The sequence below is a fragment of the Dipodomys merriami genome, unplaced genomic scaffold, assembly GCF_024711535.1.
Source record: "Dipodomys merriami isolate MVZ:Mamm:240054 unplaced genomic scaffold, mDipMer1.0.p SCAF_1021, whole genome shotgun sequence".
NCBI lineage: Eukaryota > Metazoa > Chordata > Mammalia > Rodentia > Heteromyidae > Dipodomys > Dipodomys merriami.
In genome coordinates, this window is record NW_027202296.1 from 198,736 (window position 1) to 270,824 (window position 72,089).

The 72,089-nt window shown below is 39.3% G+C and overlaps 2 long non-coding RNA genes across 3 annotated transcripts; both read left to right on the forward strand.

Moving 5' to 3' along the window:
• Positions 1 to 18,602: 18,602 nt before the first annotated feature.
• LOC138809218 (uncharacterized) lies at positions 18,603 to 23,454 on the forward strand. Of its 2 annotated transcripts, none has more exons than XR_011366752.1 (3): positions 18,603 to 18,861; positions 22,969 to 23,269; positions 23,377 to 23,454. It is a non-coding gene; the product is annotated as an uncharacterized lncRNA (long non-coding RNA). The 2 variants fall into 2 exon arrangements; XR_011366753.1 differs by lacking the exon at positions 18,603 to 18,861 and adding an exon at positions 19,918 to 19,951.
• Positions 23,455 to 23,592: 138 nt separating this feature from the next.
• On the forward strand, positions 23,593 to 54,995 carry LOC138809225 (uncharacterized). Its single transcript, XR_011366754.1, has 3 exons — positions 23,593 to 23,822; positions 49,713 to 49,800; positions 54,543 to 54,995. It is a non-coding gene; the product is annotated as an uncharacterized lncRNA (long non-coding RNA).
• The last annotated feature ends 17,094 nt before the right edge of the window (positions 54,996 to 72,089 follow it).

Sequence of the window (72,089 nt, forward strand, 5' to 3'; positions counted from 1 at the left end):
TCAAACTAAAAGAATTTATGGAAAAATGGAATATATTTTGCACTTGTTACTGACCTGCTTTAAATCAACAGCACAAGCACACATGTGTAAGAGACCTCAATTACAAACAGTTATACAGTAAGAGACCTGTCTAGGAAATGACGTTCCTCACTGTACCATCCAAAACTTTAAGTCCTTATCTGTGCAGGTGAAGGCACTGAACCTTTTCTTTTTTCCGTTGTTTATAATACTGCTTGATGAAGAAGCGTGTCATGGAGGGCCTGGGCCACAGAATATACAGCATTCTATATACTGTAACTGTCTCCAGACATAGTCATGTCAAAAATGTGCCTAGGCAACCAAGCCAAAGAGGCATCATGAGGATAGTTCTCCCCATTACCAAATCAGAATCAGAACCTGAGCAAGTAAAGGAGAAACCACAGCCCACCAAGGAAAATGTCTCCTGGGTATTTGGAACGGTTAACTACTTTGACAAAATTTGTGAATCCAAAAACATCTGGGTGATGATGTAAAAAAAAATGACAGGTACATGTAATGAACTAAGCAGGAAATATTTTTCTTATGGTTAAATGCCATTCTACAACTTTTCCTTTTATTAAAATTTACTCAACACACACCATTAAATATATTAGGAATTCATCATGAACATATAGGATGAGGACATACGCTGATGATTTACTTATATGGTTATAAGGTGCCATGATTTTTAAATTATACATCACAGGTTTGTTATTGCCAGATCAAATTATTCTTGGCCATCTCTTCTTTCAATGCAGGAAGAATCCGCAAACCATTTTCATCTTGTAAGGTTAACAATCCTACCCAATTCCAGCTGAAGTGAAGTAGTAATAAGACCATGGCAGTTGCTACTGATGTGTTCTTTGGGGACATCTAATAGAGAGAAGGAAACTTTTTATGGTCACTCAGTACATGATCAAAAGGCCCAAAGGTAAACTAAAGTGAAGGAATAGAAGATGCTCCATGAATGAGAACATTTCTATCTATGACAATCCCAGTCATTATATATTTTATATAACCATGTGAAGAAAATGGAAGGCATGTTTTTCTTTTTTCTTTTTTTTTTGCTTCTTCTTTTTTTCTTTTTTTCTTGCCCATGAAATTGTAACCCCTCTTTATGGTATTTTCAAAATAAAAAAATAATAAAAAAAAACAACATTGAGATATCACCTCTTTTTATTATTTTTTTTTTATTTTGAAAATACCATACAGAGGGGTTACAATTACATGGGTAAGATAGTGAGTACATTTCCTATGAAAAATTGCTGCCTCCTCCTTAGTTTCCCCATACCATCCCTTCTCCTCCCCACCCACTCACCCCCACACCCCCATACCACAACCACCCTACCCCCTCCCCACCCCCTCACCCCGCCAAAGTTGTAAAGTTCGTTTTTTGACATAACGTCTTGTACATCTCGTTGTTGTAATGGGTCTAGCTCTAACCCTGTTTAAACAATTTGTTTTTTCCCTTCCTCTCCACAAATTATATCAACATCAAATACAGTGAAAGCAGCGCTTATAAAGCATTGTTGCCTCCTCCTTTGTTTCCCCTTCCCATCCCTTCCCCTCTCCACCTCCCCATCCCCCCCCAATCCCACCACCACCACCACCACCACCACCACCTCCATTTGATAGGAAATTAAAAGAATTGGAAAAAATTATATTAAGTGAAGTAAGCCAGGCCCAACGAAACATAGGTCCTATGTTTTTCTTATTTGCAGTAACTAGTATATGTCTGAGACAAACAGAAACTCTTTAACAAATTGATGTTAGGCAAAATAAACCCCAACATAAGGATTCATTTGGGTTTTTTTTTTCTTTCTTACGATTGTTTCCATCATATTTATAAGATGCTTTCTTTGTTGCTGTGTATGTACCTCCCCCATGGTATAACCCCTGCTTTCACTGTATTTTACTTAGACATGTTTTTCCTTTAGTTTTTGAAAAGAAAAAATCAAACTTTTTAATTAAGTATAAAACAAATCAATTTGTACAATGTCTTTTGGTCTTTGTCACTGTCTTTGTCTTTGTCATATCAACTCTTCTGGTCTTTGTCACATCAACTCCTCTCATTTGTATCTACCACAGGTATTCCCTGACTTTAATAGTTCCATTTTCACATATGTACATTGAATATTAGGTTGTATTTGCCCAACCATATTCTTCTTTTTCCTTTGCACCTTTCCACATCCCCTTAAAACGCCCCAAGAAGATATGCTTCTGGTGCTCATTTTTTATATAGTCTGTTAATATTTCAGAAAGGTTAGATTGATATGTACTATAATTTATTCAGATTGATCATGTATATATGTAAGTGAATATATGTGGGCTCCATAACTTTATAATATTTCATGAGCATAATTTTTATCTAATATTACATATGAGAGAACACATACCTACTTTTACTTTCTTTTTTCCTGACAATTGTGGGGCCTGAACTTTGGGCCTGGGCACTGTCTCTCAGCTCTTCAGCTCAAGTCTACCACTCTACCACTTGAGCCATGGCACCATTTCCAGATCTTTCTGCTGAGCAATGGAATCCAGGGTCGCATGCTTGCAAAGCAAGCACTCTACCACTGAGCCACCTTTCCAGCCCCCTACTTTCACTTTCTGAGCCTGACTTTCTTCATTCAATATATCTTACACAGGAGCATATGTATATGTGTAGTAATACAGGGCTATAAACTCAGGGACTCATGTACTACTCCTTTCAAAGCTACCAATCAACAACTTGAACCACACATTAATTCCTGTTTAATTCTTGTTGATTCAGAATGTTTTCTGATTACTTGCACACTTTGCTGAACATATCTTTACACTTTCAAGTCATTTCCTGATTTTTTAAAGAAAATTAGTAAGGGTAAAACTTTTAAAAAATCCCTCTTGTCATATCTAACTTTTCTCTTTTCAAACCAAAGGGACTATCCTATTCCATTATATTTGAGTACTTACTCTTTGATATCACAAAATTTGATAGGTTCATAAATCCAATCTCCTCCTATCATACTCTCCTAACAGCTGAAATGGCCCTAAATTTGATATTTTTACTATCGCCTACCCTTCCTATTCTTATCTGTGAACCTGTAAAGGTTCAGAAATGTAACAATCTGGGCAGATATTCTTCCTGATGGTCCTGTAAGTGCTGCTATGGACTTTTTTCCCTCATATGATTGTGGTTTGGAATATTATAATTTCCCAAGAAGCAAATGAAGGGATCTTTAAATGCTGTTGAAATTCCATATTGAACATTATATATATATATATATATATATATATATATATATATATATATATATATATATATATATCCCAGAGTCAAGTTATGTAAAAGATTAGGATATTTGTTGTTCTCTTTAATAGCAACTACCACAAAAAACACACTAGTAGTTCATGAATGTCAACCTGAATAATGAACATAGAATTTCAAGACGAGTATTTCAAACTTAGGATGTTGAAGTATAAAATGCTTAATTTCTTGCCCATATATATGTTAAAATCTTACCCTAAATTGGGATCTAATGTGAATATAGTTTCATGTGTGAAAGACATGAAGGAAATTTGTCATGAATGAAATTTAAAAAGTTAGTTAAGGCCCAAGATAGTTTGCTTTATCTCTACTACCACATAAACCACAGCAATCATTTTCCATTAAATGTGGGGCTGGCTTTCATGAGACAACAAATATTCTATTGTTTTCATCTTTGGTAACTATCTCCACATATGAGAAAAGTTTTATTTCAGCCCACCTAGTTTGTGTAATGTGGTTATATTGCAGGTCAGAGTAACTAACAAATCTTCCATGTAAGAATGTTTTTCAGAAGCTAAGTGTCATTTAAGGAAGATTCTATAGCAAGTTATGTTCACAGACCCAACAGAGTAAAAAAAAACACTTGATGCAATATCAAGCAAAACAAGACCTTAACCATCAGGTGATGGAATTTTATTTCTTATTCATATAACAATAGTAAAGGGAGTCATCCAACTCCAAGATGCTTATTATGGAGAGAGTAACCTCCAACATGGGGATGAGAATGTCAGCAAGCTTTACATTGAAATCCAATTTCCAAGGCCACCGTGGCACAATGCAGTAATCACTTCCCAATATATTTAGGTTGAGATATTGGAAAGAATGACTATAAAAAAGTAAAGAGGATCAAAGTACTTTTCATTCTCTTTTGTCATGTTTATGTGTATAAAGTTATTCGTGTGTGCACATTCTAAAGAAATTAATGCAATGAAACCTTTCAAGTTAACAATTGAGGCAATATTAAAATATAAGTAATTCAAGAATTACTTACAGAATCCATAGAAGTTCAGGAAAATGGCAATTAAAGTTTCATACACAGTATAACCAAGCAATAGGGCAGATAATCAAGATACAGAAGAAAGGTGAGTAACATGTTAAGAGTTACTAAATAATTCTCAGTCTTAAATATCAATTTTATTGGACTTGACCCTACAATTAAATGACATAGATTGAGAAATTGGATCAAAATATAAAACACATCCACCTGCTGTCCCAACCAAAAAAATTATCAAATAGAAAGCAAACCCACAAAATATAGGGTGGAGTAGCAATCCTAATATCAGATGAAATAGACATCAAATTAAATTAATGAGAATAAACACAGCAGGACATTACATACTAATAAAGGGAACTCTTTCTCAGAGTGATATACCAATTCTAAATATCTATGTACCAAATGCTGGAGTACCCAATTTTATTAAACAATGCATCTTAATCTAACAATGCATATAGATCTAAACACATTGATAATTGGTAACATCAACACAACATTGTCATCTCTGGATCATCCAGGAAAAGCTCTGCAAAGAAAACTCATAAATATATGATTGTATGGACCACCTAGTTTTTCCAGATATCTAGTGAATATTTAAACAGGAGCATCAGAATATAAATTCCTCTCAACAACTCAATGAACACTCTAGCAAGTAGATCATATTTTAAGTCGCAAAACAAATCTTGCAAATTAAAAAAATATGATATTATTCCCCTGCATCCTGACATATCAAAATGGAATAAAATTACAGCTCAACACATAATGCTATGACAGAAAATTCTGTAAAGTGTGGATAATGAATAATATATCACAGAATGAAGAGATTAGAATGGGAATTCAAATATTTATTAAACAACATACATGAACCCATAAAATACATATCCTCTAGGACTCAATGAAGACAGTACTCAGAGGAATATTTATAACTCTGTGCTTACAAAAACAAGTTGGGGAAATCTCAAATCAGTAGTTTAATGATGAAAATCAAGGTTCTTGAAGAACAGGAATAAACCAAAAGCCAAAGTAAAAGGTTGAAACACTAAAAATTAAATCAAATAAAGTAGAGAAAAAAATACCATAAAACATTAACAAATATTGGTTCTTTTAAGAAAATTAATAAAACTGGCATACTCTTAGCAAATCTGATCCCCAAAAGAAGAGTATGTACACACATAAAGAAAATTAGAGGCAAAAATGGGAAAATCAAGAGAGATACAATCAAGCTTTAGAACATTAGAAGGGAATAATTTGTAAACATTTATCATGACAAATTGGAGAATCGGGAGGAATGGTGAAATTTCCAGAGAATGTTGATATATTCCAACTAACAAAATAGATTGGAACCAAGACAATAGACCCATAACAAGTAATGAAATTGAACTGGCAATAAAAGACCTCCCATCCAAGGAATGCCCAGAACCTGATGAATATATAGCTGAATTCTATAAGGCCTTCAAAGAGAACTCACTCCATTATTTCTTAAAAATCTTCAATGAAACAGAAAGGGAAAGATCACTACCAAAGTTCTTTTTTGAAACCAGCAAAACACTCATCCAAAAACCACATACACTCATCATGAAAGAGATCTGTAGACCCATTTCTTGGAGTAACATCAATGCAAAACTTCTAAATAAAATTCCAGCCAACCTAATTTAACAACTATCCAAAGAAGTTGTATTCTATGATCGAATTAGATTCAACACATCAACAGAAACAAGGACAGCAACTACAAAATCATATAAACAAAGTATTTGACAAGATTCAACACCTCTTTATGACAAATGCTCTGGGAGAAGCTTAGAAGCCATGGACCATTCCGAAATATAACCAATGCCACATATAACAAAATTATAGACCTCATTGTATTTTATGTAAAGTTAAAAACAATTCCTCTAAAATTAAGAACAAGCAAAAATGCCCACTCTCTCCATTCCTCTTCAATAGGGTAGTGGAATTCTTAGCAAGATCAAAAAAGACAGAGAAACTAGAAAGGGGACACAAATAGGGAAAGGAGAAGTAAAGCTATCCTTCTTTGCAGATGACATGATCCTGTATTTAAAGATGGCTATAAATTCTTACCACAAATTATTTGAACTGATGAAGAACTTTGGAAGAGTAGCAGGATTTAAATCAACCCACAAAAATGAATACTTTTGTGCTGTATGAACAATGTGAAACTCAAGACTGAAATCGGGAATTCAAATCGATTTACTATAGCCACAAAAGAATTTAAGATACCTAGGAATTAAATTAACAAAAGATGTACACAATATTTAAAGAAAAATTTAAAAATATGAAAAACTGCAGCAACTATAAGGTAATTGAATAACCTTCCATGGTCTTGATTGGGAAGGATTATCATCGTGAAAATGGTAGTAGTGCCTCAAGCTATCTACAAATTCAATGCAATACTAAGAAAAATCTTAAAAAACATTCTTCAATGATATAGAAGAAGCAATCTGAAAATTCTTGTAGAATAGTCAAAGACCAGAACAACAAAAACAGTCCTCAGCATGAAGACTGGTACTAGAAAAATATCAATACCCAACTTCAAACTCTGTGATAAAGTCATAGTAATAAACAGTTTGATAATAGTACAAGAATAGGGCAGAAAGCAGGGCAACAGCAGCTCATGCCTGTAATCCTAGCTACAGAGGAGGCTGAGATCTGAGGATCACGGTTCAAATCCAGCCCAGTCAGGAAAGTATGTGAGACTCTTATCTCCAGTAAACCACTAGAATACTGGAAGTGGCACTGTGGCTCAAGGGGTAGAGTGCTCGCCTTGAGCTGAAGAGCACTGGAACAGCACCCAGGCAAAGAGTTCAAGCCCCACAACTGCCAAAAAAAAGTACAGAGGTGAGGACCAATGGAATAGAAGACCATGAAATGAACCCACATACTTATAGCCACATAATATATCAGGAGAGAAAAAAAATAGGATAGAAGGAAGGCAGTATCTTCAACAAGTTGTTGAGAGAGAATTGTGTAAACATGTGCTGAAAACTTCAAAGAGATTAGAACAGAAATTATAGAGCCTTATATATCACCCTTCACCTAAATCAATTACACAAGAAACTAAGACCTGAGTGTAAGACCTGATACCCTGAAGAGGTGGGGAAACACCAAAGATCCTTGAAACAATTCAAAATGTCTGAAGTCAATATGCAGAATCACAACAAATCAAAGAAAGTCTGGATGCATGGGATTGCCTCAAAATGAAGAGTTTCTGCAATGCAAATGGCATAGCTAGCAAGATAAATTGAAAGCCCACAGATTGGGGGAAGATCTTTATTAAGTATGCATCAGATAAAGGCCTCATATCTAAAATATACTACTGGCGTATAAGATAAGGACTATATATATATATATATATATATATATATATATATATATACACATATATGTGTGTGTGTGTGTGTGTGTGTGTGTGTGTGTGTGTGTGTGTGTGTGTGTGTGTGTATAATAGGAGGTAAGGGAGTATCTGAAGCCTTTTAGTACAGAATTGGTGACACTGACTCAAATTGTTTGAAATAGCAGCCATCCCATCATAATCTGAAGTGACTTCTGGGATTAAGAAGATAGTTGAGTAAAGTGTAGTGCTTATAGCCCTAGAAAGAGAAGCTATATATGGAAGGAAACCAAATTCATTTCCTACTAGTAGATAGAAATGTACTGAACCATAGATGAAAGTACAAGTATGAAACTGAGCTTTTTACTGGTGCATAAGGATGGGTTGTCATGGTAGAGAATAAAAAGAACACTCATCTGTGCACCTAAACTTCCCTCAGGCATTGCCTATCCTGAGAACAAAACAGCAAATGGAAATAGATTAATGAGTTACTTAGGGCTTGTTCTCTTCACGCCTTGGAAACATCGCCTGTTACTGCGATCTTTGTCTAAAGTGTAGAGGGCCAAAACACCAGCAACATCCATGTGTGCTCAGTACTTCATTGTAGAAAAGCACATAATGCCAGCCAAGGACTAACAAAGAGTGGAACCTGGAGGAAAAGGAATGTGAAAGTCGAAAGGTACATCCCTGAAGTATCTGCTAAGCTGAAATCCTGGTTCAAACTGAGGCCCACAGTTTTAGGTATACACACACACACACACACACACACATATGTGTGTGTATATATAGATATCTTTGCACATGTGCACATGAGTCCTTTTATTCACAAACATGTATAGTATAGTCCATCTTTCATGGGAAACTCTTGTGAATCCCCAGGAAGAATGTATTAAATTCTTCCCTGGAGCTCTGCGTCTGTGGCCTTGCATCCAGAAGAAAAACATAGGTTGGAAAGCACACTTGCAGGTTCTCCTTATTCATCTCGGGTGCTACAGTTTCTTCCAAGACCACAGACAGTGAGTCCCTAGTGTTGAAGTTAACTTTGATATGTTTACTCCAATATCTGTGTCTATTTGCCGAAAAGTCATTCAGAATGATGCAATTGAATTGCATCAGAGGATCCCATGTCAGGTGCATGGTGAAATGGACAGAAAAAAAATGTATTGTAGTGGGATATCAACCAAAGTTATTAGGGCATCAGACCCAATGGGTCAGTTCATAAATTCAATGTCCACAGAACATTGCTGATTGATCTAGGCAGGGTTCCATAAAATTTCCATTTGCACAGGCTTCCAAAAATGTACCTGCTTACTTCTCCCTGGAAGCAATGATGATGCTGAAACCAACAAAATGTTACTAAGGGCTCTAGAATTTATATCTAATATATTCTGATAAATTCACAGATTAGTACATCATAAAAATATCAGTAAGTTAGTCTCAATAAATCAAGATTGATGCCAAATTGAATGTCACATTTGCATTCTGAACTTTCACCTTTACACAGGTAATTTTTACTCAACCTGCTTTCACAATCTAGTTTTGTTTTTCAGGACATGTTTTTGAGAACATATGGTAATAGAAGACATCCTTCTCTACCATGAGCCTAAATCAATATCGGTACCGACTCTATGTTTTCTACTTGTCATAATATATTAGACACAAATACCATACAGAGACCTCAATGGCCCTTGAGAGCAGAGCTACTTCAGAGATGTGTACACACTCTGCAAATGTAGAAACCTTCCATGCACATGATGATGTACTTGCCCATAATCACATACTACGTATCAGAAAATGTGCATTGCTGTTTAAACAAATCAGCAAATGTACTATAGATTGTAGAAGGAAAAACTTTTATTTATTGTGAAAATATCATACAAAGGGGTTACAATTACATAATTTGCAATAACTAGTATATGTCTGAGACAAGCAGAAATGGTCAGATAAGTTGATTTTAGGAGAAATGAACCTCTAGATCAGGATTCAAATGGTTTTTCTTTCATGCTATTGTTTCTAACATATTCATAAGATGATTTCTTTGTTGCTTTGTATGTCCCTCTCCCAAAGTATAACCCATTTTCACTGTATTTGATGTAGGAAAAATTTTTAATGAGGTTTCCACTGGCCCTTTAATCTTGTATACTCCTTATATTATATAATTGTAAAACTTACTTTTTCATTCTTAGCAGCATATGTTAATTCTATAGAGGGTTTATTTATACACATACATGTACATATGCAATGAACCTCAATCTCATAAGGTAGTGGTATTGATTCATATCTTCAATCTATTTATCGTTTTTGTGGGTTTTTTGTCAGTTATGGGGCTTGAACTCTGAGTTTGGGTGCTGTCCCTGGACTCTTCAGCTCAAGAAGAGTGCTCTACAGATTGAGCCACAGTGCCACTTCTGATTTTCTAGTGGATTTTTGGAGATAAGTATCTCACAGGGGCTGGGAAGGTAGCTCAATGGTAGAGGGCTTGCCTTGCATGCATGAGGCCCTGGGTTCGATTCCTCAGCACCACATAAGCAAAAAGAAAAAAGCCAGAAGTGGAGCTGTGGCTCAAGTGGTAGAGCTCTAGCCTTGAGCTGAAGAGCTGAGGGACAGCGCCCAGGCCCAGAGTTCAGGTCCCACGACAGGACCCCCCCCCCAAAAAAAAAAATAGAGTCTCACAGATTTTCCTGCTCAGGCTGGCTTTGAACCGCATTCCTCAGATCTCAGCCTCCTGAGTAGCTAAGATTACAGGCGTGAGCCACAAGCATCCAGCTATTTATAATTTGTGAGAAACTACATATATTTCCATAGTATGAAATGATATTCCTATGAATTGTGTATAAGTGATCACTTTACTTCATTTTGCCAGCATTTTTATTTGTGTTCTTGGTGATAGACATTGTCATTGAAGTGTGAAAAATTCAATGTCTTTGGCTTTGCATTTCCTTTATGCCAAGGATGTTGAGCATCTATTTTTGTATTTTAATTGGCCCCATATACTTCCAGATGTCAGGAATATCTTTAAATTTGCTTGCCAATGTGTTCATTAACATTACTTAAGAGTTTAGATTTCTAACCTTCCTTCATATTCTGATAATTAAGTTCTTGGCTGATGTTAAGCTAATCTATAAGCCATCTATTCACCCTAGTTACTGTTTATTGTGTTGTGCCACATTTTTAATTCAGTGTAACCCCATTTGTCAAATTTTGCTCTTATTTACTGATTTATTTGAAGTTTTAATCAGTAGCTTACTGTCTAAATAAGATGTTTCTTCTTTTATGTTGTCTGTAATGTAGTGTTTTATTTTACATTTTAGCTCTTCAATTTTTATGGGCTAGAAAAACAAGGACCATTCACAACTTAGGGCATACTGGAATACCTGGAGACAGTGTCCAGGAGAAGATGACTGGAATTGTGGTCAGAGAGAGAGAAGCTCTGTGAGTGGAAATATTTACTCACCACAAGTGCTGCCCTTGTGTACACATGTGGGGCCTTTGGAGCCAGAGCGATCCTGCTTGTCTCATCGACTAGAAGTCTCCCTGAAGCCAGCAGTTGTTTCAAGTACTCAGAAAGTAATCTTGTGAAATGATTCAAATATCCATTTGATGTTTTTAAGAATCAACGATATAGGGTTGGGAAGGTAGCTCAGTGGTAGAGCGCTTGCCTTGCATGCATGAGGCCCTGGGTTCGATTCCTCGGCACCACATAAAAAAGAAGACAAAACCCGGAAGTGGCACTGTGGCTCAAGTGGTAGAGCGCTAGCCTTGAGCTGAAGAGCTGAGGGACAGTGCCCAGGCCCAGAGCTCAGGCCCCACAACCGGACCAAAAAAAAAAAAAAAAGAATCAATGATATATTAAATAAAGCTACAATTTACAAATTGTCCACATACACTAATAGGAATCATTATGCATTTCTGATCACAATAAGTAATGGAGGAAAGATTTTACCTGTTATAGGAATAACAGATATCTCCCTAGAGTAATTTTACATATCCCTAATGCCATAAGGGTATCATGGAGTAAATATAGACATTGTGACTTGGGTACAGATGAGTCTTTTACAAGGTATCCTACACTTAGACTTGTTGGAGTTGGTGAATTCTTCAAAATATGCAGCCTAACTCTGCCGACCATCTACTGGATGTTTGCCAACATCCACCTGGCACTGAACTATCTGTTCAAAATATGAGTGCCAATTCTAATAATGTGAAACTCTTGACCTGCAGGAAAAGCATTGGAAATAGAGCCTGAAAATGGAGTGCTCAGATCAGAGAAGCACCCTCACTGGTTACTTTCAGCACCACATTTTATGTGCCATGAAGATGCTGGCTTAGGCTGGCCCTTTAGTGTGTGCTGTTTACAGCTGTGGTATCTTCGGAATCTTTTTTTGTGCCTCTACTTTTGAATGAAAAAAATATTCTCTTAATCCAACTTCAACTATTTGCTGCATGAGAAAAAGAATTAATATTTATGAAGGGGGCACCTGATTCTATCTGAAAGGAGTTTCCCTAACCTATATATAGACAGAGCAAGGATAGCTTATAGCAGATTGTGAGACTTTAATCAAACAGGATTATTTGGAAAAGAGCTCGTTGTTCTAATACATTGCATAGATATGAACCACGTACAGTGTAACAGCATTCCCCCAGGCACTGGAAAACCCAAGCTCTGCTGCTCTCCAGGGAATGGACAGTTGGTCATTAACACTAGAAATCCTAAACAGGTTCAGTAGGTGTGAAGTCCTCATGGGCTCTAGACACAATGAAATTCTTCCCAACTCCAGTTTGAACTTCATACCTTAGGACCAACTCACAAAGTAAGTTTTTGTGTGATTGTTAGGCACTTTGAGACTTTTAGAATGTTTTTGACTCTTTTTGGAGCCCACTCTAGTGGCAACACTAACATTAGTTTAAGATCTAAAGCCAGAGCCAGCTGTAGCACCTTGTGTTAGCCTACAGACTGAAACTGTGCAATCAATATATTGTACTAATCATCCACAGTACCTGTTTGATTGGCAAAGCTGATTTTCGAATTTTTTGTATTATCTGAGACAAATCCAACATCAGTTCTGTCAGGAGAAGCTTACGAGATGAGTAAGGAGAGGCCTCACAACTTGTCTTGCTTTCTTTTTTTTTTAATTGTGAAAATACCATACAGAGGGGTTACAATTACATGGGCAAGGTAATGAGTATATTTCTTATCAAGCATTGTAGCCTCCTCCTTTGTTTCCCCTTTCCATTCCTTCCCATCCTCCACCTGCCCCCCCAATCCTCCCACCCGCCTACCCCCACCCCTGAGATGTATAAGTCGTTATGTCTTGCATGACAAATTCCCTTCATGTCCTTACTTATTCCTATTTACAAACATAAGTACAATATTTGCAATTTATCCTGATTGGAGATAATGTTTTAACATATTCATTGGCAGGGAAGTAAGCATTCAAACAATCAAAATCTTACGTTTTGAAAAACTCCCTAAATTTCTATGCTCATTATGCAGCTTGATTTTCAAGAACTATAATTCGTTTTGGGATTGGCTTTTTCTGTTGAAGAAATGAAAAAAAAAACTATAACTTGACCTTGGGATTTGATATTTATGTGGTTCAATATGGAAGTTGGATAGCATTTAAAAATCCCTTCATTTGCCTCTTTAGGAAGTACGAGATCCTTAACCAGTCTTGTATGAGAAACTGTAAAACTGTGGCAGCATTTACAAGACCACCAGGATTAAAATCTGCCCAGATTGGGACACTATTGGACCTCTACAAGATTGCATAGGTGAAAGTGGGATGAGTGAAGTAATATCTTAAAATGTCTAAATTGGTGCCATTTCAGGTGTTAGAAAAGAATGAAAAGAGGCTGATAAAATGCCGTCGCCATGGAGACGCAGCCAGTATGGGCAGCCGCAGCCATTAACCCTCAAAAGCAAGGCTTAGAGCAATTTACCAGATCCCAATCTTGGCTCCTTGCCTCCAGTTACCCTGAAAGCGAACCATTCAGGAGTATGCAATACTCCTTGACTCAACCACTTCCACAGCCCTCATGGGCTGGACGCCGGGTTACAACCAGGTTTACAAGGGGAAGAAGCTAGCTGAACAGATGTTTCAAGGACTTATTCTTTTTTCTGCAAAAGTTGGATTTATCTATGCATAAATGGCCGAACAGTTTGGATGGACACTCTATATAGGTATGGCCGGATTTGCTTTTCCATGTTTGCTGATGCTTCCTCCATACTCATCTATCCACGACATCCCCTCAAATGGTTATCTGTTCAAGAATCAAGAACAGAAGACAAGAAAATTGGGGATAGAAAAATTAAGAGGTATGTTAAAAATAATTCATTGGGTTTTTACATTTGTTTTCTCTGAGATGAGCTAAGTTGACATCATACCCAAATCATGAGCCTAAAACTCCCTATGCTCTTAAACACAGATTTCTTTATATTTTAGTTTTCTTTATATTTCTTTTTTGTTATTGTTTTGTTTTCTACCCCTAGCTAATTGAGTGTTGATTAGTTACAAAATAGTCTCCTGTTGTTCACTTCTCATTTTGAAGAAGAAGCCAAAGCCAAGCCTGTCATAGTACCACTAGCCTGGCCCTTCTCCTAGCCATCTGTGAGCATTCATGAGTGACAGCCAGGTTCAGCACATTCTTGGCTTTGCTTCTGTCTTTTTTTGTACTTTTTTAATTCTAAAAATGCGGTATAGAGGGGTTACAGTTCATGAGCAAGGTAATGAGTACATTTCAGCTCCCCTATGAACCAGAAATCCCACTTTGGGGCATTTACCAAAGGATCACAAACAAGGCCATACTCAGGCTACCAGCACAACTATGATTATAACAGCAATATTTAATATAGCTAAGATATTGATCCAAACCATATGTCCTTCAATAGATGAATGGATCAAAAAATGTGATATATATATATATATATATATACACATATACCTGCATACGTACCATATATACATATATAAACATACATACAATGAAATTTTCTTTATATTCCAAAGGCAGTTAGAAATAACTCAGTTGTATTTGACTTACAAATATTTTAGACAAATATTTTAGACTTTTGGAAAACAAAAGTACAAGTATGCAATGTTTCTTCCAGGTACAAATAATAATAAATGCCACATAAATGACAGCCAAAAAGGAAAAAGTATGATAGGAAAAAGGTGTATTTAGGAACATAATTTTTGTGATATCAAAGACTATGCATTCAAAGATAATAGGCTATCTATAATCTAATTGGCATGAAAAAGGGAATGCAAAAGTTACAGTAGATTACTGGTTTATTTGGAGTTTTAAGCCCTATCAATAATTTCCTTTAAAAATTGGGAAGTTGAAAATGACTTTAGAGTGTGATAATATGTTGAACTGGGTGGTTCATACATAATAATACCAGTTACTAAGGAAAATTATCTCTAAGTACCCATCAAAATGCAGGAAGTAATTTGTAGTTTAAGTGGTAAAGTACTAGCCTTGAGGAAAAAAGCAAAAAGTGAATAAGGCTCTGCATTTGTCAACCTGAACTAGCATGTGTGTGTGTGTGTGCGCACACACACACACACACACACACACATACACATACACACACATGCATGGTCATGTGCAAGGGATGTTGAAAGACTCAGAAAGAGAAATTGAGTGTAAAACCTTTCATATGTAATATTAGATCTAAAATATGAACATGAAATTTGAAAAAAGTAAAACACATGACCATTAATTATATATGAGTTCAGACTATATAGTACAGAAAGCAGTAAAATTTTATGTTGTATTAATTTTTTTTGTGAAAGTATTGTACAGAGGGGTTACAATTACATGGGCAAGATAATGAGTACATTTCTTATCAAGCATTTTAGGCTCCTTCTTTTTGTCCCCTTCCCATCCCTTCCCATCCTCCCCCACCCCCCCTAATCCTCCCCTGCGAGCCCCCTCTGCACCAAAGTTTTAAAGTTCATTTTCGACATAATGACTCAATTGTATGTTGTAACCTCTCTGATGTAACAATATCATATGCGAACAGTAAAAAGATGAAGCTTATCTTGTCCTTGGGTAGGTGTTAAAGGAGACATGGAAAGAGGCAAAGGAATAGGGAGTAGATGGCTTGGAAAATACAACATAAGATTCAATGCACATATGTCTAAATGGAACTAGGAAAGAAAGGGGATGGGTGGGGTTTTTATAGATTAGAAGAGTCGATGGAAACTATGACAAAGTCTAAGAGGCATTGTAAAAACCAATTGATACATTGTACAACTGTTTTAAAAAACTATCCATGAGGCCTGTAATTCTAATTAGTGAGGAGGCTGTGAAATGAGGATTGTGGTTTGAAGCCAGCCATGGCAGAAAAGTTCATGAGACTCTTATCTCCAACAAACTACTCAGAGAAGGCTGGAAATACTGCTGTGGCTCAATTTGTACAGGGCTAACCTTCAGCACAAAGAGGTTTTGGAACAGCACTTTGATCTTGATTTGAAGTGCCAAGACAGGCACAAAAACAAAACAAAACAAGATAAAACAAAAGAAAAAAAGAAACAAACCAAAAACAAAAAAGATCTTAATTTTTATATTTTTGAAAATTACAAGAAAAACCCATGTTCCACCTACTTCAAATAGTTAGATAATATACATTATATGGCTGTGATTATGATGGATGGAAATTTTCTCATTCATGTAGCATCTAATGTTCATTCGAGGCATGGTTTTTCATGCCTCCCAGGCTATGACTTGTGTAGGCTGAGGTTATGGGCTTGGAGCTGCAGATGCTGATACCCTTCTCAACCAGTGTTTCACCTCTTAACAGGGCAGTCATACCCAAGGGCTCCTTCAACTTCAGCTTCATGATCTCTTCGTGGTCCTGTGGGCCCAGTTGGGGGTGCCATCCTGGATACATGTGATTTGAAGTAAGTTCATCCTACTCATCCTCTATGCCAAAAGAGTCAAGTGTGAGAGGGTTTGCAGACATTTGAAGTAATGTACATACACGGTGCTCCAGTGGCCCCACATACCTACCCAGCATATGCCTGTGTATCCTAGGATTATTGGTCTGGAGCAGGGGATGCTTCCAACATATTCCCTAACTAGTGCTTCACCTGCTAAAGTGAATACATGATTGAGAGCCTCTTGTTTACCTTAAGGAAATCTAAATTCCTGATCTGTGCCAGGCCACAACAGATGCCATCCCACATGCCCCCCATTTCATTTTATGTTAGACCTCTCCTGCCACACTGTGGGAACCAAATCACTGGTGAGCAGTTGTGCATGTATGTACACACATTCACACTAAGGCATGTACATAGTGTCAGATTTGACTGGTTGTGTACTATATATTATAGTACCCAAGTGAAAGAAGACTTGGAGATTCCTTGACTACAAGTTGTCCTGTTTTGCTATTTAGCTGTGTCCTGTATAGCCCAGGGTTGTGGGATTCGAAGTGGGCATGCGTCCACCCTCCACAACCAGTGCTCCTCCTCCTACAGGGAGAGCATGCCCAAATCCCTGTTCTTTCCCTCTTGGACTAACATCTTGCAGGTCCTTCTCTGAAGGCCCAGGTGACAGTGCCATTCCAGATGCCCTAGTTTCTATGCAAATAGGACCACTCTCCCTTTGTGGTAACTGAATATTTGTGTGGGGTTGAGTGAGTATATCATTGTGCTTGTGTATACACCAGTTTGTGGAACACAAGGACCTGTGGCAAGATTTTCCCACTTGGGTGCTGATGCCAGCCCAAGGGAAGAAAGGCTTAGAGAGTAGATCTTTCATGTCTCCCTTGCAGAGTATGGCCTGTGCTGCTTGGGATTACAGGGCTGGAGTTTGGCATGGTGCTGCACTTTCTAACCAGGGCTTATCCGGTTACAGGGAAGCCATACAAGGCGGCCAGTTTTTCTTCACTTTGGGACCTCTGGCTTCCTGGTATGAGTCAGCCCAGGTGCAGCTATATGTGCCTATGTCCTTCTCAGTAAGTGGTTCCACTCCCGGTTGGAACTGTGGGAATCCAGTTGTGATATGTGTTGTGCATGTGTGTATACACATTCACAGGAGGGCACAAATGTGGTGCCAGAGTGGCCTTGTTGTGCAATATATTGCATCCAGAAGAAGGGAAGCCATAGCTTGTCCTTTTTCCTTAGCTGGTTAATTTCAGTGTAGCCTTGGGAGGCCTTCAATTCAAAGTGATTCCATTCCCTCCTCTGTCCTGTGAAAATGAAATCATGGGTCAGGGATTTTGTGCATGTGTATACACATTTTCCCATGAAAGCACTTAACCTATTTTTAAATTGGATAGGTCCTAGGTGTTTTTGGACCCAAGAGAAAAAGGCTGGGGTTGGAGACTATAAAACATCCCTTTCACAGGCCTGTGGAGTCGGGCTTATATGCCTGGAACTTGGGGTGCTGCCTACCTTCCTAAATAGTGCTTACTACTGCTAAAGAGAGGTCATGCCTGGTAGCTTGCTCTTCACCATGTGGACAACTGTCTTGCTGGTCCCTTCTGATAGGCCTATGCCCCAGTACACACTTTCATAAGAGGGCACATACATGATGCCAGATAGGCCTGATTGTGGGCATATTGGGCCAGGCCCTGTGTCCATACCCCTGTAATGCCTTTGTAGCCTGGGGTTATTAACTTGGATCTGGGTATGTTGCTACCTCCCTAACTAGTCGTTTACCTTGTACAGTGACTTCATAGTGAGGACCTCTTCTTGATCATGTAAAGGAACTCTTTATTCATGATTTGTCAGCCTCAGAGACAGTGCCATCTGAGATATATCCATTTTCATGTAAAGATTGCTCCCACCCTGCCATTCTATGGGAACCCATTCATGGAATGTGGACACATGATTGTGCCTATGTGGTGCCAGTTGGACTAAGGGTGGGCTCTAGAGGGCAGAAGAGATGGCACATTGGAGCTTGAGTATGTCCACCACCCTTCCCAACTATAGCCTATATACTGGGATTATGAGTCCTGAGCAGGGGATACTGTTGCTCACCCCATCCAGTGCTTCCCCTTCCACAAAGAGGTCATGGCCATTAGCCTGTTTTTCTTAATCTTGCAAACCTCTAGCTTCATGATTTGTGTTGTCCTAGATGCAGGTACCATTTGCAGATGACCCCAATTCAAAGGAAGCTGTTCCTCTCCTGCCCTTGCCCTGTGGGAACTGAATTGCAAAACAAAAAAGAAAACATTACGAACTAGTAAGTAGTGGGGTACTTGAAGTTATTTCACAAATGAGGGTCCTTATTAAGGCTTCTTACCCCCTTTTTTCTTCCTTGAAAAATTTTCCAGTGTACTAAAAATCATCACAAATACTTATGACAGTGCATATTAAATGTGATGTCCTTCATATTATGTATGAACATTTTCTTCATGAATTTTAGTCAGTAGTGTTTGATAACTTTTACTCCTCTATATGCAGTTTGCATAATGATAAAGTTTGTATCCATATCCACATATATTCTTATATAATCCTTCTCCAATCATTTGGTATTGTCCAGTATATTTTTAACTTTTCCCTAGTCTGACAAGTGTGGTATCTCTTTATTGTTCCTGACAGAATATTTTTCATAAATCTTGCCACATCACATATGCCTTTTCTTGTGAATTGCATGCTCAGATATTTTATTCAATATCATGTATCCTATCTGTCATCTTCTTGATTGAAATGTTCCTTTGTTGAATACATACTATTTAAATGTCTTCAGTCTTAAGAGAGGATGTTTATATTTTTTTTGATGTTACTTACTCAACCAAGGTGTTGCTGTAATGTAAACTTATTGATATTTTCCTACCTTTGTATTCATTTCCTTGGGGAAAATCTCCATTCTTAAAATGCACTCTTATTTCATTCTTAAAGCTTTTAAGTGTTGCTTTCTACCTTTGTTTTTAGGAATTGTTTGCTATGGCTTTAAGTTAAGGTCTATTTTGTATCTTATTCCATATAAATAGCTAGCTATTCCAAATAGCTATTTATTGAATAGTCTAATGTCAAATCTCAGGATTCTACATAGGCTTGTTCTCAGTTCTCTACCCTATGTAATACTTTTTCTTCAGCTGTAATACCAGATTGTCTTGATTACTAGGCTTTAGTATAACAAATCCTCATTTTGAGTTATGGTGTGTCCCCAAAATTGTTCTTTCATATTCTTTGTGTCTTTTGATCTTTAGAAATCCTTCCTCTCCTCTGTTAGTGGGGACCAAACACCGAGTCTCTTGCATTTAAGGCAAGCACTCTACCACTCAGCAACTCAACTCATAACTTTGAGGAACAACAGTCACTGGGTCCAGGTGAGGTTTGGGGAAGTTTCCCTCTATAAGTAGGAACTCTTGACTTAGGGTCCTTGGTCACAGAATAAAAATTTGCAGAGTAGTCACCATGGTAAGAAAACTTGGCAATGTTTTATTGAGTTAGCAAGCAAACAAACAGATAAGCAGATAAACAGAAAGACAGAGGCACACTCAGAGTGTGAGTGCTCTTAACGGTAGACGCAAAGAGCTCTTTGACATCAGGGGCATTTATATAATAAAAGCAAGTCCTGTCATAAAGCCATATATATAGGTGTTTATCTTTGCTCTTAATCACTCTGGGGTTACACCATCTGAGTTCTTGGTTATTTGGTGATTCAGTCTTTAGTGTATTTCTTTTTATCGGGGGGAGGGTCCAGTCATGGGGCCTGAACTCTGGGCCTGGCCGCGGTCCCTCAGATCTTCAGCTCAAGGCTAGTGTTCTACCACTTGAGCCCCAGCGCCACTTCTGGCTTTTTTCTTTTTTCTTATGTGGTGTTGAGTAATCGAACCCATGGCCTCATGCATGCAAGGCAAGCACTCTAACACTGAGCCACCTTCGCAGCCCCTTTAGTGTATTTCTTACAGGAAAGAATGCATATATTTTTGCCATAGAACAGATGCTTATCCTTAAGATGATGAACGCACCCTGAGTTAGAAGCAAAGAAGATAGTGCATGTATGTTTCTAAATGTATTGTTTCTATCAGAGTTCCTAGATGTCATTTTCCAGGTCTCATTTTTCCTAAGCTATCCAGCCTGAAACTATAAAAAGTCCTGATAAGACTTCTCAGAAAATTGCATTCAATTTATAGATTGATTTGATAGAAAACAATACATTCTTTAGATATTGAGTATTCCCATGAATGATTTTTTTTTGGGTCCGGTCATGGGGCCTGAACTCTGGGCCTGGGCACTGTCCCTCAGCTCTTCAGCTCAAGGCTAGTGCTCTGCCACTTGAGCCACAGAGCTACTTCTGGCTTTTTTCTTTTTGTTTATGTGGTGCTGGGCAATCGAACCCAGGGCCTCAAGCATGCAAGACAAGCGCTCTACCACTGAGCCACCTTCTCAGCCCCCCATGCATGATTTTGACATAGCTGTATTTAGCTGTTTTTCAGTTATTTTTAATAATTAATGTTTGTTACATAGTATTATATATCTTTTGTAGGATATGCTTCTTGGTGTGTTTATGTTCGTTTGGTTTGGTTTGAACAACATGGGGAATTGAACTGGTGTATGGGAGGAAAGCATTCTACCACCTAAGCCACAATATAGCCATGTTAGTAACTATTGAAGCTACTTAAAATAATCATCCATCTTATAATTTGTTATTTTTACCTTTTTTTCATCCTGGGGTACTTGGTATAGGAGTCTGGTTTTTTTGTTTTGTGTGTGTGTGTGTGTGTGTGTGTGTGTGTGTGTGTGTGTGTGTGTGTGTGTGTGTATGCACATGCATTCATATAAGTGTATATGTGCCAATACTGGGGCTTGAATCCTCTTAACTTTTTCCAGCCAAGGTTAGCATTTACCATTTGAGCATGTATGCACCTTCAGTGTGGCTTTTCTGGTTAAATCCTACTCAGGAGGATACAAATGGCAGTTCAAAGCCAGCCTGGGCAGAAAAGTCCAGTAGTCCTATGAACTACTTTGAAAAACTACTATGAAAAACCTGGAAGTGGTACTATGGCTCAAAAATAGTGCTCAAGCTTTGAATTGAAGCCCTCAATCCTTAGGGCCAGCACATACAAAAATTAATGAACTTTGAATTGTCTAACCATGATGTATTTACACCATGATCTACAGATCTCAGCCTCTCAAGTAGGTAGCATTGTAGGTGTGATCCTGTAGTAATAATAAGTCATTTATTATTGTTACTAATGGATATTTTTTAAAGACATAAGTGTATGCTAGTGGCTCAAGTCTATAATCCTAGCCAGTCAAGAGGCTGAAGTTTAAGAATCTTTGTTCAAAGCTGACCCAAGGGAGAAAAATCTATGTGGCTTATCTCCAATTAACAATCAAAAAGTTGGAAACACAGCTGTAGCTTTAGTGGCATAGTAGTAACCTTAAGCAAAAATGCTTAGGGACAGTGCCCAGACCCCGAGTTCAAGTCCTAGAATCAGCCTCCAAAATTAAAATAAATAGAACACAAAATAACTCCAGGTATGGCTAGTGATAGTATGCCTAGTTTGCATGAAATTCTGAATTTGATTGCCACCAGCAAGAAAAATACACAAACCAAGAAAAAATGTTTCCAAAGTCAGAGGGAATTTTTTACTGATCCTTACTAACAGACAATTTTTTTCTTACACAATTTCATTTAGAACGTTAGCCCAAGGCAGGTGCTAGTGGCTTGGCTCATGCCTGTAATATTAACTACTCAGGAACTTGAGAATTGAGGATAGTGGTTCTTGAGACTCTTCAATAAGCTACTCAAAAATAAGTGGAAGTGACCCTATGGCTCAAGTGATAGAGAGCTAGCCTTGAGCTCAAAGAAGCACAGGTACAGGGGCCAGGCCCAAAGTTCAAGCTTCATGGACAACAAAAATAAAAATAAAAATAAAAAGCCAAACAATAACTCCAGTAGAAGAGAAATGATTATGCAATGACTACTTTAGCAAGAATGCATTTCTCAGTTTAGAATGAGGTTTCACTTTGTATAACCTTATAAATATAAGATAATTAAATTTCAAGTAATTATTTAACTTCACTATCCACTAAGTTGGAGTGTTGAGCTATATGTTAAATAACAGTGAGTTATAGAAACATGAAAGACGAACTTGAGGCAATGATAAGGGGAGTTGAAGAAATCAATGTTGTTTTGAGAGCAACTCAGGTTGAAGCTGACCACCTAGGTAGGTCTTCAGGAGACTAAGGCTGTTTCTCATTTCTAAGATCCCTCTCCTTGGCTGGGCCCCTCCCATTGAGTTTAATCAAAGATTAGGTTAGGTGTGGGGAAAAGCAGCAGCTTGTATTGAAGGTTTTAAAAAAAATAAACCCTCTTTTTTGTGTTTAAATGTAGGAACTAGAGAAGTCGTTGGTTCACAGGACTCTGCATTTGAAAGAACTTCCAACTATGAAGGCCAACCTGAGCCACATATTCCAGAGAAGGACATGATGTTGGCACAGGAACAGATAGAATATTTGCAGAAGAATTTTATGTGGTGCTTAATTTATTAAGCCTTTCTTGTTTATGTTTGATGTAACCTGCTAGTAATAGATGTGAAATGAGTAAAGGATCTGTTGGCCACCTAAATTTGTTACTTCAGCAAAAGTATATCTGATCATGCTAAACCTTAGGTTTCTAAGAGGAAGAAAAAGATGTAAGTCCTTCAAGATGCTAACAAAACTGAATTCACAATCCATTAATTGGAGGGAAGGGCACTTTTTGTTGGCAATTTTAAATATCCAATTGCATTTTTCCATGCAGGTGACTATCAGCAAAGAGGAGATTGAAGGGGGCTCAGAAGGTGGCTCAGTGGTATAGTACTTGCTTCAGATGCATGAGTCCGAGGGTTCAATTCCTCACAGACACATAAACAGAAAAAGCCAAAAACTGGCACTGTGGCTCAAGTGGTAGAGCGCTAGCCTTGAACTGAAGAATTGAAGGACAGTACCCAGGGTCAGAGTTCCAGCCCCACAACCGACAAAAAGAAAACTAAAAGAGGAGATTGAAGACACTCAGTTCATGGATCCTGTTGAATGAAGACTATAAGGAGCTGTGTGGATAGCTGGTACTGATGGAAAACAGTTCTACAGACAGCAGACAGCAGTATCATTGAAGAAAGGGTTGAGAAGTTTCAGAAGGTGAACCAGCAGTATGAAGGCAGGTGTAGTTACGACATCCTTCTCAATGCTGAGAATCTCATGCTATAGGTATGTTTTGTACAAGAGTTGAAGAGACTTTCGAACTACTTTTCATCTTTCTGAGGGAAAAGAGAAGATTGCTGAGAGATGAGAGGGGTGAGCCACTCATGGCTAAGCATATATTGAGAACAGGTGTTTTTCTGGGTTGGCAAGTCTGATAAGAGGAGGGGCTTATGTCTCTTGAAGTATCTTGGTGTCTCAGACCAGTGAAGGAGTCTAGTTATTATTGCCCAAGGGCAGAAGTCATCCCGAGTAAAGTTGGTGATTTCATGTGGTCACTAGGCCTCAGATGTAATGTAGCTTAGTAATATAACAGGAGTGATGTTCTTTGAGTTATTTGAAACTGAGTTATATTCTCTTGGGACTCCCAAGTAAATTACAATAGAAGCTACCCATGAGAGACATGAGAGAGACTGTTGCATTAAAAAGTAAGAACTAGATTTTGAATTTGATTATTGAGCTTTTCTTGACTTTCTAGACTTTCCTTTTGAAATTGCATTAACTCATTTGTACAATGAGAATTTTTCAATTACAAAAATCTTTAAAGAGCACCCTTATGTTTGTGGCTAAGGAAGAAATGGTTCTTTCCATTTTTTTTTTTTTAGTCATGCAACTTGAACTCTGGGCCTGGGCATAGTCGCTGAGCAATTCAGCTCAAGAGTAGAACTGTACCACTTGAGACACAGTGCTACTTCCTGCATTTTCTATTTATGTTGAGAATGGAAGCCAGAGCCTCAAAAATAATTTATCCTGTAATTGTTTCATTTTTGGTTATTATTAATGTTTTTTCATTGTGAAAATTCCATACAGAGGGGTTACAATTACATGAGCAAGGTAATGAATACATTTCTTATCAAGCATTGTTACCTCCTCCTTTGTATCCCCTTACCATCTCTGCCCTCCCATTTCCCTTCCCCCCATCCCAACCCCCCACCAATATTGTAAAGTTCATTTTTCGACATAAGGTCTTGTACATCTCATTGTTGCAATGGGTCCACTTGTATCCCTATTTAAACAATTTCTTTTTTCCCTTCCACACCCCAAATTATAACAACAAAAAATATAGTGAAAAGAGGGGTTATAACGAGAGGGAGGGACATACAAAGCAACAAAGAAATCATCTTATAAATATGTTAGAAACAATCGCAAGAAAGAAAAATTATTTCACTAGTTCTCTAGGTGTTGATTTCGCCTAACATCAACTTTTTTGAACTTTTCCGCTTGACTCATACATATACTAGATATTGCAAATAAGGGAAACCATGGGACCTATGCTTCTTTGGGCCTGGCTTACTTCACTGAATATAATTTTTTCCAAGTTTTTCCATTTCCTAACAAATGGGGCAATGTCATTCTTTCTGATGGAGGCATAGAATTCCATTGTGTACATATACCACATTTTCTTGATCCATTCATCTACTGAGGGGCATCTGGGTTGGTTCCATATCTTAGCTATGGTAAATAATGCTGCAATAAATATTGTTGTGCTGGTAGCTTTAGTGTGGTCTTGTTTGTAAACATTTGGGTAAATGCCCAAAAGTGGGATTGCTGGGTCATAGGGGAGTTCTATGTGAAGTCTTTTGAGGAACCTCCATACTGCTTTCCAAAGTGGTTGAACAAGTTTACATTCCCACCAACAATGAAGTAAGGTTCCTTTCTGTATACATCCCCTACAGCATCTGTTGTTGTTAGAGTTCTTGATTTTTGCCGTTCTAACTGGGGTGAGGTGATATCTGAATGTTGTTTGAATTTGCATTTCTTTTATGGCTAGGGATGTTGAACATTTCTTCATGTGTCTTTTGGCCATCCTTCCTTCTTCTTCAGAGAAGTTTCTCTTTAAGTCTTTCTCCCACTTATTTATTGAGCAGTTGTTTCTTTGAGGATTTGTTGTTGGGGGATTTAATTTTTTGAGTTCCAAGTATATTTTAGATATGAGACCCTTGTCCGTTGTATAGCTAGTAAAGATCTTCTCCCAATCTGTGGGCTTTCTATTGATCTTGCTAGCTATGTCATTTGCCCTGCAGAAGCTCTGCAACTTTATGCAATACCATTTGTCCAACCTTTCTTTGATTTGTTGTGTTTCCGGGTCTCTATTCAAAAAATTTCGGCCTTCTGTGGGGTCAGAAAATACATACAAAAAATATTCTCAAACCACAATGAGAGCTTTGTTTGTAAAATGGGAAATCCATCCATAATAAATGAGCAATATGTACTGCCATCCAGGCCTGTTCATGAATTTGGGTGTACAAAGAGGATCTTCGTTTAACAGTATCTGTGTGATGATGTATTTGTTCTTGCTAGAATGCTGTTTAACTGGTAGAAGTCCTATGTTTTCACTAGGGATATTAATAATCATTAAATAAGGCTATGTAAATAATTATTGTTTTTATCTGTTTATCTCTACTGTCTTTCCCATCAAATACCGTAATAAGGGGATTATTTATATAGTGCTAACAAATCAGAGTCTGAAGATAGGCACATCTCTTACATATATTTGCCAAAGAGAGCAAAAAGAATTTGCAGAATTAGAGAGCCTTCTGTACCTACATCATTTTCCATATACCTCATTGTATATATTGAGCAATTTAAAAGCTGCCTTTAGTAGTACTGTGAATACTCAATTTTAATAAACATTAAGTTGTCTTCTTAAAAAAAAAAAAATTTCGACCTGAGCCAAGGAGACCTAGGGTTTCTCCTATTCCATCCTGTAATGTTTTCAGAGTATCTGCTTTGACTTCAAGGTCTTTGATCCATTTGGAGTTGATTCTGGTGCAGGGTGATATATAAGGATCTAGCTTTAGTTTTCTACATGTAGTTAACCAATTTTGCCAGCACCATTTACTGAAGAGGCTGTCTTTCTTCCCTTCTATTGTTTTAGCTCCCTTATCGAAGATCAGATGGCTATAGGTCTGTAGGTTCATTTCTGGGTTTTCAATTCTATTCCATTGGTCCTGAGGTCTGTTCTTATGCCAATACCAAGCTGTTTTGATTACTATGGCTTTATAGTAGAGTTTGAAATTTGGTATTGATATTCCTCCAGCAGTGTTCTTTCCGTTGAGGAGCGTTTCTGCTATTCAGGGTCTTTTATTGTTCTATATGAATTTTTGGATTGCCTCTGCTATTTCCTTGAAGAATGAGGTTGGAATTTTGATAGGTATTGCGTTGAATTTGTAGATAGCCTTGGGAAGTATTGCCATTTTCACGATGTTAATCTTGCCAATCCAGGAGCATGGGAGGTTTTGCCATTTTTTAAGTTCTGTGTTGATTTCCTTTTTTAAGATTTTAAAGTTTTCATCATAGAGGTCTCTCACTTCTTTAGTTAAGTTAATTCCTAGGTATTTTATTTTTTGTGGGGCTATTACAAATGGAGTTGCTTTCCTAATTTCAGCCACACGTTTCTCCTTGTTGACATACAGAAAAGCCATTGATTTTGGGGGGTTAATTTTATAACCTGCTACATTGCCAAAGTTTTGAATCAGCTTGAGTAATTTGGGAGTGGAGTCTATGGGATTCTTTAAATACAAGATCATGTCATCTGCAAAGAGGGAGAGTTTTATTTCTTCTTTCCCTATTTGGATCCCCTTTATGTCTGCATCTTGTCTTATTGCTGTAGCTAGGCATTCTATTACTAGATTGAAGAGAAGTGGAGAGAGTGGGCATCCTTGTCTTGTTCCTGAGTTAAGACAAAATGGCTTTAGTTTTCACCATTGAGTATAATGCTGGCTGTAGGTTTGTCATATATAGCCTTTATTGTATTGAGGAATGTTCCATGGATTCCTAATTTTTCCAAAACCTTCATCATAAAGGGGTGTTGGATCTTGTCGAATGCTTTTTCTGCATCTATTGAGATAACCATGTGGTTCTTATGCTTGCTCCTGTTGATGTGATGAATAATATTAATTGATTTGCGTATATTGAACTAGCTTTGCATCGCTGAAATGATTCCTGTTTGATCGTGGTGTATGATTTTTTGGATGAGTTGTTGAAGTCGATTGGCCAAAATTTTGTTGAGAAGTTTTGCATCAATGTTCATCAAAGAAATGGGTCTATAGTTCTCTTTCTTTGATGAGTCCCTGCCTGGTTTTGGGATGAGGGTTATGATGGCTTCATAGAATGTGTTGGGTAGTGAGCTTTCTCTTTCAATTTCATTGAAGAGTTGGAGGAGTATTGGTGTGAGCTCTGCTTTGAAGGCCTTGTAAAATTCCGCTGTAAAACCATCTGGTCCTGGACTTTTCTTAACTGGGAGATCTCTTATTGCTGTTTCTATTTCAATGCTTGATATGGGCCTGTTAAGATAGTTTAACTCATCTTGGTTTAGTTTTAGCATGTCAATATTTGCTAGGAAAAGGTCCATTTCTGTCAAGTTCTCAAACTTATTAGCATAAAGTTTTGAGAAGTATTCCCTTATAATGTTCTTAATCTTGGTTGTTTCCGTGGTGATGTTTCCATTCTCATCTCTGAGTTTATTAATTTGGGTGTGTTCTCTTCTTTTTCTGATAAGATTTGCTAAGGGTCTGTCAATTTTGTTAAGTTTTTCGAAGAACCAACTCTTTGTTTTGTTGATTCTTTCTACAGTTTTTTTGGATTCTAATTCATTTAATTCTGATTTAATTTTGATTATTTCTTTCCATCTACTGGATTGGGGTTTATCTTGCTGTTCTTTTTCAAGGAGGTTTAGATGTGTCATTAAATTGTTAGTTTCAGATCTCTCCAATTTGTTGATGTAGGAGCTCAGAGCTATAAACTTGCCTCTGAGTACTGCCTTTGCTGTGTCCCAGAGGAGCTGGTAATTTGTGTGTTCATTTTTGTTGAATAGCATGAACATTTGAATTTCCTTTCTAATCTCTTCCATGACCCACTCATGATTCAGCAGTTTGTTGTTCAGCCTCCGTGTGATGCTGGACTTTCTTTGGTGGATTTTGGTGTAGAGTTCTAATTTTATTCCATTGTGGTCAGAGAGGATGCAAGGTATAACTTCAATGTTTCTGAATTTAGACAAGTTTGCTTTGTGGCGTAAAATATGGTCTATTTTAGAAAACGTTCCATGTGCTGCTGAGAAAAACGTGTATTCTGATGCTGCTGGGGGAAATGTTTGGTAGATTTCTGTTAAGTCTTGTTGATCTATGCAGCTGTTTAGATCTGCGGTTTCTCTGTTGAGTTTTTGCCAAGTTGATCTACCTAGTAGGGAGAGTGGTGTGTTAAAATCCCCAACAATTAATGTCTTTGGATCTATATGGGATTTGAGGGAAAGTAGTGTTTCTTTGATAAATTTGGGTGCTCCATTGTTTGGCGAATAGATATTTTGAATTGTAATATCCTCCTGAAGGAGAGATCCTTTAATTAGTATGTAGCAACCTTCTTTATCTCTTCTCATGAAATTTAATTTGAAGTCTATTTTATCTGATATTAGGATTGCAACTCCCGCCTGTTTATGGGGGCATTTTGCTTGGTAGATTTTGTTCCAGCCTTTAACATTGAAAATGTGTTCTTTTTTACGGGCAAGATGTGACTCCTGCAGGCAGCAGAAAGAAGGGTCTTGTTTTTTAATCCAACTAGACAGTCTATGTCGCTTAATTGGAGAGTTCAGTCCGTTAACATTAAGAGATAAGACTGAGAGGTATTTGGGAGTTCCTGCCATGTTATCCACCTTCATGGGGGCTGTGAAAACTGGGTTCTTCCTATGGTTCTCGGATTCTCAGTTAGGGTGCAGTTTCTTGGCCTTTATTGAGGTCTTGTTGGTTTTCTATGTGTAGGACATCTTTAAGAATCTTTTGTAGGGCTGGTTTGGTGGAGATGTATTGTTTCAATTTTTCTTTGCCATGGAAGGTTTTTATTTGGCCTTCAGTTATGATGGAGAGTTTAGCTGGGTACAGTATTCTTGGTTAATAGTTGTTTGTTTTTAGGGCATGGCATACATCATTCCAGGCTCTTCTTGCTTTGATTGTCTCTGCTGAGAAATCTGAGGTGATTCTAATTGCTTTCCCTTTATAGGTGATTACCCTTTTCTCCCTGACAGCTTTAAGGATCTTTTCCTTGTTCTGAGTTGATCCTGTGTGGATTATAGTGTGACGGTATGATGTCCTATTCTGGTCTGGTCTATTTGGGGTTCTAAAAGCTTCTTGTATCTGAATAGGCCTATCTTTTTGTATGTTTGGGAAGTTCTCTGCTGGGATCCTGTTAAACAAATTTCCTAGACCATTAACTTCTGTTTCTAGATGCTCCTCTACACCCATTATTTAGATTAGGCCTTCTGATGGTGTCTTCCAGGTGTTGAATAGATCTATCATATTTCTTTGACTTGTCTTGGATGGTTGTATGTTCTTTCTCTATAATATCTAGGCTGTCTTCAATCCCTGAGATTCGATCTTCTGCATGGTCTAACCTGCTGTCAAGACTCTCTACTTTGTTTTTAATCTCTTTTCCTTCTAATTGGTCAGCTTTGATGGCTTCAGGTTCTTTGTCGAAGCTTTGTTTTAGGTCTTGTATGAATTTCTTTACTTCCTTAATTTGGTGTTCAGTGTTTGTTCTCAAATCACTTAGTTGATTGGTTATGGTTTCTTTGGACACCCATTCCTTCTGTTGGATTCCATTCAGCATTCCCTTTGTGATCTTCCTGACTTCCTTCAGCTCTTTGTTAATGGATTCCATGAATGCCTTTAGTGATCTTTGTGTATTCTCTACCTGGTCTCTCAATTCCTGTATTACTCTTTGATTAGCTTCTTCCCGTTCGTGGAATTCCTTCAGTTCTCTTTCCTCCCATTCATGGGATTCCTGCAGTTCTCTTTGAGTGTTCTCAGCCTGCTCATGCCATTCCTCCATTTCTCTTTGAGTATTCTCAATTTGTTCACACAAATCCTGTATCATTTTTTGAGTAGCTTCCTCACGCTTATGATATTCCTGTATAAATTTTTGGGATGCCTCCTCTCTCTCCCTATCACGCTCATACAGAGTCGTTTGTAAGTTGTCAAACTTCTCATTTATCATGTTTGCCAGCAGTGTTTGTAGAGCTATTTGGGAACTCTCCTCTGGATTATTCATTATCTGTTCTGAGCCCTCATTATCAAGATTGGGAATTGAGTTACCCAGATTTGCCATTTTTCTTGTGTTTTTCCGGCTTACTCTGCCCATTTGAGATGAAAATAGCACCAGTTTTGTACTAGAACACTATCTTAAGGCAACCATCAACCAACGTTTGCATTTTTACAGTCAATAGTCTACAGATACAATCTAGTTCAACAGATACATCTATTCAACATATGTTAATGGGCTTCAAACCGCAGAGAAGAATTTGGAAAACCAGAAATTATTAGGGTTAGGGAGAGATGTGGGTAAAAAATTGGAATAGATTGGTGTGGGGAGGCACAGGGAGAGTTAACTATGTCCTAATCCCAATGCAGGATATAGGTTGGGTAGGATGCAAGTAGAGAGAGAGAGAAAAAGAAGAAAGGGAAAGGGAAATGAAAAGAGACCAGAAAAAAAAAAGAAACGTAAAAATTAATATTATTATGGAGATCAAAAAACCATCTATTTAGAGAGGAATGTGAGTATATTAACAGAAGGGAAGGGACATAGAGGAGAAGTGAAAAACTCAAAAAAATGCTTAAAATATTATATCGGTATAAAGAGGTAGTACTGCTATTAAGGAACTTAAGTCTCAGAGGTTTTGAATTGAGTAATAAATTTGTGGATTAAGTGTGTACACAATGGGGGATAGGGTCTACTAGTTAAGTACGGGTTTATCTGAGGATGTGCAGGACAAGAGTTAAGTCACATAAAGAAGATCAAAAGAGAGGAAAAGGTGAGAGGGATAAGAAAGGGAGAAAAAAAGATCAGAAGTTCAGTAGAGCTAGACAAAAAACAAAAAGATAGTTAAGAAAGAAAAAAAAGAGAAAGAAGACAAGAAAAGAAAGGAAAATGCACATTCACGTATTCCTAAAATAAAAATTATAAGAGGAAAAAAAAGTTACTGGAAAACAATTATTTTTTCAAAAAAGGCAAAAATTAAAGATTAATAAAATTTTAAAAAAGGAAAAAAATTATATATATATATATATATATATATATATATATATATATATATATATATATATATATATATAAGGTACCAAAAAAAAAAAAAAGAAAAGAAGAAGAAGAAGAAAAAAAAAAAGTTCTTTGATTTTTTTGGAGGGGGCAGGGTTGGGAAGAATCCTGTATCTCCCTTTTGTCTGTAACCAGCCTCTTGTTGGAGTCTCTGGTCAGCTTGAGGTCCTGTGGCTTGATTGGTTTCTTAAGTCAGTTTGTTCCAACAGGCAGAAAAATGCTCTGCTTTACCCAAGATTTTGAGATCCCCCTCCCAGGTTAGTTTAATGGGAGGGTGATCTGCTTTGAGAATCACAAAAGAGGGGGATGCAGTGGTGAGGCTAGTTTCTGGGTAGAGTTTAGGCCTTTCAACAATCAGTAGCTTTTCCCTGGGGCTATTTTGTGAAAAAACTCACAGAGCCCAGCCTGGAGCCATTCTTAGGGTTTCTGTTTTTCAATTGATTGTGGAGGCTGCTAGAGGGAGGGGCAGCCTCTGGCTCTGGTTACCCAGTGAGGCAAGGCACTCCAATGGCTGGCGCCTGAGCTGGTTGACTTTTCCCTGGATGGAGCTGAGTCTGGCAGGTTACTTCACCATTAAGTTCTTGTGACCTGCTAAATGACTCGTTTTATTCCATGGCCTGAGTTGGAGCTGGCAGATCCTCCGAACTTTGTCGGTATCCAAGATGGAGATCACTGGTGCTAAGGGGGGAGGGGTGGCCTTCCCTCCTCTGCTCCCTGAGAAAGAGTGAGGACGTCGAGCTTCTACTCACGCCAAGTCTTGGATCCTGGGTCGTCTCTGGTCTGCAAACTGCAGGATGAAGATGTCCGCTCCTTGTCGGTTCTTGCTGGTGTTTAGTAGAATCCACTCGCCCGCTGCGTCTGGCTCCTTCGTCCCGGACTCTCTGTGTGAGCGCTCAGGTATGGTCCCGGCTGTGGTCTCCGCCGCAACCCTGCCGCTGCCGCTGAGGCAGCAGCTGGCAAGCGCTCAGATGTGTCTTCTTTCCTTGGCTTCCCCTCTCTTGTCTAACTCTCTGTCCTGTGATGGCACACTTGGTGTGATTCTCTGGCTTAGGACTGTTCACTGGAACTCTAAAACTGCTTTCTATGTGAGAGCTTGTTCAGATTCCAGCTTCTCCTCCGCCATCTTCCCGGAACCCCCCTCTGCCTTGATGTTTTTTGTTTTCATTTCCTTTTGTGTTGTACCTGAGGCTTGATCTAAGGAACTGAGCACTTACCTTGAGCTTTTTGCTCAAGGCTCGTGCTCTACTACTTGAGACACAGCTCCATGTCTACATTTTTGTGGTTAATTGGGGATCAGAATCTCAGAGACTTTTCTACCTACACTGGCTCTGAACTGTAGACTTCCTTATATCTCAGCTATCATTACAGGCATGAGCCCGTAGCAGTGTGCTCCTGTTTTGATGGCCACAGTCACATGAAGCCCAATGTGGAATCTTCTCACTTGAGACAGCATCACAACACAAGATTCTCAGATTAGAGATGCTCAGCCTGCATCTTACTTCTTTACCCCATTGGTTTGTCTGTAGCACTCCATTTTGAATACCATAGTTCTGAAGAAGTCCATAAAAGCACTTCTCCTCCTTCTCAGGGAGGTATTCCTGGGGTTAAGATCTTTTTAAACTCAAGTTATTTTGTTGTTTGCTGGCTTAGCTTCCTGATGCAAACTTATGCCCCCAACCCCTACCCTTTGAAATAAGAAAGTGGGTTAGGGTAAAGTAGAGACAGGTGTTTACAATGGCTTTTGTGCTGTCATTCTGAAAGGTAGGGGAGGGAAGGTGTAAGATTTTTGGGAAGGTCACAGAACATCAGCACTGGAACCCACCAATGGGAAGTCCTCATTACCAAGCCTCTTCTCCAATCAGAGACCTCCAGGAAGGCAACCCTTTCCAGTTGTCTGGAAACTTTCTTGTCTCTGGGCAGTCACAAGGAGAAAATGTTGGTGTGAGGAAGGTGGAGCTCTACAGCTGTAGGAACCAAGTAGGCAAGTTAGTTGGAGGCATTGATTCTCATGACCCCATCTGAAGTCTTACATGCCATGAGGGTGCATATGCCTGCATGTATTCCCTCTGGGGGAAATAAGAGGGACTTCCCTTTCTCCATGTCAGGGCAAAGGCCTGATGCCCAGCTGCCAGACTCAGGTGAAAGTTTGCAGGAAGTGCCATTATTCTCCCCTGGTAATTCTATAGAACAATGCCCGGAGACTCTCTTTGTGTGTCTAAGGAAGCTCACCTGTGCCTTGCTTACTCTTTGCAACCTTTGATCACTGGAGCTACTTCACATTTGTTGACAAGGTTTAATTCTTCCTGCTTACTGACTTAAAATTACCTCTAATTGTCTGTGTTCGTATGAAATTGTGTAAAGTTAACTTTCTGCTCTTTGTCTGAAGATCTACTTTTAGGTCTGTATGCTGTAAATCAGCATGTGATATGTCAACAAACTTTGTCCATACCCACATATTGTGGTCCACTTTCTGCCTATTGATCATGCGTTCCCAGGTCTCACTGAGGAATTGGCAGCAATTTGGGTTATGTCTGTTTCCAGAACCAGACTAGCATCCCTTACTCCCTTTTTAATAAATCATGCAACGGCTTTGAAGGCAATGTGTTTGCAATAAGAATTGTTTGCAGAATGTTTGCCCTTCAAACTGATCATGCCCACACGCCCTGGCCATTGTCTATTGACCATTGACATTGGTCATTGTCCCAAATGTCTTTAATATGTTAAGTTTCCCACAGTTCCCCCTCAGTAACCAGCTAAGGAAGGTAATCCCATTACCACCATATTCTACCAATGAGATCAAACAAGCCAGGATTCAAAGCCAGGCCCTCACCACCAGCCTGCATGCCTTGCTCTAAGGGCATACACTTTGCTATTAAGAATAAACACTTGGTGTTTTCTGGTGAGCTGGGGTTCGTAGCTATACTCTTAGCTGCTCAGAAAGCTGAGATGTGAGGGATCATGGTTCAAATTCAGCCAAAGTAGTGTGATTTGTTTCCCTTTTATGTAGGTGGTTGTATTTTCCCACCTCCTGAGCAGATGTCAGGGACTGCATGAGACACCCAATTTGTGGCAGAGCAACCAGTCCCAGGACAGCACCACTGAAACAGATAGTGGGAACACCACACTTTTAGTTGTGACAGGATAGCAGTTGCTCTGTTTTTGCATTTGGCATAATTATCTTGTGTCGAGAGCAAAGGAAACATCATGATCTTGAAATATCACAAGTTAGTCTAAGCTGGTTCTGTTGAGTTGGTCTTCTGGTCCTGTAGCCATTCCCTTAAGTGTTTGGCAGGGCACCTGAAATGCTAGAATAACTGGGCTTCTGTGTGTGGAGTCCTCAGAGACTGTCGTGTATACATGGTCTCTGGTGGCCTCAACACATGGCAGCTCAAAGGTGGCAGTGACTAGACCTTCTTCAGACTCAAGCCATAATTCTGTGGCTTGCCCTCAGATGAGACAAGTGAGGCCCATCTAATTCAAGAAAAGGACCAGTGCCTGTGTGCTTGACTGGAAGCCACCAGTCAGACAGAAGCTGGGGGGTCCTTCAGAAGCTGAGGCTACTTCCAGTCACTGTTGGAGGCAGCGATTGGATGAGAAAGACACCAAGGGCCTTCAAGAAGGTTCTGAGGAATTCTATTCGTGGATTTCACATCTGTTGAACCAATAAAGTATGGGGGACAGAGCATTCCAAGGCAGAGCCCCCCTCCTGTGCTACCATAGAGCCTGGAAAATGGGATGCTATCCTGTCACCTCGGTGCCAGTGAACAGCAGGCTCCTGTCAGATCCAACCTATGGTGCGATTTGCAACTGTTCTTCCCTAAGTGCATTCTCTGGAGACCTCACTCTTCCACTTGTGTGGTGGTGTCATTCAGCGAGAGTATCTCAAAGTAAGTGTCTGCACCTGCAGAGAAGTCAGGGTTATCTTGCCTTGGCTCCTGAAAGAAAGGCCTTGATATCCTTCACCATCAGGAGAGGTCCCTTTCCAGACCCCTGAGGAACTTTGGGCTGTGCAGTGGCTTCCATTGATCCATGTCCAATTCTTCCCATGTCGCTCAGACCTCAAATGGTTTCAGAGAAGGTGTCACCATATTAGGGGGTGTAGTGACTATTTGCTTATCAAGCCTGTAGAGAAGGAGATTCCAACTCAGTATGTGCACACAGGATTGTGAATCCAATGGTCACTACACTTGTCATAGTGAATTGTCTGTTTGGAGGGACTGTTTTGAGTCTTCCCTGAGCACAGTCTTTCACCAGATACAAAGCATGTATCTGTTGTTGATTTCACGGTTTTGACTGCTATTTCACAATGATTCAGTGTAGGTTCCCTCCACAAAGCCAGGAAGCTGTCACGTTGTTATGTAAGTGAATGACCAAACCAGGCTCGTGGTTTCATAGGTGAGTCTGCCAGGTATTTGGTGAGAACAATTGCAGGTTCTCAGGTGAGGTGGGTTCTATATGTCATGATGCAGGTAGGGTTTGGGAAATGGGGTACTTGACGTGCAGATTTTATTGAGAATTGCTTAGAGATGGACTGTGAGAAAGTGAAGGGGCTCAGGGTCAGAGCAGTCACTATTGGGCAAATCATGAACATAGATGTGATGGGCATGTGTGTAGCCAGCCTACTTTGGGGTGGTTGTTAGGCATTCAAAATGCATAATACCCCTTAGCTGGCTAAGTATTTTAAAGTTAGAAGCACAGGATTTTATGTTTTGGGAGAAAATTGTAACACATGTATTGAACTTTTTAAAAACCAAATTTAGGCTCTTAATTTTGTTTTTAATAAAAATTTCATCCCAGCTGCATGGAAGAGCTAAAATCAGGAGCATTGACCTTTCAGGATAGCATGGGGAAAAAATTGAAAAGCTGAGGATGGTGGCATGCATCTGTCATCGCAGTGTGGATGACATGCAAGTAGGAGGATAACAGAATGTCTGGTCTTGGCATAAAGCATCACACAAAGGGATGTGGCAGGGCTACAGTGGTAGAGCATTTGATTATCAAGAATGAAACACTGAGTCAGATGCCAATAATGCCAAAAGTACACAAATTAAGAGAATGAATCTAAATAAACCCCTCATGCCCACTGAATGGCCTTCCTGAAATTCAAGGCCACCATTTCCTTCATCATTAGTGATTTTTGAAACACCACATGGGAATATTGGAAGGGCTGTCTGGGTTTTCCTGCTTCCTCTGCTGAGAAACCTGTCCATATTATGTTTTTAGATTAAGAACTACTATGAATTCTTTTTTTTTTTTTTTGGTATTCAGGTAAGGGGTAGGTTTACTCAAGATGGCACCAGGCCATTTTGGCCCTCCACAAGGCAGGGAAAGGCCTGGGAAAGGCCTGGGAAAGAGTTGGGAAAGAATTGGGAAAGAGAACTGGGAAAGAGAGAGCTGGGAAAGAGAGAGAGTTGGGAAAGAGAGCATCTGGGCCTGGGTTAGGCCTTATCTGGGGTATGGGTGGAGAAAGGTGTGGCCACATCAAATTCAGATGTGACCTCAGTGAATGCAAATGTGACCTCTTCCAGGTGTTCCAGGCGCCTAGGTAATGCAGGTACTCAGTGGAGACTTTGCTCTCCATCCAGGAGCAGACCTTACATTCCAGTCTTTTAATAATCATGAAATGGGGCACGGATTCTCTCTGGCTACTTCCTGCTGACAAGGGGCATTGACATTAGGGATAAAAGTCTGAAATTTGGTCCCCTCCCAGAGAAGGCAGTGAGCAGCTGCTGTCCCTTGGTGGTGTGAATTCTTAGGTGAACTCTGGAGAGGTCTCATGACGCATTGAGGGGCTGGAAAAAAATACTAGAGAGCAAATAAATGGCAAGAGGAAGGACTTGGGGCTGAAAATGTTGGTCGAAATGTCCCTAGCTACTTATGACATCTGGCGACTAGGTAGAGGATAAGTCAAGTGACAAAGACAAGAATATAAATTCCTGTTCAGTTAATACGTAGACCGGTATAGACATTGGATGGGCAGGCTTCTTACTTCTATCGACCTCCCAACTGTGGTTAATTTTGAAAGGGCAGGCACAAAGCAGCTGTTTGACAACATCTCCTCTTACACCTATCCATGGTCCCTTGTTCCCCAGACTGGCTGAGTCTAGGTGCTCGTTGCTGGGATGGCTTGTCACAGTTGGTATTCAAGGAGGTTTGAACTCAAGGCCTGGGCACTATCCCTGAGCACTTCTGCTCAAGGCTAGTGCTCTATCACGTTGAGTTACAGTACCATTTCCAGTGTTTGGCTGGTTAGAGATAAGAGTCTTGAGCCATGCTTCCAACCTGTCTCTTTGCAGGTTAGTTGGGAGATGGAGTCTTAGGGATTTTTCAGCCCAGGCTGGCTTTGAACTGCAATCTTTGCCACAAAGGCCCTTTATTATTTCAAATAAGTCAACAAGGAGATCAAATAGAATAGAGAATAGAGCTTACCTGGTCCTTATCAAGAATTGACCAACAAATATTCTGCAATGACTAAACTTGTTAGATGTGATGAAAATTTTAGCACAGATAGGCCCAGTATTTTAAAACCACGTAGTCAGTAGTAGAATACTCAACATAAAACAAAAAAGGCAAAACTCAAAACCTGAATTTTTTTTTAATTGTGAAAATACTGTACAGAGGGGTTACAATTACATGGGCAAGATACTGAGTACATTTCCTATCAAGCATTGACAATAGTGTGTATACATCTTTGGTAACAAAGCACATCAGATGGTTGGGCCTCACTTACCAGGGCCTGAAAAAGAGCAACTTATTAGCAAGACACCTTAGAATAGATGGATGGAGTAGTAAGCTTGGTGGAAGTTTAAGGGTCACAATGTGGCCAAGATGGCGAACTAAAGACGGTGAATTTCTGAAAGAATGCAAAGAAACCCTGAACAAATACATCAAGCCTACATTGGCTAGCCTTTGAGAGGGAACCTAGAGGAGGGGTTCCCCAGGACCCAGCCTGCATCACACTCTTCAGGGCACAAGCCAAAATGTTGTAGAAAAGAGAAGTGGAGAGATAGGGAAGGTGGACATGAATGGCAGAGAGAGAGCAAAGAGAGCCTGAAATTAAACTGACTTCGGACCATTTACCATTGAAGTAGCAAAAAGTGTGTACATCTGAGAATGACAAAAAATTAGGCTCTCTGGCTTTCCAGGGAGTGCAGGAGGCATTTCAAAGGGGTTTCACAGCACCCCAGAGCTCACCAGGCAGAAGCAGAATCCTGACTTCCCCAAGAGCCCTCTAGAGAAAAAAGGCCATGTCCCAAAACCAAGCATCCTCGGCTTCAGAGGTGAGCGGCCTTTCAGCTAAAGGCTGTAGGAGCTCTCTGGCATGGTGCCATGTCTGGACAGAGACTGAGCAACTGAGAATTGTAGAGAGTAATTTCACTCACCAGAGTAGAGAAGTGGTGTGGACGTGGATGTGAAGGCCAGTAATGGTATCGGTGTGATGTGTCCACAGCAGACAGACCAATTCGCAAAAGGCCATCAGAACTGTGGGTATTCCTCAGAGCAAAAAGGGAAAAACAAGCAAAAAAAGAAAAAAGAGGAAAAAAAACAGAGAGGAATCCCACCTATCCTGACTTTAAGCCCTTTATCCGAGTCACGACACCATTTATGTTAGATTTTTAAAAAGAGGTAGCTGAGTAAGAACAGCACCAAGCACTTGGTATTCAGGTAAGGGGTAGGTTTAGTCATTGTTCTGGCTGGCACCAGGCCATCTTGGCCCTCCACGCGGCTGGGAAAGGCCGGGGAAAGACCTGGGAAAGAGCTGGGAAAGAGAAGTGAGAAAGATCGCTGGGAAAGAGAGCTGGAAAAGAGAGAGAGCTGGGAAAGAGAGAGCTGGGAAAGACAGAGAGTTGGGAAAGGGAGAGCTGGGAAAGAGAGAGTTGGAAAAGTACTATGAATTCTTGAATCATTTCTAGGAAGAGGGATTATGGGAAAGTAGGGGTGAGGTTTCTACACAGCAAACATAGAGCCTCCATGATTTAAGGAGCCTTTCATTGGGTCTGGTACTCTTTAATTCTGTTGAAATACTTTCCCTTTTTCCTCTTGAAAAATAAGTTCCAAAATAGAGTTTATTTTAACTTCCATCACTAAAAGTTCTTCCTTTTACTCTATGGGCAGTTCACACATGACCAAAATATAAACCAGCTGGTTTTACTGCATCATATACCTCTGCTATGTATCAAATTTTTCATCCTAATCCTCAAATCATGTAATAATTTGCCTATTTATGACTGAATTGTAGTTCCTTTATTAATAAAAGCTAATGGGAAAGGATTGTGTATTTAGTTGATGAATAGACCTACATTTTATTTCCCTGAGATACTGTAGCAGAGTATTAAAAGGAATGTAATATATATATATATATTATATAATTTATAATATATATAATATATAATATATAATATATATATATATATATTTGGGGGGGTCCCATCGAGGGGCCTGAACCTGGGCCTGAGCACTGTCCCTCAGCTCTTCAGCTCAAAGCTAGTGCTCTACCACTTGAGCCACAGCGCCACTTCCAGCTTTTTTATTTTTGCTTATGGGATCCTGAGGAAATCTAACCCAGAGCCTCGGGCATGCAAGGCAAGCGCTCTACCACTGAGCCAACTTCCCAGCCAGGTATGTAATATTTTATTGATAAGTCTATCCCTTAAAATGAATATATTTTGGGGCTGGGAACATGGCTCAGTGGTAGAGCGCTTGCCTTGCATGCCTGAGGCCCTGGGTTTGATTCCTCAGCACCATATAAGCAAAAAGAAAAAAGCCAGAAGTGGCGTGGTGGCTCAAGTGGTAGAGTGCTAGCCTTGAGCTGAAGAGCTGAGGGACAGCGCCTAGGCCCAGAGTTCAGGCCCCACGACGGGACCCCCCTCAAAAAAAGTAATATATTTTAGGATGTCATTATTTTAATGTGAATTATGTAAATGTTGATAATATGCTGTTGGTTATACATTTAGTTTTCAAGAGTTTCACTTAATTGCTTTTTTTGCCCACATATAGTACAAGTCTATTTGCAATTGTTTTTTAATGGCACTAATAGTATAGTTTATATAGAGAAAATAGAGTTATTTTAGGACCCTATGATTGGTTATAGTATTAATAACACAATTAATTTGAAGTATCAATATTTCTCACCAATTACTGACTCTTAATGAGGTTGCGTGTGGAGTTTTGGAGTGCAAATGAGATGGTGGATGTATAGAGTTGTAAGGAAGTGTTTAGGGACCATTAAAAGGCATTGGGTGACCCCAAAGTGTAGGTCCCTGGTCTTCTGTGAGTAACTAGTTCTAGGAAGGTCTCAGGAGAGATCTGCATTGCTTGAGACACATTGTGCTCCTGATATGCATACCCCTGGCCCACCTAGATATGTCCTTTCTGGAGGCCTGGCTCTCTTGTGACTTTATCTATGAAGCACCCAGCCCTCATGGGGGATTTGATATTTCAGTAGCTCTTAAAGCCTAGGCAGAATAGAAGACAGAGCTAACCTCTCCCAGTTCCCAGGTCTTGCTTTGAATGGATGGATGGAGAATAGGGGAGATATGAAGCTGTAGGTCAAGCAGGAGTGGCTCAGGTCATGTGCCAGAATCCCAGATGTTCCTTGTAATTGTAGAAGACTCCTATAGCTTCTACAGTGCAGTGCAGGGCAATGAATATTGGCATTGAAGGCAGGGCCAACATCAGGTACCAGATGTGTCTCCTATAAACATGTCCAGGCCTCAGCCTGCATTTCCTCCTCTGAGAAATTGGGATGGTTTTCTTTCCTGATGGTCTTGTTTGTGTCTATGAGATCCACTTGGAAGTCTTGCTGAGAAGGTGATGCTGTGATTCCCTCATCTGGGCAAGGAAGGCAGGAGGAAGAGAAGAGAGTGTGAGAAACAGAATCCTTCTCTAAGCTTGTCCTAAGGAGGTCTGTCTATGTGGTAGATAGTGCTTCCAATCTGGCTTTGTGTCAGAGCCTCTGCTACCTGCCTCTGGCTTTACTGGATGGCACCCTTGGCTGCAGAGAGTATGGGCTCGGCTTGAATGTTCCTTGTCTCTTGTGTGTTGGTATACTAACCCGGCCTCCTGATTGATGGCTGAGAACCCTATCTCACTTGGGGGTAAACTTATCTCCAAGAAGCTCCAGACCAGTCACCCCTCTGGGCATTTGATTTACTAGGGAACTCAAGCCTGAGCATAGCATGCACACAGCTGCTGCATTAGGGTGCCTGACAATCTCATCAGCCCTTTAGTGCTCATTTGTGCATACTTGTGGATGTGGTGCCTGGAGCCTACAAGTCCAGCTTCCTTGTTACCCTGGAGCATTGAGGACTTCAGAGTGAGTACTCAGTGAGTACCTAATGGCGCCCAGTACAGAACTGCTCTGTGTACTCACAGTAGTAGACATAGTGCTCAATTACTGTAGGTGATTCATAAGTGAGTTAAGAGGGCACATGGAAGAAGGATTGGTTAGCTTGAGTTCATACCAAAAATAGATGAAAAATATTTAGGTCTTCACAGGAAGGTAATATTGGTTCTGAATATTGGGGGATGAGATCTTCTTTGGTGGTCTCTGGGAAGAGTCTGAGGCCCTGGCAAGCTGTGCACTATTCTATTTGGTTCCTTGGTGCCAAATTGCCTGTCTAATACTAAATGGTTCCTGTTAGCCCCAATCAGATCCTATTACACTAGTGCAATTTGAGTTCCAGCATCAAAAGCTCCTTGTTCAGTTAGCCGAGCTCTTTGAGTTAGTTACTAAATCTGTCTTTTGTGTGAAGCCTGCATGCTTGTCTTGGAAGAAAGTGCTGAAACATCAAATTATTTATGAAGCCTGTTTTCTTTGCTTACTCATAAAGGGATAAATAGCAGTTTTGGAGCCACAGTATTGGCCTGAAAGGAGGAACAATGGCTCATTGTCTTCTCTAGTTCTGAAGGATCATGGTTCCCATGGGGCTCTAAAACAGAGCTAGCTGTGGGTGTGATGGGTTTAATCAAAACTGCTACAAAGACTTTACAAATAGGGCACAAACTCTTGAGAGTGTTTGCATAGATATGAGTCTTTTTTGTATTCATATAAGTAAAACAGTAGTACATTCCTCAGAATAAATACAATTTGTGCATTGTAGAAAATGTGTGTAATAGAGATAAAGCATGATGAAAAACTAATTCCATATCTCAGCAGAAAGGATGGAACACTACCAACACCTTAATGTACAATGTTTTAAATGTCTCTAAGCATGTGTGTCTATCTTACCTTTAGCATATACCTACTAACACCTTTAAAAGAAGGGCATTAAAAGTGTATTTTCTTTTTATTTTCATCACAGCCACGGTCTCTCTCTGGTTCACCAGGTTTCCCATTGACTTGACAACTCTCCCAGAGTCTTAGCTGATCTGTTGTCATCACCTTCCCAATAAGAAATATTCTTAGCCTTATTAAGAGCACAAAACTTGTGGGGGTGAGGTTATCACAGGAGTTACAGCTCTGTGGCCCTTAGAGTAGGGTTTCTAAGTAGTCCCAGGACAGGAGATGGAATGGCTCTGTCACTTAGGAAATACCAGGTTTCTCTGAGTCCTTGGTGGAATGGTATTGGATAGGCCCCTTTATGGCTTGCCCTAAGTTTTTAGGACAGTCAGGACTGAGTTGTGCTATGTCTCCAGCTCTGTCACTTGTCACTTTGTGGGTCATTGAAGATGCTTTTCACTGCTTGCAGATGGCTCCAGTGATGTTTATAGAAACAGTTTCATCAGAACATGCAGTATTTGGGAAATAGCATGGGAAATGCTTGGCTCTGTGGACCTTCTTGTCAGTGTGGGGAAGTAAAAGTACACAACAAGGGACCAGAAAAAACTGTGTCTTCTCCTGATTTTAAGAAAACCTAGAGCCGGGTGCTGGTGGCTCACGCCTGTAATCCTAGCTACTCAGGAGGCTGAGATCTGAGGATCGCGGTTCAAAGCTAGCCCGGGCAGGAGAGACCACGAGACTCCTATCTCCAATAAAACCACCAGAAAACCGGAAGTGGCGCTGTAGCTCAAGTGGTAGAGTGCTCGCCTTGAGCTGAAAAGCTGAGGGACAGCGCCCAGGCCCAGAGTTCAAGCCCCACGACCGACCAAAAAAAAAAAAAAAAAAGAAAACCTAGAGTTTTTTTTCTCTTTGCCTCTCATAATGAGTGTCAAAAAGTTCCAACTTGTTCCTGCTACAAAAGAATACTTGCTCAGTGTCCAGGTTCTCACATCCAGCCACTCCAGAAGGGGGAGATGAGTGTGTTCTTGAAGTCTGCCCAGGACTCCATTCTTAGTGGGAGTCCAAGACCCAGGTACCACCTGTTCATCTTGACAAGTTAAAGGCATGAGAGTCTGTGGCTCACCTCACCTCTCCCTTGAAGGATTTGAGCAGGAAATGTGAGGCTCAGCTAGTTTGCCAATAACTGGCATATACCCAGTGTCATAAAAAGGAACAGGATTTTCCCTGTGTCCTTTTACTTCTCTGATAGAAAAGAAGTAATGATTAATTTGTTTAATGTTGGTGATATTCAGCTATTGTGATACCAAGTGGTATATCTTTGAAGTTTGAGTCTGAAATGTTCCCTAAAGGCCCATGTGTTATAGACTTTGTGGCCACCCCATGATGAAGCTGGCAGAACATTTAGCTGTGTGCAGTGATCACCTCATAATTTTGTATTGTGCCTGTCATCCCATTAATTGGGAAGCATATTAAGATTATAGGGAGGCACGAGTCAAGTGTTAGAGTGGCCGTCCAGCAATTATAGAGCTCTGAGTTCAATCCCTAGGACTGCAAGCAACCATTCAGAAACACACCCCATGCTATGGTAGAGTCAACCTTTTTATTCCGCAGCTGAGGTGACCAGCTCCCAGTCTTGTCTACCTTCCTTCCTCCCTCCCTCCCTCTTTCCCCTTCCCTCCCTACCTCTCTTTCTTTCATTGCTTCCTTCTTCTCTCTCTTTCTCTCTCTCCCTATCTTCTTCCTTCCTTCCTTTCTTTCTTGTTTTTGACCTTATAGAAACTCTTGCCTTGTAATCTGTGTTTACTTCACGTTTGTCTTCTGAGTGTGAAGATAGTTTTTCTCCCAAATGCTACAGCAGGTAATCATTTAATATTTTATGTGTTTCCCATCTGCATATTTGTTTGCTTGTTTATCTTGTTTAGGTTTGAACTCAAGACTAGTTTGCCGGGCACATGCTCACACAGCCACTGGAGACACATCTCTACTCCTTTTTAGCTTCAGTTATATTTTATATAGGACCTCCTGTTTTTTGTCTTGACTAGGCAGAACCAACATCCTCCTGTCCACAGCTTCCTGGGATTTGAGATGGGATACATGCACAATCATACCCAGTTTATTGAGATGATGTTTCAATTTTTTGTGCAAGATGGCCTCCAACTTTGATCATCTTGATCTCCACCTTCTGAGTAGCTGGGATTTGGGGGGACAGACGTGCACCATCCCATCCTTGGCTTTGAAAAACTTCTTCATTGTTTGTGGTCATTGTCTGTTTCTGGGGGCATTTTCCCCCACCGTGCCTATTTCTTAATGAACAGAGATGTTATTCATTTTGTTCTCTGGTTAGGTTCATGTAAGATGTCAGCAGACTTTTTTGTGTGTGGCAACCTTGGGGTAGAACTTAGGACCTGAGTACTGTCCCTGAACTTTTTTGTTCTAGGCTAGTACTCTACAACTTGAGCCATACCCCCACTTCTGGATTATTGGTGGTTAATTGAAGATAAGATTCTCATGGACTTTTTTTGTCAATGCTAGCTTTGAACCATGATCCTCACGTTTCAGCCACCTGAGTAACTAGGATTATATGCATGAACCATCAGTGTCCAGGTGTCAGCAGACATTTTTAAGGGGGAATGAACAAACGGGTAGTATTTCATTTTCACCTGTCTATAGGTGTTTAATATTGGTCTGATTTTTTTTTTTTGCTTAGCTTTTCCTTGGGTGGAGTTAAAAGTTTCTGCTTTTCAACAAAGGATATTAATGTCTACTGAAGGAATAAGAGCTATATCTTAGAGAAACCATCCATATTCTTTTTGAATAAATGTTTATCTATGACAATCTGGGTATGCATATTTCCTGGCAGGTTTTAGAAGTCCAGAATCTTCAGCATTTCAGCTTCCCACAGACTCTTAATTATTTCATCCAGGTCTCCTGTTTCTAGGATTTCTAAAATTTTGAATTCTCTCCTTTATTAGAAATTACAAAATAGGTAATTCTGTTATGCATTTCCTTTGATTTTACTGGGACTTTAGAGTGGTCTTCGATAAATCACTTTCTGTGATCTAACAACATACTTCTGGTGATAAGCTGAAAGTATTACATTCATTTTTCCTAAAGATCTCATTCTTCTCTGTTCAAATTGTTGTCAGTCACTGATCAATGTTGCATATAAATTGAGGTCTCAAAAGCAAAATAATCCATAGCCTTCAAAATGGATACAGTCCCGTAATTATGAAGGAACAACTATTTTCAGAGACCTCTTGTTATTAGAGATGTGCCTTATAAACCTACTGAGGGAATCTTTGGAGTGAATTTTGTAAGTTTCCTAAGGGCAGGATCATGTTCATACAATTCTGAGCACTTTCTGAGTGTTTTGTTATGTTGGCTTTTTGTCTTTCTTCTCTCAATGTCAAGTCTTAGCATGTAAGTACTCAGTAGTAGAGTTAATCAGGAGTACAGCAGACTTGGTTTACAAAGAGGTGACTCCCAGTCATTTGTTTGTACAACTTCCTTCTCATTGGACCCTCTACGGGCTCTTATTAAGACCTTCAATATTGGGAAAAGGGAGGAGGACTGAAAGGGGATAGGCTTGACTCAATTGTCAATAGGTGAGGACTTTTTATTGAGGAACACCGAGGGGCACAGACCTTCCTACAGTTTGGAGGTTGTGTTTAGGAGCTTGGCTATTCATCTGAGCAAGGAGGCAGAGATGAATGAAAGGGCCTAGTCTAGTGAATTGTGCCTTTCAAATGAGCTCACATGGGATGTTCACAGCTGGGTTCAGGCACATCAAACAAACATACCTGGGAATTTGTCTGGCATCTGTATGGACCTGGGACAATAGGGTGGGAGTCAATCCTTCACTCTACATCTGATACTGTTGCCTTTAGTAGTCCTGTGACAGAACACCTTTTGACACCTGAATTCTTTCCTGTTCTACTCACATTTTCTGTCTTATTGCTTAAAGACAAGCTATAAAATACTATTTCCTACTCCTGTGATTATTGAGCTTATGAATTGTCAATGAGCCCTTATACACACGGGATGAAGTAAATTTCTTCCCTGTGGCTTCTGGGCCCTGTTTGGCTAAGGTTAGCCTTTACATACACACACTCTCTCACACACACACACTCACACAAGCACGCACGCACACACGTGCGCACACACACACACACACACACACACACACACACACACATGCACACATCTTCAGACTCTCATTGTTTCTAGGCTTTCTCCACGGTATTCATTGTCCCAATCAGAATTACTTAAATACTGAAAATTGGACCCTATTAATAATTATTCTGGGACAATGGCACAAGTTGGTTGGACTCAGAGAACAGGAACACATGATCATTTTAGGTATATCTCACTCTTGTTCCCTTTTCCCCTTGATCTCCATTCTTTTCTATTTAGTTCAGCTCAAGACTCTCTTGTCCTTAGTGGCTTATTGCTAGGAAGCTTCTCTGAATGAAGTCTGAGTTTACTAGGTCAAAATGATGAGGCTCCATGTCAGAAGCCATTTTGTTCTTCAGCTCAGTGTTTAACTACTGGGGTAACATTTTGGAGTGTGGGTTCTATAGCAGGCTGTGTCCTGGCTATTAGTAGCAAGAACTAGACCACAGAGGGCTCAATGTCACTAAATTGTCTGTGTTTGTTGTACATATATGTCTTACATTTGCCATTCTTTTTGGCTTTTCAAGTCCCCTATTCTTAGAGAAGATCAACATTTTAAAGCAGTATCTATTTAAGATAAAAGCCATTTTATTAATGTTAATGATTAACATATCTAGTCACTTAGCTATCTTCTTATATCTTTTACAAAAAACTGTTGAAGCTTCACACCTCTTGTTTAAACTTGTGTAAAGAGATTAAAGGATCAATATTAATACCTTAAGAAGTATTTGATAAGCTATAAAATAGTATCCATGTGTTAGTCCTTATGTTCTGTTTCAAATAGTGAAATTTAATTCTTGACCAATAATGCTATATATCAAGTTGTATAACACTCTCAAAGAAGCTCAGCACTTATATAAGGAATCTACTCTCAAACATAGATTTTTAAATTCTTTGTTTTATATTTCTAGATCTATGTTTTCATTGCTTATACCAATACCAGTTAAGTATGTTTTATGGTCATTCTTTTAACTCATGGTTTTGCATTTTGCTCTCTGGAAAGTGTTTGATGATAAAGATACACTTTAATTTTAACATCAACAAATCTGTGCCTGTTTCATTTTCTACACAATTGAAATGTCAGGTAAAGGCTTTTCAGGAAGGGATCATTTAGACTCTTGCCTGGCAAAGATATCAGCAGTGACAGTGGGCAGTGTTCCTAATGATGGCTACCATGGCAGATGTGGGTGGCAGCTCCAGCTGAGGTGTCTGCCCCTGGCACTGTGCAATCGGTAGCTTCTTGACACCAGTTCTGCAGATGTGGAGACTCATTCTTGGTGTTGTGCCTCTGCACCAAGAATATTCTTGGTGTGTTCTCTGGCTTTCCTGGATGTTTAGAGATGTTTACATACATATTATAAAAAAAAAAATTTAGCCTAGCAGAAGTAGAGAAAAATTATATAAGGAATATTTACCTATCAGCAGGCACATTTAAAAATTGTGCAAATTTTATTGTTTTATTTCTTATCCACTTTACTGTTGCTATTAAAGAATTTAATTAAATTTAATTAAAGAATTCACTCCTAACACTTCAGTATAAGTCTCCAAGAAATAAGGACGTTTCTTTATAACTTTACTATTCTTCATCTTTTCTATTAAGTTAATAGCAGTTCTTTAATATTGTCATTTAAGCCTGTATTTCCTCGATTTTCTAAAAAAAAAAAAACCAAACAAACCTCTGCCTTTTTGTGTGTGTGATATTGGAGACAGAACTCAGGGCCTTGTGCTCCTAGTGTTCCTCCACTTGAGTAATTCCTCCAAATGTGCTCATTTCTCAGCTGAGGTCCTGCAAACATTTCTGCCTAGGCTGGTCCCAAACATGTGGTTTGCACAGGAAGTAGAAATAGCCATGAGGAAAGACACATGTGGATGTGTAGTTGTATATATAGCTATTGAAGGTAAAATATTCTTACACAGAGGCATCCCCCTCTAAAGTCTAATCACCCAATGTAGACTTGTACATGGTATTTGTAAGCAAGTTTAGATGGGGAGAGAGATAGTGGTATGGAATAAATTTCTAGGAAGAAGTAATTCTGCAAAGGGCATGTTCAGGGAAGTGAACAACCTAAGAAAATTAGAGATTTGTGACAGTTTCTCAGCAATTGCAGACTGTGAAGGAAATGGCCCAGCAAGGTAAGTGTGCTTACAGAAGCTATAGGCCAAGCTACTTTGAACAATGACTGGTTTGGTTTGTCACCAGAATGTTCCTGCAGGGGTAAGAGTACTGGCTTATTTCAGATTGCTCAGCCTCAGGTCAGCCATGCTAGGCTCCTTGCTATCAGTATACTTGTTTCATTGTGTGCCATAAGAAAAACACTTTCTTTGATGCTTATCATGATCAGGACAATTGTGAGGGCCATAAGGTTTCAGACTATGACAATAAATGTATTCATTCATTCATTCATTCATTTTTGATGTTTCAGTGTTGTTCTGCCATAGGTCTTGCTGTGCCAGCCACAGTTGAGTCATACCTCCAAGCTTCCTACCAACACCTGAATGAAAGTATTATAGGTGTGTATCCATCTGTTTATTTTATCTTCTATGTTGTATGGTTTCCAACCTTGAATTGATTATTCAAAGAAACCGCCAAGACTGTATAATAAAAGAAAATAATTTCTTTGGATGCTTGTATATGAGAGGAACAGTCAGCAGCTATGTAAAAGAGCCTTGTGTCCTGAGATGGGTTGCATAGTGTTTATGACTTTGAAGTTATGCCTGTGTGTCCCTGTTTGTATGTCCTGAGGTTTGAACTGAGGTCCAAGGTGCTGTCCTGAATTTTCTTTTCAAAACTAGTTCTCCATTACTATAATCTTGCATTTGAAAATTAATGTTTGTTTGTCATAGGGCTTGAACTCTGGGTTGACATTGTCCCTCAGTTCTTCAGCTCAAAATTAGCATTCTGTCCCTTGAGACACAGCACCTGTTTTCTGGTGGTTTAATGGAGATAAGAGTCACACGGACTTTCCTGCACAGACTGGCTTTGAACCGTGATCCTCAGTTCTCAGCCTTCTGAGTAGCTAGGATTACAGACATGAGCCACTGGCATCCAGCTGGAAATTACTGGGGTTTTTAAACATAGCAAATATTATTGACAAGTAAACAACTGTGGCCTCATCAGAAAGAAGCCCCTTTGCTTTCCACCATTGTCCCATTCCTATAATCTTACCTCAGAAGGATGAGAACTGGAGAATCATGGTTTGAAGAAACTCCTAAAAACAAGTCCACAAAACTCCATCTGTAGTTAACTAATCAAAGTACAGAATGGAGGCCTGATTCAGTTGGAAGAGTGTCAGCTGTGAGCAAGCAAACAAATCCTAAAGAACATGAGTTCATGTTCTTAGTTTAAGTGGTTGCAAAATATGTAGATGACATCCAGGCAGACAGTCAAATAAATAGAAGATGATAGATCACACTTTCTTGTTGCAAGTTGATCCCACAAGGTAAAACAGCTCATAATACTGGATAAAATATAACTTTTAAATTATGAATTGGATTTGAGATGATACCCAATGCATACAATTCTTGCAGCTCCAAAAATAGCTGCACCCCCACAAATACCAGTTTTTGAAATCAGAGCCTTGCCCTTTCTTGCCTTTGCTTCCTCATCTAGCCGAGCTCTCTCTCTCTCTCTCTCTCTCTCTCTCTCTCTCTCTCTCTCTCTCTCTCTCTCTCTCTCTCTCTCTCTCTCTCTCTCTCTCTCTCTCTCTCTCTCTCTCTCATATAACTCTCATTCCATGAGATTCAATTCCCTTGTCTTACAAAAAATTCAGCAATTTTCATTGTTCTGTTTCCATACATGAAAATAAGTTACATCAAGACTTAAAACCTTTAGCTTTGGGATATACCACTTGGGGTAGCTGGTGGCATACTCATCATTAGACATTTCCAGTCCTGAGAATGGTGGTTACATCTATTGGGAAAGCAGAGGAGGAGCACTGGAGGGCTGCTTAAGCATCTTGAAGACCAAAGAGTACCAGATGGTTAGAGGAAGCCTTGGTTCTCCATCAGGTACCGGAAGAGGGGTGCAGAAAAGTTCTGGTAACTGTTGATTTTGCTATTACCTGTCACAGAAACAGTACTCCAATTTTGATTCAGGTGACCACCCACAAATACACCATTGGTGTATTTTCCAGGCATGAAGTATAAAGCCAGCAAAGCATGAAATCCCTTGTAATGACTTATTTAACAAGAGTCCATGACTTTTTGAGAAGATTGGACCTGGGGCCTAAACCCAGGATATAGAGTGAAGGGAACAGAAAGGCACTGGGCAGAGCAGAGTGCCTGTGGCATCCCAAAATGGTTGATTAGAGTAACAGCAATTATTGTGCACTTCAGTCTAGTCTACATAGGTGGGTTTCAATACTGTAGTTGGATCCACTTACAACGAATGGGACAATGGTTGGAGGCAAAGGGGCTTCTTCCCAATGGGGCCACATTTGTTCATGATATTTGTCAAGAATAGTTTTGCCATTTTTTAAAGCAGTAATTTTCAGCTGGGTGCTAGTGGCTCATGCCTGTAATCTTAGCTACTCAGGAGGCTGAGAACTGAGGATCATGGTTCAAAGCCAGGGTGGGCAGGAAAGATCATAAGATTTTTAAGACTTTTTTATGTATCTAATCAAGCCTATTTCCTATTTCACCCTGACAAAAGCAATGTGAAATGTGTAAAAAATATCAGGTTCAAACAAAAATCAATCCAGCAAGATACATTTGCAGTTTTAAAAGTTACAAGAAAAGTAGTGCCTTGTGGTAAAGTTTCTTACTCAACAATTTCGAATGTCTCAGTGTCTGTGTATAAAAAGATTATGGCAAGGCACGAGTGGCTCATGTCTTTAATCTTAACTATGAAGGAGGCTATGATCAGAGGATTTAGATTCAGTCAGCCTGGAAAGGAAAATCTGATAATCTTTTCTACAGTTAACCAGCAAAAAGCCAGAAGTGGAGATGTGGTTCAAGTGGGTAGAGTGCAAATCTTGAGGGAAAAAGTCAATAGATAACCTTAGGCCTTGTGTTTTTGCATTCGAGTCTCTGTACACACACACACACACACACACACACACACACACACACACACACACACACACACACACACACACACACACACATTATGGAAATTTGGCAGTGTGTAAAAATGTGAAAGGAAAATAATTTTCAGAAATTCACATGTATGTTTTCAAGATGACTTACTTTCCTCTTGATGAAAGCAATAGCAATATGATTATGCCCATTTTAAATGTCTCTGGATTTAGTTATCATAGTCCTTTAATAGTTCAGGAGTTTATCACTAGGCTTAATATAAGAACTCCTGTCTTTATAGAATTAAAATAATTTTCTTTATATTGTCAAGTGTGCTGGACATTACAAACAATTCTATACCATTTTAATAGATTTTTTTTTGCATTTTGTAAACTGAATATGTCTTTTCTTTTGAATGACTCATGAGAAAGAGGTGGTGCCTCTTTGAATTTGCTTCTTTCAATATTGAACTCGGACATAGCTAAGCATTTCCAATCTCTCTTCTAAAACTCACCTTAAGACTCACCATTGAAAATTAATTAACTTTAAGATTTCTTGCCATTTAAGTTGCAGACTTTGATTCTGCAAATCTCAGGTGTCAGCTCTTGCAGTGTCATGTAGTTCTTGTGAGACTGTTTATTTTCCTGGTGTGTATAATTTGTCAGATGTACTCAGCTTACAGTCCCATTATAAGTTTCAAATACATAGAAAATAAATCTGACTTTAATATTCTGATAAAACATTTAGCTCCTTCATGTACACGTTCTATATCCATGAATTCAACTCACTTTTGATCACAATGATTTAAGAGAGTGATTTGATCTGTCAGGAAACTGTACATGCATTTCTTTTTCTCAGGGTTTCCTAAACAATAAAAATACTACTTGTGAAGCATTTATATAATATGGAGCATTTTAACTTCTTTAGATATGGGAGGATATGGATGGGTTCTGAATTGATAATCTGTGTATTTTGGCACTTTTAAAATATAAAAAAAGAAAGGAAGAGTGGGGTGGAAGGAGGGGAGGCCCATCTTGGAGCCAGTTACTAGATATAGGGTCAACCAAAGGAGATCACCTGCTTTCTTGAGGTGGGCTGGGTCTGTAGGGTTTGTCCATTACACAATGGAGGCTTCTCTGCTTCAGAATTCCAGGAATTCCATTGGATGGCCACCAGGAAGCAGGAAGTATGGGTTCCTCAGGGCATTCCACTTAGGCTGTCCTGAATAATCCTGTCCAATTCAGGAAGAATCACAAAATGAGTGTGTTGTGTTCAAATAATTTTGGGAAGCGTCGGGTTAAGCAGGAGTAAGTGCTTCCTCAATGTCAAACACTTCAAAATGTTAACATGCTGATTTTTGTCATGAAGCTAAAACATAACCTCTTTGCCAGTCAGAGGCTTCAAAGCTATACATGCCCATTGGTGGTTTGCCAGAAGGAACTTGACTACCCTCTAGCGTTGCTGCTGAGAATTATCCATACAGGAATTACCTTTCATACAGAAATTACCTGTATGAAAGGTAATAGCCAGAGGGCAAGGGGGTGGGGATGGCGGCGTGGGAAAAAAGTCCAGTCTTTATTCTTTTCCTGGGCATGTGGTCAAGCCTGACACTTGCTCCAGTTCCAGAGCAGGTTTGAATGCAAGAATCACTACCTAATTCCTGAAAAGTAGGAGTTGGTAGGAGGAGAAACACAGTGGAAAAGGGCATCATATTTAGTCTACACCTTGATTTATACCTGCATTAAGCACCAGCTGCATCCCTTACAGCTGCACCCTTCTTTCCACTCCTTTTTTTAGATTGGCATTGGTTGACAAGGTGGTATAGTAGTTGAGGATCCAGCCTCTGGGCTTGAAAACTGGCCCTACTGTTTATTATTCTGTGTGCATAGAGGAGGTTCCTTGGCTTCTCAATGATTTGTAAAATGAAATCAGCTCTCATCAAGCTGCTGCACACATGAAATGCACTAACGGTTTTTCCATTTGAATGAAGCCACTCAGCAAAATTCCTCATATATATATATATATATATATATATATATCTTATATATTTATAGATATAGTATGTATTACATACATTATGTATGATATACACATATTATAAATAGTACAAAACACGTACGTAATCACAACAAGAACAGCCAAGGCACAGCTTCTCCCCCAAAAAATGTATAAGAAGGCAGGGACAGACAAACACCTCTCAGTTCTAACTCACAATTTTAATGGTTTTAACTCTCCAGTTAAGCATCATAGATTGTCCAGTTGGATCAAAAAGCAATATCCTTCTATCTGCTTTCTTCAAAAGACACAACTTACCCACAAAAATGAACATTCTGAAAGTGAAAGGCTGGAATAAAATATATCAAGCAAATGGCCGCCATAAAGAGATGGGAGTTACTATACTAATGTCAGATAAAATAGACTTTAAATTAAAATCAATGAGAACTGACAAAGAAGGTCACTGCATTCTAATTAAGGGAACTCTCCTTCAGGTGGATATTATGATTTAAAACATCTACTCACCAAATAATGGAGCACCAGAAGAAGTGCTACTTTCTCTCAAATCTCACATAGATCCAAAGACATTAATTGTGGGGGACTTTAATACACTACTATCCCCACTAAATAGATCCACCCAGCAAAAAGTCACCAGAGAAACTTCGGATCTTAAAATTTGCATAGATCAACTAGTCTTAACCCACATCTACCAAATATTTGACCCAGCCCCATCAGATTACACCTTTTTCTCAGTAGCACATGGAACATTCTCCAAATTAGACCATATTCTAGGCCACAAAGAAAATCTGTCTAAATTCAGAAACATTGAAATTATACCCTGCATTCTCTCAGACCAGAAGGGAAAAAAATTAGAATTCAATACCAAAAGCCACCAAAGTAAATACTGTAACACATAGAGGCTGAACAACACAATTTTGAACCACCAGTGGGTCATGGAAGATATTAGAAAGGAAAATCAAATGTTCATGATATTCAACAAAAATGTTCACACAAATTACCAGCTCCTCTAGGACACAGCAAAGGCAGTACTCACAGGCAAGTTTATAGCTCTGAGTTTGCACATTATCAAATTGGAAAGATCTGAAACCAACAATTTAATGAGGCAACTAAAGCTTTTTGAAAAAAAGAACAACAAGCCAAACCCCAATCCAGTAGATGGAAGCAAATAAAATTAAATCCGAATTAAATGAATTAGAGTCCAAAAAAAAACTATAGAAAGAATTAACAAAACAAAGAGATGGCTCTTCAAAAAAATAAAATTGACAGACCCTTAACAAATCCTATGGAATGGAAAAAAGAGAACACACCCACATAAACAAACTCAAGAGAGTACAATGGAAATATAACTACAGAAACAGCCAAGATTCATAATATATAAGGGGATACTTCTCAAACCTTTATACTAATAAGTTTGAGAATCTAAAAGATACGGACTAGTTTCTAGCAAATATTGACATGCCCAAACTTAACCAAGATGATTTAAAACCACAGACCCATATGAAGCATCGAAATAGAGCAGCAATAAGAGACCTCCCACCCAAGAAAAGTCCAGGACTGGATGGATTTACAGCTCAATTCTACAAGGCCTTCAAAGCAAAACTCACACCAATACTTCTCCATCTCTTTAATGAAATGCAGAGCAAAAATTCACTATCACACTCTTTTTATGAAACCAGCATAACCCTCATCCCCAAACCAGGCAGGGACTCATCAAAAAAGAGAATTATAGACCTATTTTTTGATGATTATTGACAGAAAACTTCTCAACAAAATGTTGGCCAATCGACTTCAACAAGTCATGAAAAGAATCATACACCATTATCAAACAGGATTCATTTCAGGGATGCAAAGCTGGTTCAATATATGCAAAACAATATAATTCATCACATTAACAAGAGCAAGGATGAGAACAACATAGTTATCTCAATAGATGCAAAAAAAGAAACATTTGACAAGATCCAACACCCCTTTATGATGAAGGCTTTCGAAAACTAGGAATCCATGGAACATTCATCAATATAATAAAGGCTATATATGACAAACCTGCAGCCAGCATTATACTTAATGGTGAAAAGTTAAAGCCATTTCCTCTAAATTCAGGAATGAGACAAGGGTGTCCACTCTCCCCACTCCTCTTTAAACTAGTATTAGAATGCCTAGCTACAGCAGTAAGAGAAGAGCACGGCTGAAATTAGGAAAGCACCCCCTTTTGTAATAGTTCCACAAAAAATAAAATACTAGGAGTGAACTTAACAAAAGAGTCACCTTCACAGGAACTCTATGACAAAATCTTTAAAACCTGAGAAAGGAAATTAAAGCAGAACTAAGCAAAGGGAAAAACCTCCCATGCTCCTGGATTGGGAGGATTAACATCGTGAAAATGACAATACTGTCAAAGGCTAAGTATAAATTAAATGAGATACCTATGAATATTCCAACCTCATTCTCCAATGAAATAGAACAGGCAATCCAAAAATTCATATGGAACAATAAAAGACCCCGATGTCAGTATAATTTGTGGAGGGGAAGGGGAAAAACAAGTCATTTAAATAAGGATACAGGTGGACCCGTTGCAACAATGAGAAGTACACATTCTCATGTCGAAAACGAACTTTACAACTTTGGTGGTGGGGGAGGTTTGGGTGGGGGGGGGCGGGGGAGGCTGGGAAGGGATAGGAAGGGTAAAAAAAGGAGGAGGCTACAACGCTTGATAAGAAATGTACTCACTATCTTGCCCATGTAATGGTAATCCCTCTGTACAGTATTTTCACAATAAAAAAATAAAAATATAAAAAAAGAATAAAAGACCCCGAATAGCAAAAAAAAAATCCTGAGTAGAAAGAGCAGTGCTGGAGGAAGATCAATACCAAAATTCAAACTCAACTACCATAGAAAACTCTCCTCTACTCAAACTCTACTCTACTCAAATTCTACTCTACCATAGAAATCCAAACAGCTTGTACTGGCACAAGAACCGACCTGAGGACCAATGGAATAGGACTGAAGACCCAGAAATGATCCCACCGACCTATAGCCACCTAATTTTCAGTAATTGAGCTAAAGAACTATATTGGAAAAAAGATAACCTTCTCAGTAAATGGTGTTTGCAAAATTGGTTAAACACTTGTAGAAAACTAAAACTAGATCCATATATATCACCCGCACCAGAATCAACTCCAAAATGGATCTAATATCTCAAAATAAAAGCAGACTCCCTGAAAACATTACTGAAAGGAATAGGAGAAACTTTAGGGTTCCTTGGCACAGGAACCCTAATAGAGATCCAGAAGCACAACAAATCAAAAAAAGTTTGGACAAATGGGATAGCATGAAACTGCAGAGCTTCTGCAAGGCAAAGGACATAACTAGCAAGATCAACAGAAAGCCCAAGGACTGGGAGAATATTTTCACTAGCCATACAAAGGACAAGGATCTCATATCTGAAATATACATAGAACTCAAAAAACTAAATCCCCCAACAACAAATCCTCAAAGAAACAACTGTCTGATTAACAAATGGGCTACAGACATAAAGAGAGACTTCTCTGAAGAGGAAATACGAATGGCCAATAGACATCAAGAAATACTCAACCTCTCTAGCCATTCAAGAAATGCCAATCAAGACAACGCTAAGATTCCATCCACCCCAGCTAGAATGACTATAATCAAGAAGTCTTGTAATAACAGGGAACCCTACTGCATTGATGGTGGGAGTGTAAACTTGTTCAACCACTCTGGAAAGTAGTATGGAGGTTCCTCAAAAGATTCCACATACAGCTCCCTTATGACCCAGTAATCCCACTTTTGGGCATTAACCCAAACGATCAAAGACAAGGTCATACCAAAGCTACCAGCACAGCCATGTTTATTGCAGCATTAATCACCATAGATATGGAACCAACACAGATGCCCTTCAGTAGATGAATTGATCAAGAAAAAAAGAATGATATTGCCCCATTTGTTAGGAAATAGAAAGACTTGGGAAAAATTATATTAAGTGAAGTAAGCCAGGCCCAAAGAAACATAGGTCCCATTGTTTCCCTTATTTGCAATATCTAGTATATGTCTGTGTCAATAAGAAAAGGTCAGACAAGTTGATATTAGGGAAATGAACCCCAAAATAAGTATTCAAATGTTTTTTAAAATGTGATTGTTTCTAACATATTTATAAGATGATTTCTTTGTTGCTTTGTATGTACCTCCCTCACGCTATAAACCCTGCTTTCACTGTATTTGATGTTGGTTTAATTTGTAGAGGGTAAGGGGAAAAATAAATCGTTTAACTAGGGATACAGGTAGACCCATTGCAACAATGAGATGTACAAGTCATTATGTCGAAAAACGAATTTTAAAATTTCGGTCAGGGGTGGGGGCAGGATCTGGTATGGGGGTTGGTGGGGTATGGGAAGGGATGGGAAGGGTAAACAAAGGAGGAGGCAACAATGCTTGATAAGAAATGTACTCATTATCTTGTCCAAGTAATTGTAACACCTCTGTATGGCATTTTCACAATAAAAATGTGATATATCTCTATCTATATATCTATCTATCTATAGATATAGATCTATCTATCTCTATCTATCTATCTATCTATCTATCTAGATAGATAGATACATAGATACATAGATATTTACATAGATATATATAGATAGATACATACATACATATAGATAGATATAATTATATAAAATGTTATTCTATGTCTCCGTCAGAAAGAATAACATTGCCTCTTTCATTAGGAAATGGAAAGACTTGAAAAAAATTGTATTAACTGAAGTAAGCTAGGCCCAAAGAAATATACATCCCAAGGTTTCCCTTATTTGCAGTGACTAGTACATATCTAGGACAAGCAGAGAAAATCGAAGGCTATATACATAAGACCACATGAGATAATGTTAAGCAAAATGAACCCTAAGATGGGGTCAAGAGGTTTGTTTTCCTTTCTTGCAAGTGTTATTAATGTACTTACAATGCACTATGTGATTCTTTAGTTTCTATTGTACGTCCTTTCCCGATGGTATAACCTCTGTTTCCACTGGATTTTATGCTGGTGTTCTGCACCTTGTATAAACATTTTTGTAATTTGGGGAGGGGAAGGGATATTACAGAACCGCTTAAAATGGGGATGCAGGCTGACCCATTGTGACAATGAGATGTATAGGACACTATACTGAAAATGAACATTACAAGGTCAGGGTGGGGGGGCTGGATGAGTTGGGAAGGCGGGGAGGGAAGTAATAGTAGGGGGAAAATAAAGGAGGAGGTAACAATGCTTACTATGAAAAGTGCTCATTACCCTACTCATGTAACTGTAACCCTTCTGTACCCTACTCATGTAACTGTAACCCTTCTGTACATTTTTACAATAAAAAATTTAGAAAAATAAATAGTAGAAAATATGTTTATATATTATATAACATATATTTTATTATACTAGTTATATATTATAAAATATATGTATTAAAATGTTTCAGATCTACTATATATTTTACATATATATATAATATATACACATTTTATACAGATTTATTTATATACTTTATATACGCTTTATACATATATATGTAGAACTTTGGGAAGCACAGTGCCAACTGTCTGCCAGGAAACCATGCTGTGTAAAGGTCAAGCCCTCCTTTGCCATTTTTAGTGGACATTAGCACAGGTTCTTGCAAGTTTGTGTACAAAATTTCCTGGTGTTGGCTTTGGTGGATTCTGGGTATTTACAGGCTGACTTCTCCCACAATCTCCTAACCTCACATACCCACTCAAGTTGTCTGGAATTGAAAAGCTGAAAATCACTTGATTTCCTTAACTAGGGTAAAATACAAATCTATTGCCTCAGTTCACGTGGTGCATCATGCACGTAACAATGAAATGGATTTGTTGCTGTCTTCCCTGATCCTGATAGGTTACCTGGGGGAACTGGAGAAAAGCTGGATGGGATCAGGCAGGGAGGGGCATGGGAGGAGCAATGGCTGCCCACGTTGTGTTAGACACATCCCTGAAGAGCTCTGCTAGAGCCTCCAAGCAGACAGAAGGAGCAAAAGGAGCAAGCTAAAGGTGAGGTTAAGACGAACATGGGTAGCTGAGGTTGGTTCCAGTGGGACCCCATAGGGCAAGGGATACCTCCTAAATTGTCTAGTGTCCTTCTGTCCTTGGGTTTTGGGGGATCTGCTCCCAGTGTGTGCTCCACCACGGGCAAGAGGCCTGCCCCAACTTCTCTCTGCTCTTCTGCCCCTATTATAATTGAGTGGCTCAGACCTGTAGGGACTCACGCTACTCTGCCTAAAGCTCCTACTTGTCTACTCCTAATCCCAGGCATATTCTTTCTGGCCTTCTTTATTATTTGTTATCTCTAAAGAGAACCATGCTTTTTCCTCTAGGGGATAGCCATTCCTCTCTGCCCAATCAGTGGCAGGCTTTTTCCATCTGTCTGCTCACTAAGTGGAAAGGCCTGGTCTACGCAAAACGGAAACCATTTCCCTCCATGTTGCCTGCCTAGGAACCCAGTGAACACTACAGGCCTCTGCTGGACTGAATGAGGCAGGTGGAATGAAGGAGGCACCAGAGACACAAAGCTGGCACTCCTGGATTGTGTTCAGTGTAACCAGCCCCCACACTGGATGATGATTGGCCATCCATAGGGAATAGACACACAGAGCAAATCATTTCTCAATTAGGCAAATCATCTGGAAGCGGTTTTTCATTGTGTGTAATGTAATGATTTTTCACGTAATAATGTAATGATTGCTTATTCAAGTCAGTTTGGGCCTTAATTATAACATAAATTTCTGATTAATTACCAGCAGGGATACTCATCAGGTTATACAGCATTATCCCCTTCAACATTACCTTTGCTTGTAGATATTTTTGTACTTATGCCACCTGTGATTGGCAAGGTGTGTGCAGGTGAACTGATGGTTAACAGTCCATCGAGGTCCCACCTCTACAGGATACACCAAGCATTACCCTTCTGCAGACCAAATCTATAGATCACACCTATCTCTGGTATGAAGTGAGCTTCAGAGAAACAGTGGAGCCTTTTAGCAAGGCTGCTGCCAGCAAGGAAGAGCTAACAAAGCAGGCCTACTGCAGGCTCAGCATTGGCTATAATCTGGGATCCTGGATCTTGGGAGAGCTTTGTCCAATTCTCCAGGGAACTATGTCTTCCTAGTAGTCATTCGCTTGTAGCATAGCTCACCATGTTTTTAATTGAATGTCCAAAGAATGTGGCCATGAGTCTGGAGTCTGGAACTTGGTATGTTCCATGAAGAAAGGCTAGGGATCCGCGCCAGTGGACTTCCCAGATGTTGGCTTTCTGCTTCCCTTCCCTCCCCTGCCCTGTGCTGCCCTGACCTTTTCTTTCTCTTCCTTCCACTCCCTTTCTTTACTGTTCCCTTCTTTTTCTTCTTCTCCCTCTCTCCTCCCTTCCCATCTTCTCCTCTACCCCTAAACAGAAAATCAAAATTCACTAAATAATGATACCTCCTGCCCTTTCCCCAGCCCTTGACAGTTACCATTTCACTTTCTAAGAATTTTTCAATGCTAGTTACCATATGTGAGTGAAATCATACAGTAACTCAAGCTTAGTACATTGACAAAGTATCCTCAAGGCTTGTCTGTTTCAGACCTACATGACACAAGTGATGCACACATGACCCATAGGACTATGTATACATTGTGTGTGAGTATGAATTTGTATATGTGTGGCTCATTCATGGTTCATACATGGTTGTGTGTCAGTATTTATATGCGTTTGTGTGTATAAATTATTATTATGCACACATACATACCATGTGAGTGAATGCATCACCATGATTGTGGTTCGGTTATATATTCCTGTGTTTTCACATACATGTCATTATTTATGCATATTCATAGATGTATATGCAAACATGTTTGTTGTTCCAACTGAAGATTGTCAGTTAATCTTTCCTGCTGTCTCCTGCACATTGTTGGCTGCATTAATGTTTCTGCATTAGTCATAGCATTGCTGGAACAGGGACTAATTAGCTTGCTCACTTTGGGTGAAATAAATATCTCAATGTGCAGAAACTCTTAAGAAATGTAATGTTCAAACTTTGAAAGGTACTTTGCACTAAAATGTAATAAAGCACAGAAGTGCAAAGGCAAATCACTTGAGAAATGATTTTTGAAGCTTTCTGGGAGAGGGTGAGTGTCTGAATCTCCCTCCAAGTTAACAGTGCACTCTTGGGCTGTCTCTCCTAACGACATTAGTACAAAACACACACACATGCCATCTTGGTCATTTATATCACAGTATCTTGAAATGTTTTTAGTTAGAAAATGCTTCTGTGTCTTTGGCTGAAGAACCAGAATGCTGAAAACCTATTTTATTAATTAACTAAGTTCCATAGTTCACATTTTCCTTGATTCTTTTCCACTCCAGCACCCATCTAGGTGACTACATTATGTTCAGCATCGTGCTTTCTTGATTTGACAGTCTCCTAGACTTTCCTTGCTTTTGGTAACTTTGACAGTTCGGAGGCATATTTGTCATGGGTTTTATAGCACTGCCCTCAATTAGAATTTATCCAATATTCTTGTTACAATCTGATTGAGTTTGTGTGTTGGGTAAAAAAGTCACAGCAATACTTATTTTCAGCATCCATTGTATCATGAACCCAGGGAGTCGGCGTGGTGGGGCATAACTGTAATCCCACTACTCAAGGTGCAGAGCTAGGAGGGATTCTTCTATATGTAGATAGGTTTTTCTCCCTCATTACTTAGCTATTCCATTACTTATTTCTTTGTATTTATACCTATGTATTGGAAATGCTGTGGGTTATAACCTGACATTGCTGTCTTTTTTATTTATCACTAGAAAATTCTGTCTATTGGTCAGTAGCAAGTCTGTGTATTGGGTCCTGTGTCCCACTGACTTCCTGGAGTTTTCTATTATTTTGCTAAGATCGTGTGTGTGTGTGTGTGTGTGTGTGTGTGTGTGTGTGTTTGTGTGTTTTGTCCCAGCCCTAGACCTAGTCATTTCTACAAGGAGTCTGGCTCTCCCCCATTAAAAAAACAGTTTGTGAAACTGTAATATGGATTTTATATGTTCTCATTGATGCCAGAAGTTATTGATTCTATTTAACTGAGACATAATTTCTATATCTTTAGGTCTATGCCTTTTTAAAATTATCATTATAATGGTGATGTACAGAAAAGCTACAGATGTATAAGTCAGGTAATGAATACATTTTTTGGACAATATCTCCCCTTCCCTTACTTTCTCTGTTTTTCTCTCCCATCTCACCAACAAATTGTATAGTTCATTTTCAACATAGTGTTCAGTGAATTTGTATGACTACTGAATTTGTATGACTTTTGTATGACATATTTTGCAAGTTGTGGGGTTTGAACTCAGGGCCTGGGCACTGTCCCTGAGTTTCTTTGTGTTCAAGGCTAGCATTCTACCACCTAATCCATAGTGCCACTTCTGGCCTTCTCTGAGTAGTTTATTGGAGAGCCTCATGGACTTGCTTGCCTGGGCTGGCTTCTTACTGTGGCCCTCACATCTCAGCCTCCTGATTAGCTAGGAGTACAGGTATGAGCCTTTGGCACCCAGCATCTATGACTGATTTTTAATGCTGGAATGGTGCTCTCTCTCTCTCTCTCTCTCTCTCTCTCTCTCTCTCTCTCTCTCTCTCTCTCTCTCTCTCTCTCTCTCTCTCTCTCTCTCTCTCTCTCTCTCTCTCTCTCTCTCTCTCTCTCACCCACCCACCCACAGACACACACACACACACACACACACACACACACACACACACACAGAGATTTCCTATGATGTAGATACTTCAGGGAAACGTATTCTAAAAATCTTTTTTTAAAATTGTGAACACACTGTACAGAGGAGTTACAATTACATGGGCAAGATAATGAATACATTTCTTATCAAGCATTGCAGTCTCCTCCTTTGTTTACCCTTCACATCCCTTCCCAGTCTCCCTCTGCCCCCCACCCAATCCTCCCCCCCACCAAAGTTATAAAGTTCGTTTTCAACATGACCACTTGTACTTCTCATTGTTGCAACGGGTCCACCTGTATCCTTAAACGACTTGTTTTTATAAGGATGTGGGCAAAGAAGAATTGAGAAGCTGTAACCATCCTGGCTGGGCTTATGGGAGAAAATACGAGATTCATGAAATGGAAAATCCTGGGAAATTTAGAGCTAGGAAGAGTGAAGCTGGCCAAACAAGGTGGCTTCCTACTGAATTTTGTAGTATTTATTTTTCCCAGTGGTTGGCAAGGGAGGGCCTCATCATCAGGGGCACTAGAGACTTTGATTCCACTCATTTATGAATGGGACATTATACATGAATCAGACGTTTTAGTCTTAAACAAATGAAGTCATGGCCCTCTGTGGCTGCATTATATTTGAAAAGCGGATTATTTGAAAACACAATCTGTGTAATTACAGAATAATAAATTATTAACTGAGAGGACTTTTTTACGGCTCTTGGTGATGTATCCTGCTATTTTTGCAATATTTTGTATGAGCATTCTAAGGTACTGTATGATTGATCTTCTTTCGAGAGTTTTCCTTCCCTCTTTCCAACTTCCTAACTTCCTAACTTTCTTCTCTTGTACTTGTTTTTGTGCCTTGAGCTGAAGAGCTGAAGGACAGTGCTCAGGCCCAGAGTTCAAGCCCCACAACCGACAAAAAGAAAAGTTTTCTGGAGAAGGATCTAAGCCTGGAGTCACAACTCTGTCAGCACGCACTGACCTCTGTCACTTGCTGACACCAGAGTGACAGGAAGCAAACAAGTATAAATTCCTCACTTAGTGCAAGCTTCAGGATCTTCATGTTCCCCTGTGCTCCCCTGCTTGCTTACATTCTGTTTTTGCCCATTTATTTACAAGTCTTGACCCAATTCTTCGTAATGGTATCTGGCAAGTCTCACATTTGGTAAGTAGGTGTTCAATCCCCATTTCTCCTGGAAGGTGCATGCCTTTGTTTAAATCTCGGAGTATTTCATTGTTCCAGTGTCTCACCTCTATGAGAAGTTCAATGGAATAGTTGTGGGGATTTTTTCTTTTCTGTTTTTTGTAAGGCATGGGGCTTGAGCTCTGGGTCTGGGCACTGTTCCCGAGCTCTTTTTGTTCAAGATTAGCACTCTACCACTTAAGCCAAAGTGCCACTTCTGTTTTTTTTCTGAGTAGTTTATTGGAGATAAGAGTCTTACCAACTATCCTGCTTGTGTTGATTTTGAACTATGATCCTCAGATCTCAGTCCCTTGAGTAGCTAGGATTATAGATGTGAGCCCTGCAACCTGCTGAAGAAGTTTTTGACTTGCAATTTGTCTGGACATTTTTGTGCACATTTGGTTTGATGTTATTTGTGGTTTTCTTCTGGCTGGAAATTTTATGCAAATATTTCACTTACTTGTGTGAGAATTGCTTTGACACATTTATTAATCACAGAATAGGGTCTGGGAAAGCAAATTCCCAGCCCTAAGCTGTGTTTTCTTGTTTCTCCATGGTTCTCTAATAATTTACCTGCACATGGTCTCTCCAGAGTGACTTTCACTCTTGTGCTGTGAGTCTTCTGTCCGCAAGATGCTTCTCACATGAAGTGCACTCTCTCCTAGTCCATGAATGTTAGCACACAGCTCCCTGTGTAAAGGCACATTGAACAACACCCTCACAGGCCTGTGACTACCTGTGTACCATTCAGAACTGCAAGGTCCATATCTTTCTAATCCAATAGACCTATTCCAGAATCGACTAAATAGCTGAAAAAGATTTAATAAACAGAATCATCAAAATTTGGCAAGAATAAACAAAAACATCACATTGCATTAGTGTAATTGGCTGGTGTGTCTGTCTCCACTACAAATTTATGAGCTACAGCCAGGATTTATACTGCACATTGGGGTGTAGCAGAATCCAATGTTTATCATTTTATAAGGACAGAAATCAAAAGATGAAACATAGAATGTCATGTGCTACTTCAGGAGAGGAAAAGAGAGAAAAGATGAATAGAAGATAGAATCACAAGGAGAAGAGCCCAGAGTCAGTATATCATCAGTCCCAGTCAACTAAGGAATGATGATTTATTGGGAGACCTGGCAGAGTTCTGCAAAAGCCGTTCTTTTTTATTATTTTAATAAGTTCTATTGTGAAAATACTGTACAGAGAGGTTACAGTTACATGAGCAAGTTAATGAGTACATTTCTTATCAAGAATTGTTGCCTCCTCCTTTTTTCCCCCTACCATCCTTTCCCTCCCACTTCCACAACTATACTCACCACTCCACCTCTGACTCCCCTCCACCTCACCCCATAAACACCTGCTGAAATTGTAAAGTTCGTATTTCAACAGTGTCTTCTACATCTCATTGTTGCAATGGGTCAACCTGTATCCCTATTTAAACATTTTGTTTTTTCCCTTCCCATTCTGAAATTATACCAGCATTAAACACAGTGAAAACAGGGGTTATACAGTGGGGAAGGGACATACAAAGCAACAAAAAACATCAGATGGTACCTTATAAATATATTAGAAAAAATAGAAAGAAAGAAAAAAATTACTTGTGTCCCTATCTTGGGGTTCATTTCGCTTAACATCATCTTAACTGGTAATATGTATATAGCTTTTGACCTTTTCTACATGTCCCAGACATATACTAGTTATTGCAAATAACTAGGTAGTGGGACCTATGTTTCTTTGGGTCTGGCATACTTCACTTATTATAATTTTTTCTGTCTTTCCATTTCCTAAAAAATGGGGCAATGCCATTCGTTCTGATTTAGGTATAGAATTCCCTTATATATGTATATATATATGCATATATATGCATATATATACATACATATATGTATATTGTGTGTGTTTGTGTATCACATTTTCTTGATCCATTTATTTACTGAGGGGCATCTGGGTAGGTTCCATATCTTAGCCATGGTAAATAATGCTGTAATAAACAGTAGTGCTGGTAGATTTAGTATGGTGTTGTTTGTGATCATTTGGGTAAATGCCCAAAATTGAGATTTCTGGGTCATAGGGGAGATCTATGTGCAGTCTTTTGAGGAACCTCCATACTATTTTCCAAAGTGATTGAACAAGTTTATACTCCCACCAACAATACAGTAGGGTTCCCTTTTGGCCACATCTCCTCCAGCATCAGTTGTTATTAGAGTTCTTGATTATAGCCATTCCAACTGGGGTGAGGTGGTATCTCAATGTTATTTTGATATGCATTTCTTTTATGGCTAGAGAGGTTGAGCATTTCTTCATTTGTCTATTGGCCATTCTTCTTCACATAATAACAAAAGCACAAATAAACACAAAAATGAAGGATCCACACTTAAAACTGGTACCAATTTTAAAACAAAACTAGACAACAACCAAAGGCTGAGTTGGGGACTAACGGGTCCCCAGTACATCCCTACCAGAACTCTGTGCTGTTCTCATTCAGCAAGCTGAATCCAGAGTCTGCTGAATGAGCCTGCCATGCTCACCCAGAACTTCCCAACCTCAGAAAACATAGAACAGAAAACACACCAAAGTAAACTAGACAGACAAGTGGCCACAAAGACAAAATCAATTCTCAGTGAATGAGACGACATCCCACCACCATTCACTTACCAGGGGACTTGAACCCCACTCCCCTCCACTCACCTCTGGAGGATTTTTTTTTAGATTCTTGCAAACATTGACCTAGGGGCCTTCCAAAGTGGAGGAGAATTCCCAGTCATCTTGGGGCAAGGGAAAAATGTCCCTAGCAGTGGTCCCCTAAGACTGACAGATTCTCCCCCATGCTCAGACCCCCTGAGCCAAGGCCTGAGGCTGAGATCTAACTGGGGCCACTTGCAGGTGGTCAGTGGCAGTTTCATCATTGACAAAAAAGCAAGTTACCAAAGCAGAACCAGCAGTTTTTGTTTTTGTTTTAAACGAAGTAGGACAAAGTCTAGGGGTGTCTCGGGAGTAGACTCACTTTGCCCCATATTTTTCCTGTAAAATAAATCCAATTACAAATATGGCAAGCAAAAGCAAAAGCACAATGAGACACAGACAGACATGATTATACACAGAATGAGGAGGGATACCCAAACCAAAAGTTACTTTTTAAGCAAGCTCCCATCCAACTAGGACTGCTAGGACTGGTGGAATTGAGGGGTCCAGGCGTCCCTGGACCTCCTCAGCCGTAGCGGACTCTGCTGCGTCCAGCCTCACCCTACTTTTGGCCTCACTCTGGCGCCTTCTCTACCTAGGTTGCCCGCATTTACCTCGAGGCTTTTCTCGGAACTTCTCTCCAACATCCAAGTGCTCACACACTGTCCTACCAGTCAAGGACTTCAATCCCCCTCAGGTTGGAGTGGCTAAGAGCTCTATACTGGACAAGCCCCCATTAAATGTAGTAGGAAGACCCCCTACTCAGGGCAGGCAAGCCCACCTAATCTTCCGGAGTGACAGACTCCACCACAACAAAGTTGTTAATAAGGAAGAAACTTTATTGAGGTTCCTACATTCCTACACTGACCAGCCAGGGCCTCAGCACAGGCTCAGGAGCTGATACTGTGACCCCGAGCGGCCCCCATTCTTTGGTTTTTAAAGACAAAATCCCTAAGGTCAAGCCTGGTCAAGCACAGGTGACCAATGGTATCGTAACACACACAAAGGATTATATGGTCATACCAGACCACACACAGTTGGGTAATAGGTCGAGTTTACTGTAAGCATGTGCAAAAGGCAGGGTTTACCATAAAGCATGTGGTGTCACCAGTTGATGCCAGATTGTAACCTATCTGTTTTATGGGTCAGTCCTTAACTGAACAATCAAGGTGGGTTAGGTTGTTAAGGGGAGAGGGACCTAGAGGCATTCTTTCCATTCCAAGAACTGGGCTAGTTGGAGCCAAGGTCAAGTTAACCTTGTTTAGAGGGTTTTTTTTCTCTAAAATCCCTAAAACAAAGGCAAAGCCAGGAAAGAAGCTGTACCAGCTCGAGTCTCCTCTCAGGGCATACTTCAGTATATATGTGAGAATAAAAGTAGAAAACTTGAAGGGATAGGTGGGGTTGGCGTAAGGGAAGGAAGAAAAGTGGAAAGTTTGACAATGATCCAGATGTGTTGTACATTGAAGTGTACATACACTCTATTCAACATACATACATACATACATACATACACTCTATTCAACACTGACATGATGAAGCAAAACCCTTTTGGACTACTAGCTGAAGATTAAAAATGTTTTGTTTTAATATTAACAGACCAGAAGCATAAACCTTTAAAGATAAATAAGAGGAGAGCATTGACATATTGGTGAGGATGTGCTCTTTTCAATACAAAATTTAATAAGTGTCAAGTCTGCTGCAAATGTAAATTTTATTTGCCAATTCTTTTTGCAAATTGCTTAAAATATAAAGAACCAAATTCCAATATCCCTTCACTTCCAAAAAAATCTTATAGATCTTTACATTTCTCAGTTGTTTCTAAATATCTTAATGTAATGCACTATTGGAACTAATTTCATTCCACATTTTAATTTAAATTTAAAATCATTAAAGTCTTTTAAAAGCCTCTCACTCCGGCACAGGTATGGATAAAGAACTGATGTGGTCAGAAGCAGAATTATTCAGAAGACTGTAAATGGATGCTTACCTAGTTTCCTCTCTGCTGGATCATAGAATACAAACTGTCCTAATTGAAAAAAGTTAGCCTTCCCAGGTTTTCTGCATATAAATACTCCATCAACATTTTGTTATTAGAGGATTATTCATGATTAGCTATATGTTGATTGATAATGACTGAGCATGAGAGAAAGGTGAGGGAAAACCATCTACACTTCAGTGAGGTTCTGACTTGTGTTTCACAAAGTGTTATGAAAGCTCTCCATGAGAAATCTAGCAGCTGCATTTCTAAAAAGTCCTTGTGTGCTTACACTTTCTGATACTGTCTCAATTCAAGTACTTCTCCTTGGAGTTCCATACTATTCAATGATGCTGTATGAGCTCCTTGTTTTGCAGACCGGTCTTGGTGATAAAATTTGTGCTTTTCAAAATTGCTCTCCCTATTCCATCCACAAAATGTGGACAAAAATTATCTGAAAAAAATTGTATCTGTTGATAGTGCATATACTTTTATTTTTCATTACAAACATAGAATGTAGTAAAAATTTTCATAGCAATTACTCTGCACTAGTTTGTGGGCAGATTCTAATGTAAATAATATGCTGTGTTCACGTAGAGAATTTGACTATCCAAATTTTAATATGCCTGTGGTCCTAAAACCAATACCCTACTGATATTGAGTGACAAATACAACTTCCTATAAGTATAGAAGTTTTCATTGTATCTTTTTAATATATATTTTTATTGTAAAGATACTGTATGGAGGGGATACAGTTACATTAGTAAGGTAATGAGTACATTTCTTTATTTTTCCTCTATTGTCGTTCATGGGGCTTGAACTCTGGGCCAGAACGCTGTCCTCAGCTCTTCAGCTCAAGGATAGCACTCTACCACTTGAGCTACAATGCCACTTCCTGTTTTTTTGGTGGTTTATTGGAGATAAGAATTTCTCAGGGACTGGGAAGGTGGCTCAGTGGTAGAGTGCTTGCCTTGCATGCATGAGGCCCTGGGTTCGATTCCTCAGCACCACATAAGCAAAAAGAAAAAAGCCAGAATTTCTCGGATTTCCTGCCCGGTCTGGTTTTAAATCCCGATCCTCAGATCTCAGCCTCCTGAGTAGCTAGGATTAGAGGCCTGAGCCACCTGTGCCCAGCATGAGTACATTTCTTATTGAGCACCCTCTCCTTTGTTTTCCCCCTACCATCCCTTCTCTTCACACCTCCCCAACTTATCCCTCCACCCCCTCTTTGATAGAGTGTCTTGTACATATCATTGTTACAATGGGTCAACCTGTATCCTTTCCTCACATCTTAAATGAAGAAATGCTGGCTTGATTTATGCTGATTCTACTTGTGTAGACACATGTAAAATCACTCACCAAGTCCAAGAGCACATCATTTTTTGTCAGTTGGTATAGTTGTGTTCTACACATTTATTGACAGGTTACAAATTATTCTCAAACTTTAATACATTAAAAATACTTTCTTCTTTTCTTATTTTCTTGGCCAGGAAATCAGCCAGACCTCAGTCAGCATTTCTCTCATAGGACTTTTCACATGGGTTGGTTAAATGTTGATCTGAGGTCCAGTCTTCTGAGGACTCACTCATCTGCTTAGGAATTGATGCTGTCTGTTGGAAAAGAGCTCAAGGAAGGATGCCATTTAGAGCCTTATAACTTTATTTTTTTATTGTGAGAATACTGTACAGAGGAGTTACAATTACATGGGCAATATAACGAGTACATTTCTTATCAAGCATTGTTGGCTCCTCTTTCTTTCCCCTTCCCATCCCTTCCCATCTTCCTCCTACACCCGGTCATCCCTCGACCCACCAAAGTTGTAAAGTTCATTTTTCGACAAAACAACATTGAGATTCCACCTCACCCCAGTTAGAATGGTTATAATAAAGAACTCTAATAACAACAGATGCTGGAGGGGATGTGGACAGAAGTGAATCTTTCTACATTGTTGGTGGGAGTGTAAACTTGTTCAAACACTTTGGAAAGCAGTATGGAGGTTCCTCAAAAGACTCCACATAGAGCTCCCCTATGACCCAGCAATCCCACTTTTGAGCATTTACCCAAATGATCACAAACAAGACCATACTAAAACTACCAGCACAACTATGTTTATTGCAGCATTATTTACCATAGCTAAGATAGGGAACCAACCCAGAT